The sequence below is a fragment of the Musca domestica genome, unplaced genomic scaffold (assembly GCF_030504385.1).
Source record: "Musca domestica strain aabys unplaced genomic scaffold, Musca_domestica.polishedcontigs.V.1.1 17, whole genome shotgun sequence".
NCBI lineage: Eukaryota > Metazoa > Arthropoda > Insecta > Diptera > Muscidae > Musca > Musca domestica.
Window position 1 is genome coordinate 3,751,668 of NW_026712230.1, and position 72,089 is coordinate 3,823,756.

The 72,089-nt window shown below is 35.8% G+C and overlaps 4 protein-coding genes across 6 annotated transcripts; 2 read left to right on the plus strand and 2 right to left on the minus strand.

The window, feature by feature from the left end:
* Nucleotides 1-19,620: 19,620 nt before the first annotated feature.
* Nucleotides 19,621-22,277, minus strand: LOC101897420 (interaptin). Its single transcript, XM_059120680.1, has 2 exons — nt 21,940-22,277; nt 19,621-21,906 (listed from the first exon to the last, which is right to left on the minus strand). Exons 1-2 carry the CDS (start codon nt 22,172-22,174, stop codon nt 19,733-19,735), a joined length of 2,409 nt encoding a protein of 802 aa, XP_058976663.1. The 5' UTR covers nt 22,175-22,277; the 3' UTR covers nt 19,621-19,732.
* Nucleotides 22,278-26,394: 4,117 nt separating this feature from the next.
* LOC101897241 (electron transfer flavoprotein beta subunit lysine methyltransferase) lies at nt 26,395-43,985 on the plus strand. Its single transcript, XM_005186766.2, has 4 exons — nt 26,395-26,462; nt 43,182-43,385; nt 43,452-43,582; nt 43,648-43,985. Exons 1-4 carry the CDS (start codon nt 26,395-26,397, stop codon nt 43,983-43,985), a joined length of 741 nt encoding a protein of 246 aa, XP_005186823.2.
* Nucleotides 43,986-48,364: 4,379 nt separating this feature from the next.
* LOC101896894 (bromodomain-containing protein homolog) lies at nt 48,365-58,896 on the minus strand. 2 transcript variants are annotated; one of them, XR_009341870.1, is made up of 5 exons: nt 57,472-58,896; nt 56,055-57,316; nt 55,594-55,991; nt 50,084-53,751; nt 48,365-49,824 (listed from the first exon to the last, which is right to left on the minus strand). XR_009341870.1 is itself a non-coding variant. In XM_005186764.4 (4 exons), the coding sequence occupies exons 1-4, from the start codon at nt 58,571-58,573 to the stop codon at nt 52,050-52,052; spliced, it is 4,464 nt and encodes a 1,487-aa protein (XP_005186821.2). In that variant the 5' UTR covers nt 58,574-58,896; the 3' UTR covers nt 48,365-52,049. The 2 variants fall into 2 exon arrangements, 1 of the variants encoding a protein (XP_005186821.2); XM_005186764.4 differs by having other exon boundaries at nt 48,365-53,751.
* Nucleotides 58,897-63,194: 4,298 nt separating this feature from the next.
* On the plus strand, nt 63,195-67,839 carry LOC101896718 (inner centromere protein). Of its 2 annotated transcripts, none has more exons than XM_011295568.3 (7): nt 63,195-63,477; nt 63,553-63,706; nt 63,756-64,451; nt 65,411-66,359; nt 66,423-66,537; nt 66,601-67,258; nt 67,324-67,839. In XM_011295568.3, the coding sequence occupies exons 1-7, from the start codon at nt 63,409-63,411 to the stop codon at nt 67,515-67,517; spliced, it is 2,835 nt and encodes a 944-aa protein (XP_011293870.2). In that variant the 5' UTR covers nt 63,195-63,408; the 3' UTR covers nt 67,518-67,839. The 2 variants fall into 2 exon arrangements, with proteins under 2 accessions (XP_011293870.2, XP_005186820.2); XM_005186763.4 differs by having other exon boundaries at nt 63,777-64,451.
* Nucleotides 67,840-72,089: the final 4,250 nt, after the last annotated feature.

Here is a 72,089-nt window from a genome sequence, read left to right on the forward strand (position 1 = left end):
TCTCCAAACTTATTCTCCTTTTGCTTAATTTTCATATTACCAACTGTAGCGTATCTAACACATGTGGGCTAAATATATTCATTCAATAGAGAACAACAACAAGAACAAAAGTGTGTCTGCGATATCTACAAATCATGTGTGTGTCGTCACAAGATTCGCAAGCCGTTCTGCTCTAACGAAATGCGTAACAACTGTGGTTTTGTTGAAATTGCTTTGCTTTCGTTTATTTTGAATTGATTTGGTTCCGACTGATTGGGTTAACTAACTTCGTTACGTATGAATATCTTAATAGTCTTGAGATAAGAGCAACTGAAACAAAAAACAAACAACAACAACAGCGAAATACAAAAGAAAGCAAACAGTAGGGATTTGTGCGTAGATAGGTGTTCTACACCATTTATGATTTGCCGCATTCACTGTTGATTGAAACTTCAGTACGCTACTTTAAGACTCAAATGGGTTTTAGTTATATACTAGCTGGCCCGGTCCGCGTTGCCGGCCCGTACTTTTAGTCTTTAAAGCATAATAAATCACAGATCTGACTTATGTAGGCGGCACAATTTTGATTATAAGTAATGACGCCATTATAATTACTCCAATGACTTGATTATGAGTAATGACTCCATGACTAAATATAAATTAATATTCATGGCAAAAATTATAATTACCGTCGGTTTTAGATATTTTAAAGAGCCTGATCTTATTTTTCAGCTATAGGCTTTAATTTGAGTGTTAAATACCTATATGATAAAGAACATCTATAATAGCCCCATGTGAAAATTCAGCTCAATTTTTGATATTGTAAAAAGCATTCAAATGTGCTATAATTTGAAATTTGTATTTCCAACGTTTAAAATCCCGTACTGCGTGGTATTCAGTTTTGTCCACCTCATACTTGAAGGCAGAATGTAGTCAGAATAGCCAAAAAAATTACTCTTTTGCTCCGATTACCGTAAGATGGACATTAATTGTTTGTCATTTAAATTTTGCGGTGGAGATCCAATAAAGTTCCTTTATAATTTCGTATTTTTTTTCATGTTTCTGCCACAATTTCCGACTGAATGAGTCCCAGATTGACATTTCGGAGTTTATTTCATATAGACGTACATCCCAAATCTACGTTCCCAACCAATATTCTCTTGGGGGTTACAAATTCAATAGAATACCAAATTTTCTTTTCTGACCACACATTGGTTGGGAAAGTGGACTTGGGGGTATACTAATGTGGGGACTATACTTAAATAAATTCATATGAGGATAATTATCTGTAAGATGATTTTCCACTCCAGGGTTTTTTACCCCAGGTAGCCTCAAGACTAAGATGCGCGCTTTTCCGAAAAATAAAAATTTATAAGAAGAGGTTTTCTTCCCCCTTAGAAACAAAGATGTCAAATAAGAGTCAAAAAATGAAAAAAGTGGCCAAGACCCCGAAAATACCTTAAATCATATGACGGTGATACCAAAACGTGATAATTTTTTGCAAAGATGGTTTCTTCTTAAATTATCAACATAAGCTAAAATTAGTACGAAAAATATGATTAAAATGTAGAATATACTTGAAATCGGGTTGTTCCGTTATCAGAGGTTATGATCCATATCATGACCTGGCAAAGCGATTAAAGGTATCTTGAATGCTTAGGTAGAATTTCTATTTTGCGTTCTTTATAGTCGGCGTTTGACTGATTGCAGTCCCAATGTATTTTGCATTTTGTGTTCTCATTTGACAATTTATTGAAAGAAGTAGGTCCACTTTTTGAAATTAGCCCCATAACGCTTCTTTAGTCATTTTTGTTTGTTTAAATGTGTTCGCATCTTCCAGCTGAAGCACGATATAGGTCCTGGAGTAAAAAGCATTTAACATCGTATTGCGCCCTCATTTCATTTTTAATACTATTCATTCAGAATTCAAACCATTAAAAAAATGTACACTTCAATATAGAAAAAAGAAAAAGAATCTTCAACTGGTTCGCTGATTTTTTTTGCAGCAAATTTTTAAAGGTCCTTACGAAATTTGTCGGTAGAATGTACTATTATTATGAAATTAGATTCCATTGAAAAATTGTCGATTTTTCTCGATTTTAGAATTTTCATATAAAGCGACAACGAATAAAACTGTTATTAATAGATTTTATGTATTTATTCGGTATTACGAATAAATACATAAAATCTATAAATAACAGTTTTATCCGTTGTGGCTTTATACTACCCAAAAAAACCTACACCACCTAAACCTCACATTAGAATTAAAAAAAAAAAAACACTACAAATGTACATTCGAAAATAGTAAGTCAAATTGGAAAAAATATGCAATATAAAACATTACTATTGTACATTTTAAAAGTCGAAATGAAAATGTTCAAATTTCACATTTTTACGCGATTTTTTTGGGATTTTATTCATTTCTGCCAAGAGGCAATTCCGAATTTGTCTTAATCGTTAAAATCAGACCGGCGGTCTTTATGTTATAAGAGTAGTAACTAACACAACTTTCTTTTACATATAAAGAGATAGATTTAAAAGTAGGCGCGTTCCTCAGCCCCTAAATAAGTACTTAGGGTTGGATGGAAAGCCAACAGCATCTCGTGTAATAATTCTGAAACCGATATCTTCACTATTTTGGCAAATATAAAGATTTTAGATAAATCGAAATAGTGGGCGTAAAAGGAGGTGTGGTCAATATTTTTTTTCTTTAAAAACCTAACTCGGGGTATGACAAACGTTTGTACAAAAAATTATGCAAATCGGTCCAGCCGTTTTCAACTGATTCCGTTACCAACAAACAACAATTGATTTTTATATATATAGATTAGCTAATACATGAGGGGCGTTTTCGAACAAATTGAGACAGAGGGCTACAATTTTAACACATGTGTATCTTGCCAGTAGGCAGGTTAAGTTCGTAAAAGAGCCACGTCGGTCCACGTTTGAAAACGGAATATATTCGTTCACTTTTTTTTTTTTTTTTTTTTTGGTAACCCCCAAAATTGCTAAAAAATGTAGAAAAATTATAGAAACATCTCATTTAAAACGCATAGAATGCAGAATACAGTGGAAACTTGGCTCGTGGTAATATTTATTTGTTACTGTTACATTCTCTCATAGAATATTAAATCAGTGTCTGTTTTCTACTAACTTCGCAGTATCAATTACGATCTTCAAATACTAAATGTGAATCGATTTCGGTAAATAATGTCGCTAAAATCATCAAAATACCGAATATTGGGAGGCTATACGAATCCATCTCAGTGCTGGGTTACTGGCTTTGTCCAAAATGGATATTTCCCTTATGGAACATAAAAAAGTTATGCACTTTTTATTCTACAACAAAGGGTGTATTCGTATCGACCATAACCCTTGGAAAGTTTTCAACACTTGTTTCGCTATCGATTCAGATATGTTAATTGAATGTCTATGGTGGTGGTAATTTAATGTGTCCAAGTTATTTATATATGTATGCATGTATGTACGTATATACACACACGCAGGTCTCCGTGAAGGTAAACGAATGAAAAACTCGTTACCATTGGCAAATTTATTCGCTGTTATCTTTAACAGGTTGGCTGTCTAACGGTATTCTTCTCAATATTAATTTTCATTTCCACTTAGTAACATTATTCAATTAAAATGGAATATTCTAATGTCAAGAGACCACAACTCTTTGTTTCCATGCAGCCACTTCGATGTGGGCCAACTCTGTTGCACAATAGCGTTTCTTTCACACTTTCAGATCCTAACGAATGATAATTCCAGCACCTTGAGAGTGACGTGTGTATGGTGGTGATTAATAATGTTTTGTTATGGTTTGTGTTTTTTTTTTTTTTTCTCAGAAACATTGCGAAAATTTTCATTGCTAAAATTATCGAAAGAAAAACATTATTCGTTAGCAGAGATATAAATAGAATTATATAATGGCTATCAAGCACATTGATAAATAAGTACTTATAGTTTCGGTAGCTATTTTTAAGATATTCTTAGTAAGCGACTATAATCGCTTTTGGTAAATTTAGGCATAAACGTGTATTTCCTATTGTTCCAAAATACGAACTTTCAACTTATCTGTCATTGCTTGTAATCAAAAAGTAGGTTAGTATCGCAAATGTTCGAAATTTCCATTTCACGAAGTGTCAATTAGCTCGTGATCGGTTATCGCTAATCATATCATTTGACCTTTTTAATGCGGACTGGTCAATCACTACTGATCAATCGATCAAACTTATATATCATTTGAAACTGAACACATTTTTCATAAACACTCAAAAATGAACACATGAGCTCAAGTCACAATTAAACGCTGAGTAAAGTGTAACAGGGAGGACTTATCTCCGCCAGAAAAAAAATATTGCAGACAAATTCGATTTAGCCATATCCTCTAACTCTAACTTCTGAAAGAATTGTAGTACGTTGATAAAATTTTACTCAGATCTGTATTTCGTCTGCAGGACTTTTTGTATTGGGATATACGTTTTGGTGTAGCCGCCATATAACTGTGCCGATAGATTTAAGATTTTTAATCTCAATTTTAATGTAGTAGGTGTTCCCATTATGTAAGAAACATACCTGCCTAGAACTGTCAATATAGGTATAAGATTTAATATAGTCCCCATATAACTGTACCTCTACATATTCGGTATTTCGATGATTTGGGTCACATTTTTTACCGGAAATGTTTCGAAATTTTAAGTTCCTGATGGGAAATGCATTCTATGACAGAAAATTGCTCAAACCCCTCCACGCCTTTGTATAGCCCTCATATAACGGTAACTCCATATATTCGGTATTTTATGATTTTAGCGACATTATTCACCGGAATTGTCCAAGTCTTCCTCCAATATGACGGTAACTCCCTATATCCGGTATTTTTATGATTTTAACAGTATTTTTCTTCTTTTTTTTTTTTTTTTTTTTTTTTTGAAAATTTGCTGGGTATTCAAAGTTCTTTGCTTACTTTTCTAAGTACTTACGAAAAATTGGTTAGGAATCCCATTGTTTTGCAATGAAGATTTTAAAGATTTTGCTGTTGTATGTTTGGAAAATGTCGCTGACAATTTCAAATTTTAATTTTGTACATAAAGTTTATATACTCTGAGAATCAGAATTTTGACCGCTTAGTAGGTAAGTTTCCAGAAGGAGAGAACCGATTAGTAAAAGCATTGGGATGTGCCGAGTTTAAAAGAAATTTTATGAACTTCCCGGTTATTCAAAATTTTGACCCGCTGTAGGGAGGTACCAAAAGGAGTGGGTCGGTATCTACAATGTAAATAACAGATCTTGTGTTGGTAGAAATATTTAAATGTGCGAAATTTGAAGACAATTGAACTATTATTGCATATTTTATACGAGTTAAAATTATTCCAAATTTTGACCCTTTATTGGGGAGGTACTTGATGGAGTGGGCCGATATTGTCCATTTTCGCACCTGACCTAGCACTTACAAAAATATTCAAAACAAAATCGAATTTACTTATTTATTTATTTTTTTTTTTAATGTTGACATTTTGTAGGGGAGGTACCAGAAGGAGTGAACCGATGTTCCCTATCTGCGATATCGATCTAATTTTGACAATAATATTGCGATATACAAAGTTTGGATCAAATCGGATACCCCCTTCTTGGAAAATTATCGTGCGCACCAGACAACCAGACAGACACCCCTAGATCGATTCCAAATGTTAAACGGGTTTTTTCAAGGAGACCTAAGGTTTAAAATCTTTATTCCGATAAGGCGCGTTTTTGTCGTATCAAATGAAATATTCCCTTAGATCCCATCTTATAGTACCAACCCATCGGAATCGGTTGGAGAATGCAGTTAAAGTCTTCAAAAATCATTGTGTGGGTGCTACATGGGGAGATATACCAAAACATGAAACGACAAAGACAATTTTATGCTATAGGGTAACAATTTTGAAACATAATATCTCGCACAGGGGCTGGTACCTATTGTCAACATCAAAAACGAAATGTAAAACACTTCTGTTGAAAAATATTATCAGAATACTGAATATCTGGCGATATGGGGTTATGCAAAATGTGGATAAACAGTAATCTACCACAGTAGAAAGAACACTTTTGGGAACTTTAAATACCGAATTTGAAACAATTCCATTAAAAATGCGGTTTAACTTGACAAGATACCGAATATCGGGAGACACCGTTATATGGGAAATATACGAAAACGTTGACCTGCATGGTCCAATTACTCGCTTATGTATGCGAATGTGGGGACAGTACCCTGGAATGACTTTCATTTGACATTTGAAAATCTTAGTAGGTAGAATACATCCTCGTAAAACTTACTTAATGTAAGACCAGTTTTGGAATAGACCCTATATAACGCTAGACCCTAGGTATTGTGTTTTTCTTCCATCCACAATGAATTTTTGCAGTTTGTAAAAGCTGTCACATAGCAGTATGCATTGCAAAGACCAAATCAATTTTTTAACACTTTTTAAATACTTTGTAACTTATACGACTAGACTTATAAGAAATTGGACAAAGTTGCCGGAGGGAAGAATCTAAAGTATTCCATCTAAACAAATTTCTTCCAAAAAAGCGGTATAGACCTTCAAAACCCCCAGAACCTGACTTATCCTTCTATGGGACTTAAAATCATAGATCGGTTAAAACTCCGCCACCATTTGGAAGGAAGTTGGAAATTAAAAAATATTCGTTTAAAAAAATATTGTTAAAAATAATAAAAATACCGAATATAGGAAGGTATTGTTATGTGGGGACTATACGAAGACGTGAACCTGCGTACGCAGTTTTCTGTCACAGGCTGTAGTATCCGTTACAAATTGCCAATACGAAATTTAAATAATGTCGCTAAAATCACCAAACGCCTAATATAGGGAGGTACCGTTGTAAGGGGACTACACCAAAACGTGGACCTATATGGCCCATTTTCAATACCAAAAGTCCTAAAGACGAAACACACACTTGAGTATAATTTTATCAATCTACTTCGGAAGCTAGAGTGATTTCCACAGACGGACGGACAAAAAGCCAGGTAGACGGGCGGTCATCGTTAGAATTCTAAGCTTACCAAAAATATATATATACTTTGTGGGGTCTAAAATGTACTATTTTGCATCGATCCCATATAATAATGTATACTGCTGCACTTCGTAGCCATTAAAGCCGAACGCGAGCAAGACAAGGTCGAGTCAAGGTCTCTCACCATTAAGGAATATAAAAGAAAGACTTACCGTACAACACAAAAAGTTGAAAGTGTTTGTATTATATGGCGATCCAGCCAGAAGGGCACTTGATGCAAGTTTCTCGAAAATATTCCGTAAAAATTTCCTTTTATTCTTAGTAGCAGGGATTAAAAATGAGAGTTACATAAAGAGATGCTTAGGAGATAAAAACAAAAAGTACCAAAGATACTGCCAAAACCTAGCCGCGGCAGTCCACTCCATATCGGGGGATGTTGATGAGAAGGAAGGCAAGGTCCAAACACTCTCTACCTAAGAAAATTACAGAAAGACTTACCATACAACCCTGAAAGAAGAAAAGATTGAAGTCCCATTAGCCAAAAAGCCGAAGATACAAGGAGGTTATGTAGTGAGGTTAAAACAAGAAAGAGAACATATGTGAACAAATAATGCCGATCCATTACCACTTTGGAATCAATCAGCAACACTTCGGCTTAAGATCGAAGATATCGATTTTTTGCTCGAGAATTATAGGTTTTTTTAAAATAAAACCAGTAAGGAGAGGTCAAAAGTCGGACAGGCCGACTATATATTACCCTACACCACTATACATATTTAGTAAAGCTCCCATAACAAAATAATTTTTTGAAGTAGATTATAGCACTTATCAACATTCGGCTTTAGAGCTGTTATAGTTAACTAATATATAGATATATCCAATTCTGAACCGATTTTCACTAAATTTGACGGAGACATTTTAATTTTTTTATACCAAATAACATTGCTATAGAGTGCATGATATCACTACGAGAAGGATTATATTGAAAGAAAATAAAAAAGATGTAAGTTCGGCCGGGCCGAATTTTGAATACCCTCCAACCGTTAAAAATTCTGTTAAATCTTAAAAATACCGAATGTAGCTGTTATATTAAGGTCTATACGACGACATGGACCATAGGCAACTTTTGTCATAAGCCATTACAATATTCCAGTTCGAAACTTTTAAAAAAATCGGTGAAAAATGTAGCTAAAATCATCAAAATACCGAATATCGGGAGGTACCGTTATATGGGGCCTATATGAAGACGTGGACCTCCACAGACAATTTTCTGTTCTATACTGTCATATACATTACGAACTTCAAATACCGAATTTGAAACATTTCTGGTGAATAATGTCGCTAAAATCATCAAAATACTGAATATTGGGAGGTACCGTTGTATGGGGACTATACGAAGACGCGGACCTGATTAGACAATCTCCTGTCTTAGGCTGTAGTATCTGTTTCCAGCTTCAAATAGCAAATTTGAAACAATTTCGGTGAATAGTGTCGCTAAAATCACTGACGGACAGAGGGATAGACGGACGGACATCGGACAAGAATATATATACTTTGTGGGGTCTAAAATGTATATTTCAAGGTATTACAAACGGAATGACCCTCCATACTATATATATATATATATATATCGGAGCCGAGTTCCACAAAATGGAAACGTACCTCCCGAAATTCACTCAATTTGGGCTGATATTAGCATTATTTTAACAATAACTCTAAATTCGGATTAAGGATATATGTGGGAGCTATATCCACAACTTAGCCAATCTCGATGACATTTGTCAAATGTATTTCGGAGCTCTATAAGATATCTGGAACCAAATATCATTGTTGTCGAATGTATATTACGAATGTAAGGGACTTAAACACTAAATCGAATGAAACATATATATGGGAACCGATTTTCTTCAAATTTGATGTACTTGCTTTTAGACTGAATTCGGTTGGATGTGCCAAAATTCAGGTCATTTGGACTGATATTGGTCATTTGGTGCACAATTAACCCGAAATCTACTGCAGAAATATGGGAGCTATATCTAAATCAGATCCGATTTTCGCCAATTTCAATGGGGTTCGCTTGGAAAATTTTATCCTAATCGGATAATAAATGCGAACTGCATTTTGTTCACATGAATACATGGAGAGACGGGCGGACGAACAGACGGACTGACATGCATAAATCGACTCCGAAAGTGATTCTATGAAGATCCTCAAAAGTAACTATGGCTCTATCTCACTTCCTTCTCCATGTTTCAAACTAATGCTCAAAGACCCTACACCGCATAGTGGTTAGGGTAGGGTATTAAAATGTTAGCACTTGCTTGCAGCACCAATGCTAGTGAACGTTCCATGACGAAGATGCTTATTATTAACAAGTAAAAAAACAGTAAGTTCGGCCGGGCCGAACTTTGAATACCCTCCACCATTTGGAACGAATTAGAAAATTTCCAAAAAAATAAAATCCATTAACTTTTTTTTTAAATCTTTACAATATCTAATATAGGAAGGTGCCGATATATAGCATTTTCAGATTAAATAAAACCTTTTGCAAATCAAATGAAACTTTTAGATTTTTAGAAGGAAAAATAACAAAACATTTTTATTTTTAGAAGTTTTTAAATTAAATCAATTAATTATTGATTTAATTTTAAATTATTGACCTGCCTGCAGACAAAAAAGAGATCTTTGCAAAATTTTAGCTTCCTATCTTAATTCGTTTAGACTGTAGCGTGATTACAACAGACGGACAGACGGACGGACGGACAGGGCTTAGAATTTTACGCTTATCAAGAATATATATACTTTTTTGGGTCTAAAGTCAAATTGAATCAATAATTTGTTAAAATTTTTGTTTAATAAATGTATAAAATATATGTTAAAAATTAAAGTAGATGGTCAGCAGCTCTCTAAAGTAGACACGCCAAACGCCAATGTTATCGTTATAAAAAGGGGTACGAAATGGTCAAAAATCGTCATTTGCATGACAATTATAGTAATTTTCATAATATTATATTTCTCATGAAAAAAATTCCGTACATAATAAAATGGTGGAAAAGATATATACAATTAGAAAGGATTAAGCGAAACCACAACCAAGAGAACGAGCTTGGAATTTTAGCTAGTTAAAAATAACCCATTATGCACCCGCAGATAGGTATAAAAGTGTGGAGTCAAACTTGGACAAAGAGCGTATGCAATTCGATGATTGCAAAGATTCTACCCCGATTTCCAACCTATTTTGCTTTAATTTGACATTATGTGTTCTTTTCTCATACAAAATTCGTCCTACGAAAAGGTTTCAATATCGAACCACATTTGGCAATTTGTAATTTTCAGTGAATCCCTTAAATTGTTTGTTATTTTAAAGATCGTTATTCATTGCACTTACATGTTAAGAGAACTTAAAATTTCAAATGGCTTGAATCCGCAGCCCGATTAAAACTATCCCAACCTATGATGGAGATATACATAGATTACCAGCTTAACTCGTTTTAGTAATAAACATTAACATTTAAGTACCGTTAAGTAATATGCGAAACAAGATGCTTATCATTCAATACCAAAACAAACTATTTCTGTTTGGTCTAGTTGATGATAAAATAATAAAAAAGGCTTTTAATCGCAAAATTGTCATGCATGGTAATCTTATAAAAAATATTCCACTATCATCTCTCGCTCTCTCCGGCTTTTGTTTTGTTTCCCTGTCCTATATTCAACAGAATATTTCATCATACAATTTTGTGCTAATTTGTACAAATTATATCGCCAGACATCCACCAGTAGTCAGTCACAGCCAGTCACACCCCCTATGGCTTGCTTATCAACCTAGAGACGGCTGCCTACAAAAACGCCCTACTCTCACACAACAATTTTAATCGCCCGAACAGACCGATTTGTGTTGTGTTAAACAATATTTGTGTGTATATATTATCAGCATGACTGACAGACTTGTCCACAGACTAGTGTAGGTACCTCCACCCCACCCTTCGATTTCCCCAAACGTCCCATCCACAACGGCCCCCTTAATGAATCATTTGAAAAAAGAAATTGTGAGACTCGCTGTTCGGACTACCCCGGACGGACTACTTTGCTGAGTCATTTCGCCGTATATTTATTTTAAAATTGAATTAAAGAGGCTATTCTAAAATTAGCAAAATAAATAAACAAGTTGTTGAATAGCTGAAAAAGTATCTGCAATTGCTGCATCACACAGCTACTTGTTGCTTCCGAATTGTTGATGAATAATGTCTAATCTGCTATGCATATCTAATAAATCGGATACCAATTTTTTAGCTAGTATCTTTTAAGTAAACTCATATACGTTTTTGTGTTTTGTTTCACTGGCAAACATCTTCAGTTTGGGCAATAATTTAACCATGAATCTTCTTAAAATCGAACACCAACGCTTGCAAGTAATCAAATTTTATTGTCAAAAACGTGTGCTCTGTCATTTTATGGTCAGCTCAATGGGTACGTAAAAACGCTGAATTGTCGATTTTATGGGAAGATCAGCCAGAAGCATTTCTAAAGCTACCAATGCATCCAGAAAAAGTCACTGTCACATAGTGGTGAGGTTTATGTACTGGTCGCATCATTGAATCGTATTTCTTCAGGGATGCGGTGAATCGTAACCAAACTGGATGTTGAGTTCCACCATGAGATGATATCCAAGATTTTTTTACCAAATTTAAGAGCTTGATGTGCATGATTTGTGGTTTGAACAAGACTATTCCATATGCCATACAGTACGCGTAAAAGTATATGGGAGCTATATCCAAATCTGAACCGATTTCAATATAATTTGGGAAATCAATTTTTTAGATAAAATCTATCACACGTTTCAAATTTCGTTGAAATTGGGTATACATAGCGGTGCATCAAATGCTTGAAATCGGCCGAAAATGTATATGGGAGCTATATACAAATCTGAACCGATTTCAATATGATTTGACAAATTTATTTTCGGATTAAACTCCGTCACTCATTCCAAATTTCATTGGAATCGAACATTCATATTGTGTTTGAGGCATCAAATGAGCGAAATCGGTCGAAAATATATATGGGAGCTATATCCAAATCTGAACCGATTACAATATAATTTGGCAAACTTATTTTTATTCCAAATTCCATTACGTATTCCAAATTTGGAGACTGTATCTTCAACCAATCAATAGATATGTGCATATAAAATCTAAATTTTTGGGAGGTACCTCCGATTCTGATGCTATATCTCCAGTTCCAAGTGGAAATTAAAAAATGTATATAGCCTATGTTACTTTCAGGCGATGTTGCAGTATATATGGAAATTTTCAGGAAAATCTATTCAGCGGTTTTCCAATCTATAAATTACAAACAAATAAACAAACATACAAACATTTTCCTCTTTTATAGATATAGATATATATATATATATATATATATATATATATATATATATATATATATATATATATATATATATATATATATATATATCTGCGAGCCTCTTCTGGTACCTCACACACAAAGAATCACAATTTGCAGTACTTTTATCTGTCATAACTTGCGAAACAAGCTATATCTAAATATTTCTCTCAACCAGAATCCTGAGAATGGAATTTATGATTTCACAAAAATTCGTTACACTATAACTGGTACCTCGGGCACATTTCAAAATTTTCTAAAAATTATAACATGTCTCATATAAAGTAAAGAAAGGAAGTATCCAATATACTTCAAACGTGGCACGTCGCAATATTTATTCATATCTATTTAGGTCCAACAATATTGGTCCAATGGACAATGTTGGCCCATTCCTTCGGAACCTACTCTATGAATGGTCAACAATTTGAATAATCATAAAATAAGTCAAAATAAATTTAAAATAATCGAATATTGGTTGAGGGTATACATCTGTTAGCAAAACCAACTTATACTTTTTAAACTTTTTTCATTCCATTTCACGTTTGTTCAGCACCAAAGTGTAATATCAGCCCTAATAGGGTAAATTTTGGCGAAAATTGGATCAGATATAGCTAAAACTCCGAAATATATCTTGTGGTTCTCAATTCGAGAAGTACAAATTTAGCGGAAATCGATTCAGAGAAGGATTTATCTCTTATATATTATTTCCTTTTGTTTTCAAATTATAACAGCTCCTAAGCCATAATCCCAATATAAAGGTATATTTGTTACGGGTAACTCTACCAAATATAAATAGAGGTAGTAGGATAACATAAAGTCGGACCGCCATACTTTTATTTTTTTCTTTACACAACACTCATATGTTTTTTTTTTTATAATATGCGAGGTGAGCCACTTAACCAATGACCGTTAAACTGCATTTGCATTCAGAAAACAATGGCTTAAAACTTCAAAATATCGAAAATTAGGAAGTACATTTAGCCATTCTCGGCGTAATAAAATAGAATTAATTATACCATGGTTTGTATCGAATCACAAGACCCCATCCCATTGATAAGCAGGTGATATCCCATAAAAGACTTTCTTTCGAACAGTGTGGCTTGTTTGTTCGGGATACCGTAGTATTTTGTTGTTGCAAAATGGTCAGGCTTATCCCTTTATTCTTGTTTTTATAAAAACAACATTTGTTTATTAGTGGAGAACGATGGTAATGTTTTCCAGGGGGTAAGGCAGGGAATACCTAGGTTTCGGAGAGAGCCACCAATCCTCATCAGTTCCCTTGTTTTTTGTCTGGGATATTCTCCCCAGAAGTTATTTTAAAAATAACTTCTATGACAAAAAACATTTTTTATCCAAGTGACGAGATCTTAAGCTCAATAGAAGAGGAACCAAAGAATTACATAAAACTAAAATTCTTTTCTTTCTCCACTAATAAACAAACGTTGTTTTTATAAAAACAACAATAAAGGGATAAGCCTGACCATTTTGCAACAACAAAATACTACGGTATCCCGAACAAACAAGCCACACTGTTCTATTTATAGACAAGGCACGGTCGACGAAGGGGTTTTTGTTGTAACAGACAAAACCAACTTACATGGCTATGCTACTTCTTTCAGGTTGAACGAAAGCATAACAAGTGGAGAAAGATGTAAATGTTTATAAGTGCGGTTGTAAGATTTTGAAGACTTTCCAAAAGAATTTTAGTTTTATTTAATTCTTTGGTTCCTCTTCTATTGAGCTCACGATCTCGTCACTTGGGTAAAAAATGTTTTTTGTCATAGAAGTTATTTTTAAAATAACTTCTGGGAAGAATATCCCAGACAAAAAACAAGGGAACTGATAAGGATTGGTGGCTCTTTCCGAAACCTAGGTATTCCCTGCCTTACCCCCTGGTAAACATTACCATCGTTCTCCACTAATAAACAAACGTTGTTTTTATAAAAACAAGAATAAAGGGATAAGCCTGACCATTTTGCAACAACAGACTTTCTTTCTTTCGAATTGAGGCTACCTTAGAACCGTTTGGAGAAAACTTCCAAACCTTTTGAGAAAATCCTACCTAGTCGATTTAACAATATTCATGTTTCCATTTAAGCTGGAGGGCCGATTGTCTTTAATCCTTATTTGAAGGTTGAAGTATTGTCGCCACCATTTCAGCGGAGCCGAAGTTTTCATGACTTTGAGAAAATCTGTCTCAATCTTTCAAAGCTTGCCCCAATAAACTAGAACGCCATACAATGCTAATTTCCAAATTCTAGAATCGCATAATGCGAAATGAAAACGCTTCCTCTTGACCTACTTTATGTTTATGGATTCTGCAACATTGACATTCAACTTGAGAATAATGTTTTTCTTGTTTTTGACATTGGCATGTGCTATTTTACATATCTATATACGTTCTTTCAAGACTCAAGGCTCAAAAAATCAATAAATGTCGCTGCATTTGCAAATTGCGTAGAACACATTATGAGAGACGTTATTTTATTTTATTCTACATTGAGATGGTGCTTTTCACGCTTTTGTATTGACAATTGTCAATCAATTCAAGTTCTCCGCTGTACAACTAATTTGTTGTATCTTCAGCTCGAGAGCAATTGAAATGCGCTCCACTTCAATATTCAACAATTAGTATGTACATACAAACATACACAACACATTTTCACTTATGTCGAAATATCAAAACATTATCTGCTCTGAAGAGATCAATGTTCCTCGCACATCACGTGACCCTGAAATCTCCCGTCCCCCACATTCATTTCATGGTCTAATTTAGTGCCAAATTTTATAGTCAATTTTATCAATACTTCCATGTCGTCGAGTCGTCGAGTGCTATGCAAATATCCATTTGACATAGATTCGGAGATAATTCGGCGTCACTTCGATCCCCGTGACACAGTGGTGTGTTATTAATGCCAACAACAACAGTAGTAGCCATCACAAGTTGATTGACACTTTGTCAATCAGACATGCAGATTGAAGGACCCTGGCGCTGAATGTGGAATCTTTTAGCTAATTACGTATGTATTGAAAATTTCGATAAGTTTTAACGTCTGCCAGGCACTGGCACTGACGGCAAGCGATCCGATAACAATGGCTAAATGTATGATGCAAATTTTATTTAATATTTCTTAAATACATTTATGTTGGTTTATCTTTGAAATGTCATTTGTAAAATGAGGAAATATATACTACTTGCAATGGATGCAAAATGATGAAATGTAAGAAGAAAAAACGATGTAATACTTACATGAATAAAACGAAGAAGGAACAAAAGATAAACCGCCAAACGTTTTGGTATATTTTTTTGGCTCTATGAAGGCCACATTAACTTTCTGTTCCACTGACCCATTAGCAAACAAAGACCTAAAATGGTAAAGACTAGACAAAATGCATTCTGAGCAAATGGTTTGAGGCTATACTACTTTGAATTACAGCATATGACAAAGGCATGCTAATATAGAAAACACAATTATAGGAAAGAATGACAAATAAAAGTTTGGATAATCCAAAATATTGGATTCAAAATTTTATTCCATATACCTTCCCAAATAATTGCATACTGCCTTAGCGGTTTAAATTGCTTAACATTGCTAACTATGTTGTTACGATATCATAACAACAGAGGTATTTTTCACAGGGTTGCCATATTTTACTCTGTCTTGTCCTATCTTTATACTTCTATGCCTTTGTAGCAAACCAGTGAAGGAAGTCTTAATGTCAGGCGGGGCCGACTTTATGATACCCTACACCGCTTTGCATATTTAGTAGAGCTTCACATAACAAAAGTTTTTATGGAGAATTTGTGAAAATTAAATCATACCAACTATGATTATAGTTATAATCGAAAGTCCAAAGGATTAAATTTGCCAAGGCATTTGTGTTTTTTCAATTCTGGTCTATATTACCTATTTGGGGCGCATTTAACTTGAAAGCAGATAAAGATATATTTGGGAGTTATATCCAAATCTGAATCAATCTCGATAAAATTTAGCAAATGTATTTCTGAGCTATTTTTATTCCCAAGTATTGTTGTTCCAGAGTGCATATTACGGCTGCGGAGGACAAAAATAACAAATCGGACGAACAATATATATGGGAGCTATATCTGTACCGATTTCGATCAAATTTGGCATACTTATTTTTAGGCCTAATTTGGTCGTATATGCAACACTCCATACTATTTGCGCCGATATTACATGTTTGGTGCACAATTAAAAGATGAAGATATATATAGGAGCTATATCTAAATTTTGACCGAATATCTCCAATTTGAATAGGGTTCGACCTTGAGTCAAACAAATGACTTGTGCAATATTTCTCCTGTATTGTGCAAATAAATGCGACCTGTACTTTGTTTACAAGAATTCGTGGACAGACGGACGGACATGCATAAATCGACTCGGAATGTGATTCTAAGCAGATCATCAACAGGAACTATGGGTCTATCTCGTTTCCCGTTACAAACAAATGCACAAAGACAAAATACCCTGACCAACTGTGGTGTAGGGTTTAAAAAACAATCAAAATGTAGAATATCGGTAGGTACCGTTATATGGGGCCATGGAGCTCAGACCTTAGACAAGTTCAAATTGGGCACGTAGAAATATTGATTGATTTTCTTAAAATTTTTCACATCCCAGTATTTTTTTTATATACTGCAGCTAGTTTGAATAAATAGTCCACTCTGTATAGGACCTCCCCCAAAGTGTTTAAAAACGTACTTATGTGTACGAGATGGTACTAAATTTGGTACAATTTGGATTTTGGTGACGGGCTCATCGGTTTAGGGCTGAAATCCCGAAATTGGGAAATAAGGCTTCTATTGGTTTGTATGATGCAGATTGCTATGGAAATTTTGTACATATGTGTACTAAATTGGATACAAATTAGAATTGTGGTGAACCGATAGAGCTTGAATTCTGAAATTTGGAAAAAAGAATTCTATGGGAATGTGTGGTAAAGGTATGGATGTAGTTTTGGAAATTTGAAGTGTAGGATTGCCAAAAGTTGGAAGCTTTGAAAATTCGTACTTATATGTATTGAAATGTAGAATTATGATTGCTGCTGAAGTGTAGGATATTGGTGTGCACTAAATTGGTAATGGGATACGGTTGTAATCCTCAAATTTGATATTGAAGTCTTTTTTGGTATCTGGAATTGATATATGTACGTGGTTTTGGAAAATGTACTAAGATTATGCGAAATTATATAAAAAAATCCCTATTGGTGATAGGTTAGAAAATTAAAGATGGTTTGGAAATGTGTACGAAAATTACTAAATGCTTAAAAAATTAAGAAAAGTACTATATGGTACTAAATTTGGTATTTGGGGAAGGGATAGAATTGGAAATCTAAAATTTGGTATTGGCGCGTTGGGGTTGATATATGGAGGTGAATTTGAAAACACGTACTAAAAAAGTTATGTTAAAATCATCATTTAGGGTAAAGCATAGAGCTTGAAATTTCGAATGAAGGTTTTTGATCTTGTATGTAAACGTATTAAAGGTTTCTGGGAAATTTGAACAATAATTTTACCAAAAATACTAAAATGGACTAAATGTAGTCCAATTGAAATTATGTGAGAATTAAGTTTGGGAATTAGGGTAAATATATGTAGGTGGTATTTGATGGGTCACTGCTGTTAAGTTGGGTTGAAATAAAAAGGTCGCTCTAAAAATGGTACGAAATTGCTTATTAAATATATAAAAAGTAAATTTAGAAATTCGTACTATAGTATATACTATGCGACTGGAGTTGTGCATTTGTTTGTGTATAGCGTTTAGATGAGGAGGTAGATTTGGAAAACCGCACGATGTACTTTTCTAAAAGTACTAAATGCTAATAAATTTGATATTTAGAGTAGAAGAAGAGCGAAGGAGAAAATTCGTACTATGACGCGTACGTACATAAAGTACTACATTTTGGGATAAGACAGTAATTTAGCATTTTGGTATTAGGATCACGGTGAGTGTGTAGCATTTACGTTTTGATGTAGATTTCGAAATCCGTACTGTATAGTGTGTGAGAAAAAAACTGAAATTGTACATTTTGGTATGATGATCATTATAATCTCGGTAAACTCGAGAAGATTATAAAGCTCCCATCTATATCTTAGTACAGATGTCCATATTATCCAGCAAGAAACTTAGTCTATTTGGTGGATAGAATATCTGACGGTCTTCTCAGACTTAGATCTCATCATCTACTAATTTACTAAGAGCATTCCCTGGCTAGGAAGAACATTCTGGTCAAAAAAACTCTCTTCATAAACCCTTTCTTCTCCCTCTCTATCTCCTCTCTCTCTCTCTCTCTCTCTCTCTCGATTCTATATCTCTCCTATTATCTTCGTAGGATGAACACAATGGACCAAAGGTCTCCAAGTGAAGCAGTTACCGATTAGAGGTGGAAGCGAATCGATTGAAAAGTATAAGCGGCCGCCGGTTAAGTCGTCTAACATCAGCTGTTGCCGACCTGAAGACTTCTTGATCGTATTAAATTTGGTGCAGAGTGTAGAAATAGAGCCAGAATTATTAGTTTTTGTGTATGGGTGTGTAGGATGAAGAAATGGAATGAAAAGTACCTCAACTGGTGTACAGTGAAGGAAACATGTACAGTGGAAATATGGACTTTGGTTTAGACATGTATCAATATGTCCCATTAGCTACATCATATGGTCCATATTTAGTCCGTAGAAAATTATGGAAAATATTAGTCCACTGCTTCTATTCGTTAAAATGCATGGTGTGTTTAACTACCAATCAGTGGATCGCAAGTTCAATCCCTCCATCATCTAAATAAAACAACAAATCGAACAAGTGTTTTTTTTTTTGGTAGCACTTTGTGGTAGTTTGGTAGGTACTGTTTTGTAAGTAGTCACTCGGGCAATTTTTTACTTAACAAACTCATTTTTTGGCAATGAGGTGCTTTGTCCTAATCCCCAATGATATTAAATAATCTCCAGCAATTTTTTTTCCATTTTTTATTGCCTAGCAACGAATCCCGCTTCTTCCTTATCAAGAACAAAATAAAACATTTTTTGATTATAGTTTTTTGTAGCTTTTGAAACTAATATGCGTTTATATCATACGAGTATCATTACGTACATATATATCTCTTTAATTCATCTTTTCTTCTCTCTGACCTATATATTTTATACCTATAAAAACCTACACTCATATCAAATGATTCACAAAATTTAACAAATTTCTCTTAAGTTTTTTTCGTTGAGATTAAAAAAATTAGAAAAATATATCATTAATAAAATCAGTAAACTTATGCCTTATAAAGTGGAGTGGCTGGGGTGGGGAGAGGTGGGAATCGCATTTTCTTTCAATCAATGATTGCAGTCCTTCAGTGATGGATTCTGTACTCTGGCCAGACGCAATTGTTCCAAGGCCTGTTCATGAGCACGAAAATGTTCTTGTCTGGCTTTTTCCAGATGGATGAGGGCTGCGGCTGTGTCGGCTGGCTGATAGCTCGCATGATCTACGGAGGGAATTTTGATGGTATCATCTTTGATATGTTGGTGTTTGGTGCCCAAAGACTGCTGCGATGATTGGATGTAACGAGCGACTGGTTCAGCTGATGGAACAGCTACCGATCCCACTTGAGGTTCAACATAAACTGGCTGTTGAACTTGTACCACCTGCTTGACATTGGAGTCCACTACGAGATTCTTCAGGAATGGATTTTCGCCGTATTGTGGAGCAACGACCGGAACTACTATTTGAGGTTGCACGGGCTGCTGAATGTGACTGTCGACGACAATACTTTTCACTTGTGGACTTTCATTGTTCAGAGTTTCTTGTTTTTCCACCATCAAAGCTGCAATAGAATCTGGTATGGAAATTGGTTTGTACTCCACAGTAGTAAAACCTTGCTGCAATTGTTCCTGTTCAGCTTTCAGTTGACGTTGTTGCTCCAGCAAATCCAATGCCAAGCGTTGTTCTTCCTCCTGCTTCAAACGCATTAATTCCGCCTCCATTTGTCGCTGTTCCTCTGCCAAACGTTCGGCTTCACGCATACGCTCCAATTCCAATTGTTTTTGTTCCTCTTGCAAGCGTTCGGCCTCACGAATGCGTTCCAATTCAAGAATTTTTTCTTCTTCCTTTGGCCGGTCCTGTTCAGCAGCTTCGAGGCCAAGTTCACTTCTAGACTTCTGTTCCTTCTCAACGTGGGCTTTGACTTCATTGAAAATGCGCAAATGTTGTTCGCGGGCTTGGCTGACTTCGGGAGTTTCTTCGGGATGAACAATTTCAGGGTGAACAGAATCGATTTGATGATGTTCCACAGACTGGGCTTTCAGTTTGGCCTCGTTTACCAAACGCAAATGTTCTTCGCGGGCTTTCACCACTTCGGGTGTGTCAGCAATCTGGGGATGGACTTCATGTTCAACCTGATGATGGTCCACTGTGCGTCCACTCTGCTCCACAGAATGTACCTTGGACTGAGCTTCATGTACCAAACGCAAATGTTCTTCACGAGCCTTAACAACTTCAGGGGTATCAGGAATGCCAACGGGATGGACAATGTTGTGGATGTCGTGGACAACGGATTTCACCTGTGGCACCTGGATATGGTGTTCTTGCTTATCATCAACATGTTCTACACTGGCCACCTTGGTTTTGGCTTCCTCCACCAAACGTAAATGTTCTGCACGAGCTTTCACTACTTCGGGTGTATCCACAATGAAATGTTGTTCATGGGGAACGGATTGGGGTACCTCGACGACGGTGTTTTTGGGTTGGGGCACGGCGATGTGGGCAATGTGGTCTAAGGATGATTTGCCAACAACTTCATGAATTTCTTGGCCCGAACTTTGCGCGTTATCCACCACAACATGGCTTTTGTCCACAGATTGGTGAGACTTCTCTAAAACACTATCGTGTTGACTTGCCTTTTCTGCCCTCAACTTGGCTTCATTCCATAAACGCAAATGCTCCTGGGTGGCTCTTTCAACTTCGGTTAAGCCATCATCTTGACTAGATACTTGCTTGACTGATTGCTCAACAACAGTGGTCTGGTGTACCTTGGGCGCCACCTCCGACACCAGACGGCCATGTTGTTCCTGTAGCTCTTGCCAATGTTTTATCTGCTCATTGTAAATACGTAAATGCTCCTCTCGGGCATGCTTCTGTTCGGGGGACTCTTCCACTGGCACGGGCACAGCCAACGGTGCTTGATGGAAGCCATAAGTCTTAATCTCTCCAGCGGGCTTGTGGACAACTTCAGCCTGTAAATTTTTGATATGAGCATCATTAAATAGTTTCAAATGTTCATCATAGACTTGCTTCACGTCCGGCAGTGAAGCAATTAAACTAAAGTCCGAGGTCAGAGCGATTTTCTCCAAAGGCTGGAACTTGTCCAACAAATCGGTTGGCGGTTCTGAGCCTTCAGCTTGCAAAGCATCAATTTCACGCTTCAATGCCTGGTACTGTTGCAGGGAATAGACGTGAAAGTGTGCTTCGCGAATCTGTTGAAACTCACGTGACCTGTCGTGTTGGGGTACTGCAGCAAGGGGACTACTTACGCCTGGAACACCGCCAACATAGCTGATTTGTCTGACACCGTAGAGCGGTTCAGGATAACTGTACGGCACTAAACGTTCAACGCCATGACTGTCCAGGTAGCGCACATAGCCCTGCACCACAGAACGTTGAACGGGGAATTCACCACGGGCCGGAACATAGCCCACCAATCCCGACTTGTAGGGATAACCGATGGCCAGTGAATGGACACTGCCCACCGCCAACAGACTTAAGAGAAACAATCTCATGATGCTGATTAGTTCGATTAGTTTTTCTTTATATTTCCACGAAGAACTTCCAAACAACTGCGTCGTTCATCCAAATAGCTTCGATTGCTTGGTTGACTGATGCCTCGTAAGAAGTTCCAACGAAAACTGTGAAGAACTCAGCCACTGCTCGCACTATTTATAGTGGCATCCTTGGCAGGAAATCCTGTCAAGCATTCTGTTATACCAGTTACATGACAAGAAGCCAGAACCATTCTCATTACAACCAGATTCAAAATGATCGACCTTGATCTCCGGCTGCCGTTATCACTCGAAAAGGCTGAAAATGTGCGCAGGTGTGTGTTTTGTCCCCACAACCTTAGCAAAAAAACAAAACTGGTCATTCAGGACAAGACGACATCCATAAATAGCCATAACGTTTTTAACCATTTAACTGTTTCTCTTTCTGTTTCATCCTTGCTGTGTACTTACGTAAGTATCACACCAAGCAAGGAGGAGGAGTAGGGGAAGGAAGAGAAACAGTTGTTCCAATTGACAGGTCAAAATATGTATGTTGCATGCCATCCGGTCATTGGACTCTGGTCTGTTCATCCAATGTCATCACAAAGTGCCAGGAGAATATGCCACATGTCTAGGCATTGATTTAAAAATAGCCAACGCAATCTCCGTGGAGAAGTTTTTTTGTGGCATGTAACGGATTCCAGTCATTGTTGTGTACATATTTTAGGGTTTTTAGTTATTAAAACTATATTCGAAATATAAAAATAATTTTGTAGAAGCAAAGTTGTAAGGGACAGACCAATTCAAACATTACTTAGGCCATGTATATATTGCCACACCACATATTGCAAAACGTGGAGTGTCATTCAAACGTTTTCCCAGGGTGATTTTATCCAGTGAAAATACCTAATACCATGACAATTCAGTTGATTAAAGTAGACTATTCTTAATGCCAATGATCTTAGACAATACACATTTTAGAGTAAAATTTCAAGGCTTCAAATAAATTAATCTGAACCGATCTGCATAAAAATTACGAATTTTTCGGCAGTGAAAAATCTTATTGCTGTTTGAGACTGTTTTAGTCTCTTCCGCAAGATTAAGAAATTAACTTGTCAATATTTTGTAAATCTTTTTCTACAAGGTGGTTTAAGAGCTTGGCTTATGGGGCATAGAAAACCAGCAAGGAAATCGATGTCCGTACATCTGTTAGTTTCCAAACTAAAATGAAGTATGTTCATAAAATTTTACTAGCATTTATTTTAGCTAAGTATAATTTTCTGTATTGTAAGTGGTCCGTGTTGGGGAATAACCAACCAAAGTCATTTTGCGTGTTTGCCCAGATCACCGAATTTCCAAGTTGTGGCATATAATCTATACAACGGTACATTTTTGAACAGAATTGTTGAGAATTGTGTAATATACGTCCAAATAGGATGTATTTCTGCACAGCCGACCTAATTCAGCCTAGAAACAAGTACTTTAAAGTCCATCACATGCGTAATATACACTCCACAAGAATGATATTAGTACTAGATAACTTATGGAGCTTAAAAATACCTCTGCCAACTGTTATAGAGATCGGATCAGATTTGGATAAAGGTCCCGTATATATCTTTATCCGATTTCAGGTTTATTGTGTAACAAATGACTAATATCAGTCCAAATGGACTGAAATTTGGTACCTCCGACGAAATTCAGCCTGGAAGAAAGTACTTCAAAGTTTGGTGAAAATCGGTTCATATATAGTTATAGTTCCCATATACACAGGGTGAGATGAAAAACTGCAACAAAGTCCAACGCTACCATTTTTACATTTTTTTTTTAATTTTATTGAATGGAATCAAAAAATGACGATAATAGCATCAAATTTTAGAATAAGTTTAGATTTGTTCGAATTGGTCACCTTTGGCACGAATTGTGGCCTTCGACCAATGAAACCGTCACACACTGCCCAAATGTTGCTCTGCGGTATTTTGGCCCAATCCCGGCGAAGCGCTTGCTTGGTGCAACCTTGTTTTCAAAATACTCCAGACACAATAGTCCAACGGATTGGTAGCCGGAAATTTTGGTTGTTTCTGTCAAGTCGCTTCTTTACTTTTCGAACCATTTCTGCTGATATTGCTGTTTTCTTCCTTTCACTTCCTTGACGTCGGGCTACGCTAACAGTATCACGGTAACGAGCGATGGTAAGAGACACAAAAGATTTATTCACATTTAAATGCTGGAGTGCTCTAACGATAGCCACTTGTGGTTTTCCAGCCAAATATAAAGAAAACACACTAACACGCTAAAATTCCACACTTTTTCACGGATTTTTCTTAAAACTGGTATTTGTAGGTCATAATGTGTCCTAGTTCGTGCGGCGAAACATTGTATGTATAGGTCCACGCTTTTGTATAGGCCCCATATAACGGTACCTCTGATATTCGGTATTTTGATGATTTTTGCCACATTTTTTCATGGATTTGTCTAAAAATTGGTATTTGTGGGTCATAATTGGTTCTAGTGTTTCCATTACTCTAAGGTGGAAGGTATTAAAAATTCGGCCCGGCCGAACTTAATGTTTATACCCTACACCACATAGTGGTCAGGGTATTATGTCTTTTTGCATTTGTTTGTAACATGGAGAAGGAAGCGAGATAGACCCATAGTAACTTTTGAGGATCTCCATAGAATCACTTTCTGAATTGATTTATGCATGTCAGTCCGTCTGTCCGTCCGTCTGTTTATGTATTCTTGTGAACAAAATGCAGGTCGCATTTATTATCCGATTGAGATGAAATTTTGCACAAATCATTTGTTTGGCCCAAGGACAAACCCTATTGAAATTGGATATAATCAGTCAAAATTTTGATATAGCTCCCATATTCGTCCGATTTGCCTTTTATTGTGCACCAAACGTGTAATATCAGCCCGAATAGTATGAAATTTTGCACTTATCGAAGTCATATCATGCACTGTACAGCAAAGTTATTTGGTAAGCCATGATGCACGTTCAAATAAGGATCATAGTTGGTACGATCTACCTCAAATAAATTACCAATACAATCGTTTTTGTTTGCAGAAAATTGTTTGAAAAGCGGTAAAATTTCAAAGTGGCTGGCATATTCCTCACGAATCCATTTAATCGATATAGCTCCCAAGAGAAAAAGTTGAAAGTTATCAAATCACAAGGTCCCTGTGGCCAACTGTAACCACCTACACGTTATCAAACATCTTGCAACTCAAACCATAAAAAACATTATTTGAGCTCAGATAAATTAGCTTTTCTTTGGCACACTGAAGTTATAATGTCGATTGGCCCTTTTGATTCCGTCGGGTATGAGAAGATTCTTTAATTCAGAAGATATTAACGGTTCCCTGCGTAATTTTTAGGTTACTCCATTTTGTAGCGCATACAAAATTTTCAATTTTTTTAAGACTGTGCTAACTGTGGAACCTTTTTCACCGTTTAAAATTTAAAACATTTCACGAACCGGGGCAATAGGCTTTCTATTTCGAACCATGAATTTCGGTTAATATATATCAGAGCTGTACTCAAACGTTGACCCATATTTCCTATGTCTAGAGAATAAAATACTCCGTGCAAGTATCATATGCAAAAGATCGGATTCGATTATTATATATGAACTTTTTAGTAAAAATGAAATACAAAATTTACAAAAAATACAATTTTGAAAAAAAATCCAACCATGGACACAGAATAATTTTTTTGCACACATGAGATAGAAAGATACTTCTAAAGTCCCATAAGATCGGCAAGATTTCTAAGTAAAATAACATTCCTCCTTCGTGTTTGGAGCAAGTAAAATCAACAAGATTTGGAAGTACCATGTGAAAGTGTGAAGCATTCGCCAAGAATCTCATGTTCGTATTTATAAGTCATCTTCTATTGTTATAAAATTTCATTCCTCTACATTCCTAAGTGTATTCGAATTCCCACTGTTCCCAATAACGTGAATTTATTCTACAAATAAAACCTATAATTCAACATTTATATGGGCGTGCATACCGATCTGTGAAATGTTGTATAAAAATAAACATCCTTTATGGTTATGTCGCCTCGTCTTCAATGTTTTCTGGTTGTCTGTCTCAAGGTCGTTCGTCGATGCTTTAAATTTCCATTAGCATTATTGTTGCTGCTGTCATTGTTCTTAGCTCCCTTGTCTTGATATCATAAATAATTGAATAACAATAAAACGTGGACGAAAACGTGTTTTTTGGGAGCACTCGTAACGATGCCTACCAACAGCAGCAACACTGGTCTCCAACGTCGAACATTTACCGGGGGTACAGTTACAATGGCGTAACTGAGTAGCAACATCATTTTTATGGTATTTCTTTCGGATTGGATTACCACCAACACACTTCGATATCCATTTCAAGTTTGCAGGTAAAAATGAATATTGTGTTAATGGATGAGAAAAGAAGACTTATTGCTAGTTTCAGTGTTCGTGTTAATCGTTTTAATTCGGGGTTTACATCAATATGATTTATATATAGGTACTACAATATGTTTCTTTGTTATGACCTTATACATAACATCGAATCTTGGCAGAATAGCTAAAAACATTAAAATAAAATATGTTGCAGATGAAATGTATATTCTGTGTGATCAACGTGTGAAATATATATCACACATTTTGTTGGAACGGAAATGTTGCCAGAAAGTCTCCACAGCTCCCTATAGGTTGTTTAATCCATCATTTTCAATTTTCCCGTGAGTATTTTTAGATTTTGTGGATCTTACTGAAACCCAAACTTATTTTAGCATACTGGTTGGAATATCGATGATAGAAAGAGAAGTTTGCTTGGCTCCCTCATACAGTTAAACAAGGTTATTAACTGCATGAACAAGGAAATTGTGCGATTTAGTGTTTTGGCAGTTAAAAAACTTGGCACCCCCAACCCACCACTTATATAACTTTCCGGATTAGTTTGCTCAATGGCGACGATATTTTCACCCTTTGTCGTAACAGATAGTGGGGGTTCCTTTGTTATGCTACTCTTTTGTTGATTGCTTGCCCCGGCGATTAAGTCGAGCTTTGTCCTTGCCTTAAATTCGAACATGATGCCGAGAAATTTTGTTCGCTTAATTAGTGAGTTGGCTATTGTGTTAGGGAGTAAAGGGAAAAGTATTGATGTACGCCATCCCTTTCTCGTTGACCAAATTCGGCGTCTCTCTCTCTTACTTTAAATTTCGATCTTCTTTATCATCAGTATGTACGACCAAATTGTTTTGTTAAACTGTTTGACATTACCTCTTCCGACTTCGGTCCTGCCAACCTTCTTTTAAAAACGGATATCTTGCTTGATGCACTTGTCGCAGTCAGTCGATCCACAAATGCTTGGTCACACTAAGACTTTCCGTCGATATTGGGTTATTAAGGCCCTATACCGAAACTTTTGAAACCTGCTTCACACTGTGGTACAGGGTATTATGTCTTTGTGTATTTGGTTGTAAAAAGAATAAGTTAAACAGTATCAATCGGTTTTGCCGACAAATGTATACCCTCAGCCTTGCGGGAAGTTCCGAAGGAGAGGGCCAATATTGTCCATTTCGTATCTGACCGTGATATAGTGTATATATATATATATATATATATATATATATATATATATATATATATATATATATATATATATATATATATATATATATATATATATAGCGGATAGAAGCATTCCACTTAATCTAATACTGATATAAATATTGGCATGTTCAAAATTTAAAGAAAATCGAAACATTTGTCAGATGGTATTGGCTGATAAATTCCATATTCACATCTGATCTCTGATTGGTTTGTTTTTGTTTTATACTTTTTGGCTGTAATTAAGACATTAGGGTCCAATCGTAAAATCTATAGAATTTTTTGATAGGAGGATTACTTTTGCGCCACCTTGTATATAATTATTCGAAATTTTGACCCTTATGCGGGGGAGGTACCGGAAGAAGCGAACCGATACATCCCATCTTCACACCAGATCTTTCGTTAGTAGAAATATTGGAATATGTGAAATTTAAGGAGAATCAAGTTCCTATTTCGCATTTCATAAGAGATATAATCCTCCTCAAAAATTTGACCGGTTGTGTAGGAGGTACCAGAAGGAGTGTTCGGATATATTTATTCTTCATACTAGATATTGACCAAAATTTTGACCCTTGTTGTGGGAGGTAGCAGAAAGAGTGGTCCGATATATTTCATCTTCTACCAGATCTTTTGTTGGTGAAAATATTGAGATACTCGAAAATGGAAGACTCTTACTTTACATTTTATAAGAGTTATAATTATTCAAAATTTTGTCCCTTTATGGGGGTGGTACATTATGGAGTGGGTCGATGTTTTTCGCACCTGACCTAGCACTGATGCGAATATTGGGAATTGCAAAGTTTGAACTAAATTGGATGTTTCTATGAAAATGTTGACCTTTTGTACAAAAAGGTTGGACCGATATTCCCATCTCCGAACTTAATTTAAGTTTGCTAATAATATGACGATGTACCAAGCTTGGACCAAATCAGATACTCCTTTCGAGCCATGTAGACGGACGGAAACCCCTAGATGGACTCCAAATCTCCTGAAATGGATTTGGCCCAAAAGATACTTTGTCTCTAAAACCGTTGTTTCGATGAGGCACGTGTTGACCATATCTAATGATAATCCATCCCTAGCCATATGGCTGAGCATTTAAAAACGAGACGACACATTCTGCGTCGGTTTAAGCATGTCCGTTCTGTCAGCCCATGTATTTTTTAGATCGCCTTTTCTTAAATTGGTGGCAACTGTTTTAGAGTTTCATGTATATAGAACAGTGTTGACTTGTTTGTTCGGGATACCGTAGTATTTTGTTGTTGCAAAATGGTCAGGCTTTATCCCTTTATTATTGTTTTTTATAAAAACAACATTTGTTTATTAGTGGAGAACATATATATATTTTTTATATTTATTTATTTTACTTTCATTTTGCACCAAAGGCCCTGTATCTGATCAAAATCTAGCCCACCGACCGAATTCATCTTGGTAAAATTTAGTTGAGATAAAACTCAAACCATAATAGGTCAATCATATTCAATACAAGATATTATATATGGTCTACAGGGCAGGCGATTCAGATTTAGATACTGCTCCCATATATATTTCCCCCAGTATGAAAAAATGATACACCAACCATTGTCCAATGGTGTTGAATTTTGGTTCCCATGGTTACGTTTCAGTCTAAATTGGCACGGATTTTATTGTATAGTAAACTGAAATCTTTTTGGCATCTAGCATCGATTTTCAGTTTGAATTTATTTTTAGAAAAAAAATGTTCTAAATTAAACTCAATTAAATGGTTATAAATCAATACAAAAATAAAGCAAGCAACTCCGGCTTCAATGATCAATAACAGGTTATTAAACTCAAATTTCCAATTCTATGCCCTTTGTTACACAATATGTACATATGTACGAATGTGCGTATGAACAAAGAAAACAACGCCGAATAACATTATCATTTCAATCAGATACGTCATAAAATCTAAATCGATCGAATTTTTTATTTAGACCGAATTCGAATCAATTTCTAGGTAACACGGACTTAGCCTGTTTTATTTATTTCTTCGTTTCATTTTTTGAGCCATTCATTGTTTGTTTGGCGATTCCCAAACCAAATTTACCGATCGCGGGCATTTTGCAAATATTTCGTAAAAAAAATAAATAAATGCCATGTCATGCTGAAAGCAAAAAAAATAAAATAAAATTCCCCCAAAAATGCGGACATTTAGTTTGGACAATCTTCTGCGCCGGGTACCAACAACAACGACAACAACAGCGGCAGCATTTGTGCAAACAAGAACAAGTAGCGTTTCGTCCATTGCTATCGATTTAACTTGGCTTCTTGGTAGTTTTTCCGTTTACGTCAATTAAAGCCAGGTTTTGGTGTTCAAAACTTGTTTTCATTGTTGACCCTCTGCTGTTGGCTACTTAGGCACGGATGGTATGGCTATTTTCATTGGCCGGCTAGCGAACTGATGCCAAGTGAGTTTATTTATTACCATTGGGTTTTACCACATTCTTCTTGGCTTAATAGTGAGACCAACAAAAATTCCAATACACACACATACATACACACAATCACAAAGGAGAATATTCTGTTGAAGTGACAACCTTTATGGTTTCGATCGATGGATCGCTCTGTTTGTTTGTTTGTTTGTTTGTCTGCTTGTCCTTTGTTTAATGCAATGTGTATCGCAAAATTTATTCTTTGTCTGCCGTTTTTTTTTTTTTTTTGTTTTTGCTTTTCGTTGTTTATGTTATTTTGGAAGCTTTATTTTAAGCCTGCCCCAATGCTACCTACTACTTTATAAACCGACTTTGTTGAGGTTTTGATATGTTGATATGTTTTGAAATATATTTTAAAAATAAAACTGAATTCCATAAAAAAGATTCACCTTATACTGGAAAGAAAAAAGGCCAAGGGAAGGAAAATATGCGGCTTTATTCACTAACGACATTGGAGATCGTTTTCAAAAATTTAACCTTTTTGTCATGGAAAAATCTTTAATTCCACGATTAGAAATTATCAGTCGGTTCGCTGACAAACCCATACCTGGAAACGTTTGGTTTCTATTTGTGCTCATTACGATATAAACATAACAAACTAATGTATTACCAATGAAGTAACTATTAGGATATATTCCAGTGCCTGTGTTATACCCTACAGGGTTTTATGTCTTTCTGTATTTGTTTGTAATATGCAGAAGGCAACAAAATATACCCCTAGTTCCACAACAATGATACTCGGTGCCAGATATCTCATAGAGCTCAGAAATACTTATGTTAAATTCGGTTCAGATTTGGATATAGCTCCCATACATATCCATATTCCACGTGGAGTGGATTTTTGCACATACAAATTCAGCATTCCGTCTTGAAGCAAGTACTTAAAAATTTGTGGAAATCCCTTCATACAGGGTGAAATGAAAAAACTGCAATCAACTTCATACTGCTGTCATTTCTAAGCCACTCGTCCGACAGCAATTAAACTTATTCCAGTGACAGCTCTTTATATTGTTTACAAGCGTACATAAGCATTTTGGTGAGAATTTTCCAGAAAGAAAGTTATTCGTAATGGAATTGTGTCCCGTACCTAGTGTCGCTAGTTACCGTGATACTGGCAGCGTATCGTAGAAGTGGACGGAAGAAAACAGCAATATCAGCAGAAATGGTTCGAAAAGTTAAGAAGCGACTCGATCGAAACTCTAGTTAGCTGAAGGTATCACAATATTCCATTTGGCAAATATTAAAAAATGAGCTCGGAGTAAAGCCATTGAAATTCCAAAAAGTGCAAGAACTTACACCGCAACAGAAAGAAAATAGACTCAAAAGAGCTAAAGAGTTGCTTCGCTTGGCCCAGAGTGGTGAACTGTCGAATTTAGCTTTCTCCGATGAGAAAACATTCGTTGTCCCGCAGTTTGTAAACAAACAAAATGATCGTGTTTACTTGCCAAAGAGGTCAGCTGAAAATGTGCACCGTCGGTTGGCCACCAGAACTCAAGCGCAGGCCATGGTGATGGTGTGGGCCGATGTTGTGGGTCGCTCTCTGCTCGTGTTAATCGACCGTGGCATCAGAATAAATGCCGAATATTATCGCGAAAATATTCTGGAGGGTGTATTAAAGCCTTGGGCAAGCAAACATTTTGACCGCAGACCTTGGACATTCCAACAGGATTCAGAACCATCGCAGTCAGCAAGCGCCACCCAAGATTAGTTACAAAATGAGGTTTCTCGTTTCCTTTCCAGCTCACAATGGCCACCAACATCTCCGGATACCAATCCGTTGGACTATTGTGTCTGGAGTATTTTGGAAAGGTTGGCACTAATAATACCAAAGTGTCCAAAATACCGCAGAGCATCATTAGGGCAGCGTGTGTCGGTTTCATTGACCGTTTCATTGGCCATAATTCGTGCCAAAGGTGACCAATTCTAACAAATCTAAACGTATTCTAAAATTTGATATTTTCTTTCTTACGTCCGAAATTTTTCAAAACGGTAAATTTCCCCTTGGGGATTATGTTCGTTTTGGAAACAGAGTTAATCCGCATAATTGCAATGGAAATTATGGCCGGGCACCTGGTAATGTTACTTCCAATTAAAAAATTGACAAACGTGTGGCATCTGGTTTGTCAACTCTTAATTGGAATGATGTTCTCCCAAACAAAACCAGTACATAGGAACAGTAACGTGGGACAACATATTTTGGGAAAACACTATAACCGCCGAATAGATTAAAGTAGTTTATTAAAAATTTAAAGTCATATTGAGAATATTCTCAAAGTTCCGGTGTATCCCCAATACATGGATGCCATTTAGATCCCCATAGAGTTGTTTAATATTCAGCGCTCGTGGAGAATAGAAATTTGGTGAGGGGTCAAAAAACGTATTTCCTCAAATCAATTGAACTTATTGCATAAATTTCCCAATGTTTGTGGTTTTTTTCTATGTATTGTTACGTCAATTGTGTACCTGGCACGTTCCAATTGATTTGTGATTTCGACTTTTGTTAGCACCTTATTATGTTGGAGCGAGCACATTTCAAATAATACACTTAAAGTGTGGGAATTTTGGAAACTAACAAATTCGTCGAATAATGTTCACATCAATCACACAAACTCAATCGGCCGTGTATGTTCGCGTTCGTGGGTAAAAAAAAATATTTCATTCATAAATTGTCGCACGTGATACAAACAACGTGCTGTCGATCGCTCCAAACCGAGAAGATACGTTGTGACAAACATGGGCATTGTTGTAAAATATACAACGACTTTAATTATCAAATCGTATAGGTTAGCATTCGAATTAAATTTCATAATTCAATGCTAAAGTTCAAGAGAGATTATACAGCGAAAAACGCTAATTTAGTTGACAACAGGTTCGAAAAAAAAATTGTTACCGGTTTACTTGGTGGCGGAACGCGGCGCTCTTCTTTTGACCAAATTTGTAGTGAATCATCGACGGAATTTCATGTCAGACGTTATTTTTTGAGTCATTCTTGGAATTTTATTTTTATTCGAAAAAAGCATTGACTTTGCATTGCTAATGAATTAATAATTTTTCAATAAACTCGAACCCCCCGAATACGAACTCAATTCTTTTTAAAGCGAAAAAAGGTTTAGCGTTAACTATTGGCTTTGGTGTTACGATTATGACGTTTTTTTCTTCGGCTCCCTCTTTGTTTGATCGACCATCAGCATAATTTTGTTGTTGGCGGGGTAGGTGTTAAGTTGGCTTCAACATGAATGTGGTCAAAAAAACGTAGACCATTATTTTGAACGTCTAAAAAAAGAATGAAAGTAATTTTGGCCGTTACTGGACTTTGAACTCAATTTGGAAGTAATCCAAACGAACTTAGCAACAGCATTATCAGCACGTATGCAAATGTTTTGCTTTTTCATTCCGCATTACTTTAGGTGGGGATGGGTATTGGAGGGCGTCTTAAAATTTAACAAAGAAAACAAAAAGAGCCATTTAGTGTGATAAATTACACAATATTCTTGGAAATAAAAATAGTGCGTGAAAATAGGACACGATTTACTATTAAGATGAGTAGCTTCCCATTTTCCCATTGTATTAGAGCCAATACCTTGTGCCGGACAGAGACTCAAAAGAGCTCTAGAAGGTATGATATCTGGAATATGTATGTTTATGCGGATAGTTCGAAGTTAGAGGAGAGAATAATACCTGGATTCTTCACAAAGAAATCGGCTACTGATATCTCTCTCCGTTTGTTGGACCAAAATACAATCCTTGTTGCGGAAATCCATCCATTTAGGATCCCAGATTTCAAAAATATATTCCTATAAAGCCTGATTTTTAAAAGCATTCAAATTGTGTCCGCGACTACGCCTCGAATGGTCTAACCCCTTTGACCAATATTGGCATACTCTTTCCAACGTTCGGATTGGTATCTCACGAATAAATGCTTCAATGTTGTCTTCCAATGTGGAAACTGAAGCGAACTCGTGAATATCGGGAGGTACCGTTATATGAGGACTATACGAAGACGTGGACCTGCACAGACAATTTTCTGTCATAGGCCCTAGTATCCATTACGAACTTCAAATTCCAAATTTGAAACAATTACGGTGAATATTGTCGCTTAAATCACCAAAATACCGAAAATAGGGAGGTACCATTATATGGCGCTACACCAAAACGTGAACCTACATGCCCCATTTTCAATACAAAAAATACTGCAGATTTAATATACATTTGAGTTGAGTTCAAAAGTTTGAGTGGGACCGACGAACGGGATCTAAAATGTTTATTTCAAGGTGTTACAAACGGAATGACAAACTTAATATACACTCTATGATATGGTGGAGGGGAAAAATACCGAAAATTGGGAGGTACAGTTGTATGGTGGCTATACGAAGACGTGAACCGACATGGCCCATTTGAGAACTTTGAGAACTGCCACAATTTCCAACCAAATCAACTGAAACTTGGCATTTCGGGTTCTTATTGCTCCTTCCGAAAGATGCTTGATTCAGCTCCACTAATTGGAATAGCCTCCTTATAAGGGCACCTCCCGATTTTCTGCATTTTAGACGTTTCTGCAACAATTTCCAACCAAATCAGCTGAAACTTGACAATAGGGATTCTTGGAAGGTCTGTCATCGCCTTGCAAAAAATATTTGATTCAGATTCATTGTCGCCAACACAAATGTTAAAATTTTTCTATATGCAGATGACATTGTTCTGTTATCAGATTCTCCTACAGGTTTACAGAAAATGATTGTTATACTGCAAGACTATTGTCAGAAATGAAGCCTAAACGTTAATCTCTTGAAGTCCAAAATAATGATTTTTAGAACTGGTACCAGAATACCATCTGATTTGCATTTTCACTTCAATAACCAGAACATCGAACTTGTAAATTCTTATAGATAAATCTCTCATTTAAGAAGCACTTAATAAATAAACTATCAGCTTCAAAAATTGCTATAAATTCGACGTGGTCAAGATATATCAAAAGTCCAAAAATTTCCAAATCTTACATGTTAAAAATATTTGAATCCTACTCTAAATCAATATTGTGTTATGCCTCTCAGGTTTGGGGATACCAGAAGCATGATGATGTGGAAAAATTGTTTAGATTTTTCATAAAGAAAATGTTATGCCTGCCTAAATACACACCGAACTACATGTTGTATCTGGTAACTGGTCTAAATTCCATATTCTCTTCTACACTCAAATCACATTTCTGTTATGTTAAAAAAGTCCTGCAATTGCATTCAAATCAACTTCCTCGAATCTTGGCTGTATACGTCTTAGAACTGAAAATTTCATGGGCTAACGAATGGACAACCCTATGCCAAGTCATAAATTATATACATCCCAACAATAGCATTCCACTATGCTTCAATTGGAAAGATGTTATTATGCATCTACATTCCAAAGAAAGAATTGATTTTGAAGTAGCAGCACGAAATTCTCAGTTCCATGATTTGTACCCTCTGCTAGATTATATTGAGATCCCAAATTTAACTGTAAAATTTTCATCACGTGCAACCAGCCTAATCATAAAAGCTAGAGGCAGTTTGCTTGACTTAAACTCAAAGGCATTTAAAGCCAATACCGATGGAATCTGTTCTCTATGTAATACAAACCAGCCTGAAAATACCTTCCACTTGATTGGTTTTGCCCAGTATTTAAAGTTTACAGAAATAAATATTTTAATAAAATTTTAATGAATGTAGATAAGGTAATAAGTATATTAAATGGCACAAATTTATCATCGCTATACTCATATCTTGAAAACTGTATTAGGTACAGAAATTTATTAATACACGAATTTAATTTTTAATGATTCTAAATTTACAAATTAACACATTTTAAATATATTGGCACACAGCATTCTTGCTACGCCAAATATAGATTGTAATTTATCACATAAATATATCTTTATCCGATTTCTACTTACATTTTTATGAAAATCAGATCAGGAATAGCTATAGCTCCTATATATGTTTCATCCAATTTGTTGTTTAAGTTCCTCACATTCGTAATATGCACTTCACAACAATGACATTTGATATCAGATACAGCTCTGAAAAACTTTTTGTTATTTTATCAAGGTCAGTCGGATTTGGATATAGCTCAATTTGGGCTGAGATTACACATTTGGTGCGCCATATACTATATCCAAATCTGAAAGGATCTCGATACATTTTAGTAGAGTTATATATTTTCACCAAATTTGAAGTACTTGCTCCTAGGCTGAATTCAATCGGATATGCCAAAATACATCCTATTTGGACTAATATTACACATATGGCGCGCAATAAAAGTAAAATTGAACGAAGATATACAGGGTGAGATGAAAAAACTGCAACCAACTTCAGACTGCTATCATTTCTAAGCCACTCGTACGACAGCTGTTAAAATTATTCCAGTGACAGCTCATTATATTGTTTACAAGCGTACAAAAGCATTTTGGTGAGAATTTTCCCGAAAGAACGTTATTCGTGATGGTATTCAAGCGTGGTAGTGTGATTTTCAAATATTGAAAAATGTGCTCGGGGTAAATCCATTTAAATTCCAAAAAGAACTTACACCGCAACAGAAAGAAAATAGACTCAAAAGAGCTAAAGAGTTGCTTCGCTTGGCCGAAAGAGGTGAACTGCCGAATTTGGTTTTCTCCGATGAGAAAACATTCGTTGTCCAGCAGTTTGTAAATGATCGTGTTTACTTGCCAAAGAGGTCAGCTGAAAATGTGCACCTTCGGTTGGCCCCCAGAATTCAAGCGCCGGTCATAGTGATGGTGTGGGCCGCCATAACAGCCGATGGTCGCTCTCCGCTTGTATTAATCGATATTATCATCGTGGGAGCTATATCCAAATCTGAACCGTTCTAGATAACATTTGGAAGAGTTATTTTTGAGGTTTATCTTATATCTGGTACCAAATATCATAAGTGCGTTTAACGAATTTGAGTGACTTAAACACCAAATCGGATAAATGTTATATATGGGAACTATAGCTAAATCTGAACCTATTTTCACCAAAATTCAGTACTTGCTTCTGGGCTGCATTTGGTCGGATGTGCCGAAATCCATCCCTTTTGGAGGAATATTTCACATATGACGCGCAATTAAACTGAGGTCGGAGTAAAGTATGTATGGGGGCTATATCTAAATCTGAACTCATATTCGCCAAAATTGCCAGATAGTTTTTGGACTGAACTTGGCCTTCTGTGATAAAATGCATTTCTTTCAGACTGATATAACGCATTTGTTGCACAATACTTATGAAATCGGACAACACCAATTTCAATAGGGCTTGTATATGCATGAATCGACTCAGTATGTGATTCTATGCAGAAAGAACTATGGGTTTATTTCGTTTTCCTGTATTGACTTAATACCTTTATCTGCATTTGAATTTGTTTAACCACAGACAATATTGCTTAGGAATTTGGGAGGGAAGAGGTATCGTTATATGCAAAACATTCACCCATCGACAATCTTCTGTAGGAAGGCAGTTAGCACCCAAAGAAATCAGCGAAATGAATTAAAACATGTTGTCAAGGCAAATGTCATTAAATCGCGAGCCATTCTCGACTGCATGAAAGTCCTCCGTGAATTCATTAGGTTTTATTGGTTCCCTGTCGGTTGATCTACCAATTTATGAGGCGTTCAAGCCACAAATAAGCTATTATGTCCGCTGATTCAAAACAGTCTCTTATCGAATAAGGCCATTTCAGCAGTAATCAAGAGAAGAAGAACAAGTTCCTTTCTGTCATTTAGTAGGTCTGTGGACTTTTTGAAGATGAAACTAGAGACGATTAAACATCCACTACGCAGTTTTCCCATATTATCAAAAAAAATATTTGCCTATTTAGTAGTTGGGAAATTGAAAGCTTTCCATTCTTCTCCCATCTAATCATATAAAACTTTTCAAAAATCATTTTCTAACTAGGCTGACCACTCTGCTACATATGTTTCTCTCCATAAAACCCTTCTTCTCTTTCTTGATTCTATATCTCTCCTATCACCTACAACTTTATTGTTCCTAGGATGAACACAATGGAACAAACGTCTTCAAGTGAAGCAGTTATATCTTAAATTTTGTGAATTATAAAACAAAATATTGGAGACCATTTGTGTATGATTAAGGCTATATAAAAGGATCTAAAAAAAGTTTGGCCTGAAAACCAAAAACTCTTTTAGCATTTTGATCAACTAACCGAAAACTATCACTTCCATTTAGAAAATTAATATGTCAATAATACGGCATATTTCTGTCCTATAATATTTCACCAAACCTCCAAAATATCACGCAGTCATCTATGCACTATGTACTTTCCAAATCGAGTCGATTCTGAAGAAAATATTTTGTTCGTTACGTTTTTATCAGTGTCAATTATTAATTGGACGCACTTCCATTGTGCGAAGATCACACGAACATAACGTGCATAAAGTGGTTCGCATTACTTTTCGTACTTGCACTGCAGCACGTATCGAGGTACAGTACACACATACCAATGTACATTCCAACACCAACATTTGCCATCCACATATTCCATCAATCCGATTCGTTATTGAACCTTAATTATAACTGTTAATTGAATGAAACTATGTGAAGAATTGACTATGACTTTATTTGAAGATTTGTTTCGAACTGACCAGAATTCCTGGAATGCAAACATCTAGCTAAGGAGAAAATATTTCTTGAATCGAATGAGAGCAATGTTAATTAGCATTATATACATAAATTTTATGTTGATTATTTTATTCGCAAATGTATAAGGATTGGACGCAAAATGTAGAATATATTTTAATAACAAGTGACCAAAACGGATACCGGCAGTCGTCCACGTATAAGTTCAACAAGTATAAAACAATGATATGAAGGTATGCAAAATATCATCTCAATAGGACAATAATGGCGATCTGTAATTTGCTTACAAAAGTACATGGACAGATATTCATAAATCGACCCAGATTATGGTTCTAAACAATCAGTATGTCAATAATTAACGAACGGAAGGAGCTAGAATTCTGAAATTTGGAATGATAGTCAATGATGGAGTGCAGGATAGATGTACCCTGGTTACAATCAAGGTTAGCAATAAAGGTGGTTTTGGAAGTATGTACTAAGTGTACGAACCGTAGTAAATGGTACTAAATTTGGAATACTTTGGATTAGGGTGCATGGATCGAGTTGGGATTTCGAGTTTTCGGTATTGGGGTTGTTATTGATCATAGGTTCGTCATAAAGAGACGGTGTTGCATATGTGTACTAAAAGCGCACGAAAAGTAATAAATAGTACTAAATTTGTTCATGTATTGCCTGGATACATGGAGGTGGTTTGGAATATGAGTACTACAATTGTACGAAAAGTACTAAATGGTACTAAATCTCGTCATGGTTGAAGGGATAGAGATAAAAGTCCAAAATTTGGTATTGCCAGCCAATTTGTCAGCGAAAAGTCCACCTTAAAATGTTAGAGTCGGTCCACCAATTCATGAACAATATATATGGGAGCTATAGCTATACCTGAACCGAATTACACCAAATTAGACATACTTGTTTCTAGACCAAATTTTGTCGAAAGAACCAAATTCCTTCCTTGTAAGCCATCATCCACATCAAATATGCCTGATGAGCCGCTTAACCAACGGCGAAACGCGTCGCATAGTGGTGAGTGTGTGATAGTGTCTATCTGGCTTTCCTTTTCACTGCAAATTTCAGATCATTAAGCTCGTCTCGAAAGAGAAAACAAACACTTAAATCATAAAACATATGATCTTCGCCTTAATAAGGCAAAACTCAAAAATTCAGCCGAGCCTGGCTGTGGGATTTGAACCGCGGACCTCTGTGTGCAGCCAACTAGAAGTTGCCGTCTCTACGTTCAGAGCCATTAACCCGTCTTCCTAAAGCAGCACTAAAACAAGTGTATGCATTGGAAGCAATGTAGTTGTTGTGGACAAAAAATCCATCACTACAAAAAAAAAACAAAAAAAAAAAAAAAAAAAAACGTTGCTGTGAAAAAGATCTGCCAATAGAACTTGAGTCGAACCTGGAGAATTTCTAGTGTATAATTCGCATATGCTAATTTGCAATAAGTTCGAAATATATACTACTTTCCAGAGAACGGCCCTTGTAAGCCATCATCCACATCAAATATGCCTGATGAGCCGCTTAACCAACGGCGAAACGCGTCGCATAGTGGTGAGTGTGTGATAGTGTCTATCTGGCTTTCCTTTTCACTGCAAATTTCAGATCATTAAGCTCGTCTCGAAAGAGAAAACAAACACTCAAATTCCTTATCATTTGGGCTAATATTACACGTTTGGTGCACAATAAAAAGCAAAGCGGACGAGTATATATCTGGGAGCTATATCCAAACCTGAACCGAACTCGATAAAATTTAGCTGTATGTGATACATTTGCCCACATATCGTTGTTACAGAGTGCATATTACGGCTGCGGAGGACAAAAATTAAAAATCAGATATACAATATATATGGATGCGATCTGTACTTTGTTTACAAAAATACACGGACGGACGGACGACATGCATAAATCGACTTAGAATATGATTCTACGCAGATCATCAAAAGGAACTATGGTTCTATCTCGTTTCCCTTTGCCTGTTACAAGCAAATGCACAAAGACATAATACCCTGAGCACCCTGTGGTGTAGGGTATAAATATTGGTCACCACTATTTCTAAATCCTAGAAACTAACAGTGACCTTAATATCCAATTTCAACCGTAAATTTAATACCAATTAGTACTTTTCGAAGTACGCATTCCCAAATCCATCTCCTTCTCTCAAAACTATACAGGGTGAGATGAAAAAACTGCAACCAACTTCAGACTGCTGTAATTTGTATGCCACTCGTACGGCAGCTGTTATAATTATTCCAGGGACAGCTCATATTACAAGCGTTAAAAAGCATTTTGTGAGAATTTTCCAGAAAAAAGTTATTCGTGATGGAATTTAAGTGTGATAGTGTGATTTCTTTATATTTGGCTGGGAAACCACAAGTAACCATCGTTAGAGCACTCCAGCATTTAAATGTGAATAAATCTTTTGTGTCTCAAGGAAGCGGACGGAAGAATTCAGCAACATCAGCAGAAATAGTTCCAAAAATAAAGAAACGACTTGACCGAAACCCGCGTAGCAGTGGCAATATTTCATTCGGCAAATATTGATAAATGAGCTCGGGTTAAAGCCATTGAAATTCCAAAAAGTACAAAAACTTACATCGCAGCAGAAAGAAAATAGACTCAAAAGAGCTAAAGAGTTGCATCGCTTGGCCGAAAGTGGTGAGCTGTCGAATTTGGTTTTCTCCGATGAGAAAACATTCGTTGTTCAGTAGTAGCAAATTACCGCAGAGCAACATTCGGGCAGCGTGTGACTTTTTCGGCCGTTTGAAGTCCATAATTCGTGCCAAAGGTGACCAATTCGAACAAATCTAAACATATTCTAAAATTTGATGCTATTTCCGACATTTTTTTCCTTTCTCATTCAATAAAAGTTTGATAGTGACATTTAAACTAAATAGACGAGCTTTTACTTTAAAAATATCCCTGAAGATGATATCCAGAGGAAATCGAAATATTGGATGAATAACAAAGGAAAAATTCAAAAAAGAATGACTTTAAGCCAAACAATTAACCAAATAAATAAAAAAAAACAATGTAGTCTCTATAACAAATTTCAGAATTACAGGCCTATCCTAAGACCCAATCCCAAATGTATTACCATACATTTCGTACAGTTATACTACGCGTGTCCAAAACCACCTCCTTCCCTCCAACGGCACATTTTGCACTTTTCGTACATTCAACTACAAACACGAACAGTGACATTCATATCAAACTTCATGATTTCAGCTCTAACCGTTCAACCAATACCAAAGTTAGTACTTTTCGTACAATTAAAGTACACCTAAGTCTTTTTTTACACGGTTTTGATATAACACGGTTTGAAAATTGAATATTTTTAATTTATTTACACGATTTTATTCCATTTAGCACGATTTGAAATTTTATGTACTTAAATTTTTTTGTCAAAATTAATTTTTGCGAAGTATGTTCATATCAAAAAAGTATTTATGAAAGAAAAAAGTCTGAAACCATCGATAGTTTGCGAACACTAGCTTAAAGATTTAAGTGAATTCCCCTTTAGCGCGTACAAACAAGTTTTACTGGTCAAAGCAAATGTGAATAGCTCTATGTGCATACAATAAAATTTACTGGTCAGAGCAATTGAAACGTGTTAATATTTTGTGAACTGTTAATGCAATAAGACGTGTTTGGTAAAGAAAAAAATAAAAATTCTTGTTTTTCACTAATTTTAATAGGTTTTAGAGATTAGGAACAAATCACCCATTTTTGTATAAGATCAATGTCTTTTTTACACGGTTCTTTTTTTTTACACGGCTTCTTCTGGAACCAATCTACCGTGTAAAAAAAGGCTTAGGTGTACACATTTCCAACAGAGTCCTCAATATCAAATTTGATTATTTTTGTCAAACTAAACAAATTATGCATTTTGAGTACTGAAAAGGCATAACACGAACTGTTGGAACGAATTGAAAATTTTAAGGTGGACTTTTTCCCATAATACTTAATTTTTGTGGAATTCTATATTAAATTTCACCATGGATCTCGGAATAAAATAAATGTGTAAATTCAATATTTACCATAAAATGATCATCAATTTTTTTTTACTTTAAACAAAATTAAAGTTTTTTCGGAGTTCGTTCACGATTTTCTTATAATTTCCAACAGCAAGTCTGTGTTATGAAAAATTCCAAATTTATATTACATTTATTGAATTACAAATAAAAAAGGTTTCGAATTATATGTGACAATGTGCAGAAAAGTTTCAAACCGTTGCATTTAATTATGATTCAAATTCTTTTTTTCAGGTTCCCATTTGCTTACTCCCAGTTTGATTAATTTTTAAAATATTGAATTTATTTTTTTCCGTTCAATAATGTAACATATCTTTTACTTTCAGCTTCCATGAAAACTACGAAATTGAACAAGACATTTTGAGGGAAACCAAAATCTCTCGCCAACACCTTACACCAAATATTGCTCTGCATTTAATTACTCCGGAATGTCGTCTTTTCTATGAACCACAACTGAATGAGGAAAATCAAGTCTTTAAAAATGATCCGTTTTGGGCTTTCTATTGGCCAGGGGGCCAGGCCTTAAGCAAGTACGATAACTATAAATATTCACTTCTTTGGCGGATACATTAAAATATTTTAATACAAAATTTCAGATATGTTTTGGAAACCCCAGAACTTGTGAAAGGAAAGTCTGTACTGGATGTGGGAAGTGGTTGTGGTGCCACATCTATTGCAGCCATTCAGAAGACGGCGAAATATGCTATAGCAAACGATATTGACGAAGGTGACTACAGCTGATTTAATTTTTTTTTTTTTCACAAAATTATTAAACAAAATAATTATTTTCAGTTGCTGGCATTGCTGCTTTATTAAATGCCAAATTAAATCAAATTGATATAAAGAAACTCTTTATCTCAAACGATAATTTAATTGGCTCGAATGTAACCGAAGATTTGGTATTCATCGGAGACCTTTTCTACGATGAAGAAATTGCCGAAATTCTACTGCCTTGGATGCACAAGTTGAGCTCGAATGGCAAAATCATTTTAATTGGCGATCCTGGTCGTCATGGCATTACGGAAAATCGTTTGAAATTCATGAGAAAACTTGCCACATATGAATTAACGGAGAACTGTTGCATTGAAAATAAAGGTTTTAGCACGGTTAATGTTTGGAGATTTCAATAACACGCGAAAAATATAACATAACATACCTACGTAAAATTTAAATATATAAATATTATTTCTTCTTAAAAAGAGATTTCCACTAATTTTCTTCAAACTGTGAACAGAACCAAATTCATATTTATCGCTCAGCAGGCGTTGGCTTAGCCTGACCTTTCCCATAAGTTGTAATCACTTACTTCTTCCCTGAGATGATAAAATTGAAAAGGTCCACTTCTATATGCTGCTCGTCAACTTCATTAAGGCCAGGATATTCCATTATCTGCAATGGGAACAAAATTATTATTGACAACTTCAAAATTTTACTGGCAAATCAAATAGATGAATTCAATTGGGGTTCCAGCAACGATTGTTCGAATTTTTCCAACATTTCCATTGTAAGCCCGCTACTTACAATATGACCTTGCCAAAGTAAGGTCGCCAAAATTAATAAGGTCCAGAAGGTATGGGAAACACTTCAGGGAAGAAGGTTTCCACAACTCATAGATACTTGTATTCTTGGTCACAAGCACTTCAAGTTATATCAAAAGCATCTCTAATCTATCTCGTTTAATAAACAAATAATTACAGGGATAATTGCCTTCAATGAAAGCAACAATTCATAAGCCGCAAAATATGCTACACATTTCTACCATCAATTTATTGAACATTAAATATTGGCAAAAAATAGAAAAATAACAAGTTAAAAAGCAGTAAGTTCGGCCGGACCGAACTTTAAATACCCTCCACCATTTGAACGAATTTAGAAATTTCCAAAAAATAAAATCCTTAAAAAATTCTGTTAAAATTTTAAAAATACCGAATATAGCCGTTCTATTGGGGTCTATACGACGTGGACCTACATAGCCATTGTTTGTCACAAGCTATTACCATATTCAAATTCGAAACTTGAAACAAACGGTGAATAATGTAGCTAAAGTCATCAAAATACCGTACATCGGGAGGTACCGTTATATCGGAGCTATACGAAGACCTGGACCTGTATAGACAATTTTCAACTTAAACTTTCAACAACTTCAAATACGACATCTTAAACAATTTCGGTGGGTATAGTACCTAAAATCGTCAAAATGCCGAATATAGGGAGGTACTGATATACGGGGCCTATATGAACACCTGGACCTGCATAGACAATTTTCTGTCACAGACTGTAGTTCCCATCACGAACTCTAAATACGTAATTTGAGACAATTCCGGTGAATAATGACGCTAAAATCATCAAAATACCGAATATTGGGAGGTACCGTTATATGGGGTCTATACGAAGACGTGGGACTGCACAGACAATTTTCCGTCTTAGGCTGTAGTATCCATTACGAACTTTAAATAGCAAATTTGAAACATTTCCGGTTAATAATGTCGCTAAAATCATCAAAATACCGAATATCGGGAAGTACCGTCGGGGCTATATGAAAACGTGGACCTACATGGCCCATTTACAAACTTATTTTACTAATTTACCTGCCTACTGGAAAAATAAACATGTATGCAAAATTTTAGCCTTCTATCTCAATTCGTTCGAAAGATAGCGTGATTACAACAGACGGACATAGATAAATCGACTTAGAATTTTACGCTGATCAAGAATATATATATACTTTGTTGGATCTGACATGAGTATTTCGAGGAGTTACAAACGGAATGACAAAGTAAATATACCCTCCCTAGCATGGTGGAGGGTATAAAAAGGAAAGAATATTGAGCGTAACTTTCTTATTTAACTTCAAATCCAAACCATATAAAGTCTTTGGGTTAAATTTCTGCTCTCTGGCTCAGTCAATTTTACAACAGATACATGCCTTTTCGCGTGTATATATCCTCTACTATTTATGAAGAAAGTTATGAAGTACTGAAGATTAAATCTTCTGAAAAGCAGGGCATAATTTCGCCTTTAGACGGCAGGTAGGAAGGAGCAGACCACTTCACATTTTCATGCGAGATCTAATGTTGCATAATTGCAATATGCAAAGTTTATGAAAAATAAAAAACGCTGACTTCACATTTTATGAAAATTATTCAAAATATTGACCTACTTCAGGTATGACCATTATCCTGTCAAAATTTGATCTCGATTGTTATGCAAGTGCTCACTGCTTCGTCAGCCAAAAGTCTACCTTAAAAATTTTAGATTCATTGCAACGTTTCTTGTCAGTTTGATAAAATTTTGTTAATTAAAAACTTTATACATCGTACTAAATGTTCAGACTTTCGAGGATTACATATATTATTCAAGGTTCTTTCTATTTTAAGAGATAATAATAGGAAAATGTTTACCTCTTATACAAAAAAGTCTTCACAATCTCTCATTTTGAGGTTTACCCAGGATGATATTAGTAAATCCATTGCACAATGGACCCACATCCAATTGTTCTGTCTAAAAGTCTCCATATGTAAACCCTAGAACTCAAAAGTGAACTCAATATCAAATTTCAGCTATATCCCTTCAGACAACACCAAATCTGGTAACGTTTAGTACGTTATCCAAAACAATATACATCTCTTCACCCTAGACACCAACAGTATGTAGTACGCATTTGTAAAGCCACCACCAAATCTCAACGGAAGAGACCTCAGTATCAAATTTCGGGATTCAAGCCATATTCCTTCACCCAATATTCAATTTAGTACCACTTAGTACTTTTCGAACAATTATGATACATATTTCCGAAACTATCTGCAAATCTCACACACACATTTTCGGAACCAACTATGTACAGGCCCCCACATGAACACAAATGTCCAGGCCCCACATGAAGAGCGACCCTATTCCAAATTTCAAGCAGTATATGTTCACCTAAAAAATATAAAAAATTGAAATTATTTAAAATTTGGTTGCAAAATAAATGCAAATTTTCGTCGTTAATGGGTAACAAATTGTACAATTTTGTGATAAAACTGTATTGTCCTACTATTTTAGATTCCATCTCGTGTTATAATCCCGAAATTCCGTTCTTGTTTTCCGGGTTTTTCCCAATATAAGAATTATTTTAAAAAATAAAAGTAAACAAAGCCAACTATTTGGCACTATAAGACTCCGGCACAGAATTGCATTTTTCTAGTTTCTTCGAAATTGAGCAACCGTTCGCAATGAGCCATGCTACGTCGTCCAGTTTTTATCACACGCCTGAGCACCAAGATTTATTTTACTACGTTTATACTTTTACGCCACACAGTCGTAGAGGGTATAGCCTTTGTGAATTTGTTACTAACATGGAGAAAGAAACAAGATAAACTCATAGTTTTACAGGTCGAATTTATTGTCCGATTAAGATAAAATTTTCCACAAATCGTTCTATCGGTCTTAATTTAGATACATATCTTCTAGAGATTTTTGTATTGTGAAATATTCATCCAAATATGATGGATTTTGAATTTGAATAGAAGCAAGTACTTAAAAAATAGGTTTAGATATAGCTATCCATAATATGCATTCCACAACGATTAGATTTGGTATTAGATATTAGATAAAACCCAGAAATTAATCTGCCAAATTTTATAGGAAGCGGTTCAGATTTGGATTTAGCTCACATACATATTAATCCGATTTCACGTTGAAGTCAGCGTTTTAAATTTGCTGGGTTCAGTCAATAATTCCACTCTTCCAAACAAAGTCAGGTGGTGGCTAGACGATTTCAATAATATTTAGTAGACAAGCCTTCCGTCGAAGTTGTACTCAACGAAGCTCCTCCTTTTCGAACATATGAATCGGTGGTGCAGTACGCTCGTGGTTCCATCATGGGTTTATGATTATTTCGATAAATTCTTCATCGAGCACAAATTAAAAAGTTAATATTGAAGATGGGTTTTCGACAACCCTCTTCACATCTCGTTGTCTTACCATTTAGTGCAGTCGGCAGCAACTTCGTGTGTGGCAACCAAGTTCCCTTCTGATACCCCAAACAGATGCTCTTCTGTCTCCTAAAGCTTTATGTAGCAGTTTTGCACTTAAAACTGTTATCTTCATTTGTTATTGGTCGAATACCATAAGTGTCTCATGGAACGCGAGAAGTCGCAGTTATAGACTTGACCCTTTAGTGACAGTTTCATTGTGGGGCTCCTAGCAGCATTTGAATTGAGAATTCTGTTTATTAGCGTCCATCAATCTAGTCAATATGGATGGGGGAAATACCTGCGCTATTGAGTTTTTTGGATCGAATCCAACTTTGTTGAAGGCTCCTGCTGTACCAAGCTGGGATGCCAGAGAAAATTGGGATTACCTATATTCTTTTCATCGAACTCAACAACTTTGTCTTAATCTTCATTTTACGTATACGAGTTTGCTATTTTTTAGAGTTCATAGCATTGTTGGCCCTCCATTAAAATATCTAAGTCAAAATTGAGCAACAAAACATTACAAATTAAAATTAAAAAAATATGAATCATTCGTTAACACTTAGTTTATTACTTTTATTTTAAGAGCATCTTGAATGAAAATTTTACAATTATTGATTAATTTTAATTGATTTATTACTAGTTTCTTGGTGTCTATTTTTGTGTTAATTTTAAAGTTTTGTTTGTTTGTGTGTGTGTATTTACTTGCTAATATCAATAAACAACTACAATAATTAAATTGTAACCACATGTTTAGCTTATGTCTTAGTTTAATAATGTACAATAAATGTTAGATTTTGTTACAATTCAATCGGTATGTTGCAATAAAACAAAAACAAACAGAAATCTAGAAAATAGATGAGAGTGTCTGCCCATTTAAATAAAAAAATCATTAGTTTTCCCACTTATTACTAATTACATTTATTTTTGTGTTTTTCAATTTTTTTTTTTTTTCGAAATGAAGCCTTATTAAAGTAGCCTAAACTTCTAGGTAATTAAAAGCTAAAATATAAAAAACCGAGGTACTTAATTATATGGGTACATTTTAGAAGTTTATTTCCAAACATATTTTATTTCGATACGACTAATTTGTTTTTGAATAGAAAAATCAAATGAAAAAAAACCAAATTATTTTTCTTAAAGAAAGGTTAACTTTAAAGAAATTTGTTTTTTTTTTTTTAATATATAACGAATATTATTATATTTGATTTTCAGATGAGATCTGAAAAAATATACAAATATAGAAATTCCATAACAAATATGCAATAATAAATTTACAGCGGTTTTTCTTAAAAATAACACTCTTTAATTGCCTAAAAGATTTTCAGTTTTAATCATATACACAATCAATCATCAATCGTTGCGCCAAAATTTAAAGAATTTCATTTTATCGAAAACATTTAATAGTCTGCAAAAATACAAAACAGATATTTTTTATTTCCTTTGTAATGTAGTTTTCTTATTTGGAAATAGAAGGAAATGAAAGTCTAAAATTTCCAGGTTCAAAATTTACTGGGGGGAGATTTACAAAATGGCACTTTGAGTGCATGCATACATATGTAATTTAGAGTTAATTAAAATTTATTCAAAATCGGTCAATACTAACAACTAATGGAGGGCATTCATAGAATTTGTAAAGATATATTTTTACAATTTGTTTAATTTCTTAGAATAGAAATTAAAAAATAGTTATGTCTCTAAATGTGCAATGACATTGGTGCATAAAGTTGAAATTACTATTACTTTTGGTATCAGCATCTTAATAAACACGTTATACTCTAAATCTTAAACGAGACTTAGAGTATTTTTAAATTGAAATGCGAAAGAAACTATTTATTTATATCGACTTGGGCTATACCAAGGTGTATTTGCAAAGTGAAACGACAAGGCGAGCAGGATTCAAGGAACTAAAGAAAGCTTTCTAAAATTGTAATTTCGCGTACAAAGAAAAAAATATTGAAAGAAAGTCTAAAAGCGTTTGGGTATGATTATTCGCTACGCATATTTTTCCCTTTAAAACTTTTAATGATGGTACAATTAAGAAAAGGTAGGCTAACTTTGAAAAAATTGCGAGTATAGAGGTATACCTGTTTGACTTGTAATGTCAGAATTACTATTAAAACAAAACAAAAAAACAACAAAAAAAAAAACAACTGGTTGCTTTGATTTTGAATGTATAATTGAAAACCGCGAAAACTGAATGAAAGGTCAACATTTATTTTTAAAATCATATTCTATATATTTCTAAAGGTTTTTTTCGCTGCAAAAACTGCAGATTTTGTCGATGCATATGTTGCAATAAGCATTTTGAAAACACTCGAATTTGAATATTTTCTGAACAATTTTTTTTATTATTGAGAAAAATACACACACATAAAAAAATAAAGTTGACATATTAAGCCAAGAAAATAAAAAAAATAAAATCATATGCTAGTTCTGCCCAACCTTGATTTTATTGTACCATGCTTCAAATAATATATTCATATAACAGCTATGCTGACAAAAAGGCCTAGGGAAATTACTGAGATGTTGGCCTTCTATAGCCAATTTTACCAGGGCCTAAATTCTTGTTCTATAAAAATGTTATAAAGGGAAAAAAGATACGTCAAATGAAAAATTTTATAAAGAAAATATTTTTTATTTCATATTTTCATAAAACAGGAATCCAGTCACATATCTGATTTTAATGTAAGAAAGTGAAAATTCACGAAATGAACTGAGTGGATCTATATTAGCGGATTTCCAAACACATTTGGCAAGGGTATTTCATTGTCTATGAATTTAAATATTAATAGCTGCAATTTTTCATTTCTGTGTTTTCTGTATTTTCCTGCGTTACTCAACGTATTCGGTCGAAGATGTTCGCCACTTATTTTATAAACACATGTGTTTATATAAATGCTACCCAAATTCGTCGAGTGTACGAAATTTCAAAGTCGAATATATTTAAGATTGACAATTGAACAATTTCTTTTTTTTTTTTTTTTTGTATTTTGAAAATAGAAATGAATAATCCGAAAAAGTAAATGATAAATTTTAAAAATGATCAAAATTTACAACATTATTAGTTGATAGATTTTAAGAAATGTTTTCATAATGGAAAATATATACTCAAAAATATATACTTCAGAAGTTTACGTTCAATGTTTAGATATAAACCAAAAAAAGATATAAAAATATAATTGGTCTCAATACATCTAATAAGTTATTTAGCCCATTGCGTCAAATATCTTTGAGACACGTAGATTCAAATTGTAGATGCTTTTTTTTATTAAATATTCATGAAAAATAATGCATGTAAATTTTAAAATTGGTCACCACACATTTGAGATTTCAAAAAAAAAAAAAAACAGCAGCAGCAGTTACCATTACATGTTCTTTGTTGTTTGCTTTTTATTTTACAAAATATCTTAAATACTAAAAGACTAAGATACGTAGTTTTATTTAACTGCAACTAAAGGAAAAATAGCTAATAATACATAGAATATATATCATAGAGGGGAAACACGATAAATACAATACGAAAATTTTGTGTAACAACATATTAATTTTTTTTTACCAAACTTTACTTGGTCCAGAGGAAAAGGAAAAGTGCTCAAATTGAATTTGAGTAGATAGTTAATCATTCGGATATATACAAATGTCGGCACTAAAAAAGGGTTTGTTAGTTTTCATTTCTTTTTTTTTTTTCTTAAATAAATGTTAACAGAAAAAATCTAACGTTAGTAAGAAGTGTGTTTGTGTCTGTCAATGTTTGATAAATAGGTAAACAAAATTATTTTCAGTTTTTATGGTTTATTCTTCTTCTTCTTAGTCTCTTTAATGGTAATACCATTACTTTTAAACTTATGAAACAGAGAGTATAAAATTAAGGAGAGCAATTATCGATCACAACGAATATGGAGAATTTCCACACAAATCGGGGCTTTAGGCAAGTCTCGGTACAACACCAACATAAACCAAAAGGAGACCTCCCTTATGTGTGTGTGTGTGTATTGTGGTAATTAGTTATTGGGACATATTTTTTCCTCCAAAAAACACATAACGATAAAAATAAAAAGGAAAATTAACTTAAAAGAACAATCATACATACATATGTAGGGTAGATCTGAACCTGAAAATCATAGTTTAAACTTTATTATTATTATTCTTGTTGATATTAAGATGAAGAGCACAACGGTAAGTAAGATCATCGATGAGGCAATTGTAGAATAGTTACTTCTGCCTCCTTGATTTTCACATAATCGGATCCGGTCCTTGTCCCTCCAAATCGGATACTTGACTCTGATAGTGCAGGGCATCTTGATAAGCCTTCTTTACGGCCTTTCTTTCTGTGGGTTTGCGCGATTCCACCAACTTTTGTTGATCCAACTCTTTGTCAATACCAAGAATGTCTAACTTGTTGGCCGGCAGCCATTGCCATGTCCGTTTTGCATCAAAGAACAAAACCAAAAACACCTCTACATCTTGGGGATAGTTTTTACGCAGAGCCAAAACGTCACTGGGCGGTGCTGGCAGTGGGACACCATTGTAGACAAATCCTTTAGGTGTTTTGGGATCAAGGATCAAAGCTGGATACCATGGATAGCCGCGACATTTTGCCCAGACCAGCTGTAACGGTTCAAGTGGGGGTTTCAGTAAATTATCTGCTGTACTATTGGAATTTGTCATATCTAGAGCCGCAGTCGTCGCCGCCGCCGATGAGGAGTTAATGTGGTTGGATTTCGATCTACTGTTCATGCTACTGTTGTTCGCATTTGCCAAAGCGGCATTGTGCGCTTTACGTGTCTTCATACTATTTACATTATTTGGCGTCGGTGTAGCCGTACGTGTTGCTGGTTTATTGGATGCGGAACGAGTAGCTGCTTTCACTGGCAGAGTTGCTGTTGGCGGGGGTGGTGATGTGGGATTTCTTGCCGGAGCAGGTGACGCAGTCTTTTTCTTTGTTCTCGGTCGACCAACACTGCGTTGTTTCTTATCCAGAGGCGTTGGCGTTCTTCTACTTATACTCCGTGTTTGAGTATCTGAATCATTCCCTGCACGGCTTATTCGTCCAGCAGGTGCAACAGCACCATCGGTATCACTATCACCACTACAGCTCATAGCTTGGCCATTATTACCGCCTGTAGCAGATTCGCCAATAGTTGTACTATCATTCATTTCAATATCCGGTTTATCACGGGAATTGTTGTCATCGGCATTCTGTGCCTCGGTGTCATCTTCCTCGTCATCATCTTCTTCGTCCTCATCGTCGTCATCATCGTCGCTAGAGTCGTAATCGGAACCTGTCCCGCTTCCTGTGATGCCCGAACAACTACTGCACGGACTTCCTGAGATGTCACTCATGTCATCGTCGTCGCTATCACTGGCATCGCGTTCATTGTTGGTTCGATAAACTCGAAATGTGTCGGGAATATGCTGATAACTGCTCAAACTTGTGGCCGGGGGCAGGGATATGGTAGGTGTGGCGGTGTTTAGTGCAGTAGCAGATTGGGCGGATGTTGGTAATGCTGCTGCGGCTGTTGTAAGCAGCCCTGTCAAAGTTCGATTGGGTGACTTTTTCGGTGACACAGACCCACTGTTGCGCATTTCGTTGAGGCGTCTGTGTCGCGCATTTCGTTTTGGAGATTTTACTGTCAGTGACGATGACACCTGATTTAAACTAGCCGACAGCGGGGACAATTGATTGAGTCCACCGCTCAATTTATTGCTTATCGATAAGGCAGACGTGATGAGAGATGACGATGTCACGGATGCAGAGGTGGACGATGCGCTATTGTTCACAGCTGTGATGAGCGAACCCAAGGTAGAAATTTGTGAGGCATTGGTGATAACGTTGTGATTCTCTTCTTTAACTGGCGTTGCAGTCGCTGACGTCGATGTATCCGTGGGTCGTTTAAGAGCGGCCTGCGCTTTACGTGTAAACAGCACCGCAGTTCTGTAATAGTACGTGCGTTAATTTGCATTTTTTAACAAAGACGGAAAAATGTAGATAAAAATGGAAGAAAATGAGCGGGATTGCGGTATGAATGGATGGATGAATGAATGGATGTGATGGGATAGTCCTTGTGTCACATATTTAATGTTATTTCTTAATCTGTCTATTGTTTAACCTTAAATCAGTTTTTTTCATTGTCAACCAAAACATAGACTTAAGTGGATATCGAAAACTAATTAAACACGTTGCTCAATTCACTAAAAGAATGATAAATTTTTTTTTAACTATATTTGAGTTTGGATGATATATTTTTCATTTTGGAACAAATCAACATAAAAATTTACATTTTTGCATGTAATTTGTAAATGTTCACAAATGGCTTTTAATGTTATTCAGTTGTAATTTGACACATAACTTTGCATCATTTGTTATGCGATTTTTTACATTTTTTGTAATTAGCAAATTTGAAAATTAATTTTTGAAACGAATTTTTTTCGAATAAATTATCTATTCAGTAAAAATTTTCGAATTACTATTGAAAAGAAAATTTGAATTGAATGTGTGATTGATCGGAAAGGGGCAAAGGAAACGTTACGAATATCAAATGAATTGCTCAAATTACAAAGTATATTCCTGGAATTGCAAATAAAAATGTTGGATTTGAAATGTGATAATGCTGCCAAAAAACTATTTCACGCTTTATTACAAGAATGTCAAAGTCAAAGTTAATTATATCGTGACTACGATATTAGTTTTTTCTGGTTTATTAGATGGTTGAAAGTCTCGAATCTCTATATGATTACAATATACCAGAATCTAATTAATGTGCATACAAAAAGTTTTGATGAAATGCAGCAACACATATGAAAAAAAGCAGAAGATGGGCATGCAACTCCCAAATCGTGTTCTGGTATTACGTGGTTTTGCATACACTATGCTACGGATACCTTATCAGGTAGTAGGCACTCGAAAATTAATCACTCCAGTTTAAGTTATGCTGTGTGCGAACTGATGTCCTCATTTGGCACATTTGAGATGTTATTTGGCGACGAAAAATTCATTGAAAATACATTATTGCATGCGTGACACTCTTCACACCTGGGATATGTAAGAATAACAAAGAATACTGAGATGCAGACTTTCGTGAAAGCACGCAGATTTGTAAGTTACACCCCATGCCCTAATTTCAACCCAAAAACATAATACTTTCTAGCAACTAAGTCATTGTATGTACCTAATCTAGACTGTCTTAAAATTTTCATAATCTAAGATTGCGGAGCTGGGAGTTTAGTAGAGAAACTCCACTCATCAAAAACTCATATAAATGTAATGACAATTTAACATTTTAGAAGGAATCCTGAATGTAGATAATACCCAGGCATAGCGATATTATGGGAAGTAAAGTCGCGAATAAAAATGGTTGCGGAAATTTAATTTTTATAGCGTGCCTCTTTTTTAAAGGAGTACCGTGCACATATCGACAGTAATTTCAATGGTTGCTAAATAAATTCGGTGATTTGACCTTATTCTCCACGCAAAACAGCTAGTAAGTTGCGAGTTTAATTTCTAAATCGAATATATATTTTTATTGTATTATGACACCCTTTTAATTTTTCACAACTAATGGTCTAAAAAAGAGTCATCATGCAACTACTAGTTTTCCAACATGCCTCAAAAGAATATTTGAATTTGTCCAATATTATTCTTCCCTTCTACAATCTATAAGTCATGCTCTACAAAAACTAAATAAATTGAAATGAAGTTTTCTTTATGGATAACAGAAATCGATGAGAATCTTAGATCTTCAGAATGTGAAATGATAAGTAATGTCAATTATCTTACCTTCTATTTACGCCGACAGGTGAAGCACTGCTATTGAGACTCTTAACGGGGCTACTTGGTGGTGTATGCTGGGTTGTGTTGTTGCTAGTACCTTTCGATTCATCACCCATTGTATCGTCTTCATCTTCACTGTGATTACCATGATCATCATCATCATCGCTAAAATTATGCCGATGCTGGTGATTGTGTCTGAGAGTGTTTATACTTCTTGCCGAGGGTTTACGTGACCGTTTCGGTGTTTGGTCGTCTTTGACTTTTTGTAAATGTGGAATTGGTTGATGTTGCGGCGGTTGTGGTCTTATCGGAGGAGGTGTATCCACATCCATGTCCTCTACATTGTGATTCTCTTCCATTTCATCGTCATCCTCAGTTTGAGAATTGATTGAGGCATTATGTCGCTAAATTTAAACAGTATATCGTTTTTAATATGACTCAATGTAAACATAGTTATCGATACTTACTTTTGCCATTCTAGCTTTTTGTATAGTTTTTCGCATCCGTGATATTTCCAGCCGTATTTGCTTGATTTTCTTTGTGCGATACGTTGGATTTTTCAAGACCTGAGATTTGTCTGCCAAAATAAGTAGTTTTTGAACTATAGCCTCGCAAGGTGTGGCTGCCAATAATTCTTGCAATTCCTGTTCCACTTCTTGTTCTACATGATCCGTTGAATCCGCTTGACTAGTGTCTAGCAGACCCTCACGTGCCAATACATCTCGCGCTTCATGAAACAATGGCGCCGCTTGATCGCGCATTCGTATACCAGCTCTATAGAAAACAGTATCTTTATTGTTGTAAGCTAAGCAATTCTGAATCATAAGATCAAAGTCGCTCTGCAGCTGATCCAGGCTGGAATACTGTCGATTGTCAAGTTTCGACCTCATTGTACCCAAATCCATTGGCTGCTTGACTATGTCCAAGTAGTCGGGAACTTCTGTGGTATCTACAGGTTCACGGAATATTTCTGAAGTATCACGGGCTTCCAAAGCGTCTAGCAGTTTTCTCAATACAGTCTCCAAGGGGTCCAGTTGCATATTTATCACTTGTTCACATATTTTCACGTAGGCTGCTTTAAGCTTTTCACGTTTACGCACCAATTCACAAAGGAGACGCGCCCTCTCAAGATCTTGACGCAAACATTGCCAATATTTTAGTTGACGATACAGTTCGGATGTATCCGGTGAGCCTTCTATGCCATTACGCTGTATAACACCGTGATGATTTCCCTGCGATTGCAGCCTTCTCAATAGTGGTACACCATTTCGGTACTTTCGCTTCATAGTCCAATAAGCGACTAAACGATCGAGGAATTCTTTCTTTTTCTGCATATGCACCATGCTCGCAATTTCCTGTATACGATCGGGCGGTATCGTAGGTATCAGTACAACTGGAGCAGAAGAGCGTTTTTTGGCCAATGCTTTGCGAGCCTCTTTCATTTTATGACGTGCATCTTCAAAGTCTTTGAGATTTAATTTGGTTTTCGCATTGTCTGGGGTATGCAAATGACAGAAGGCAAACTTTTGAACATGTGCCGAGGAATCGTTATGACCCGAACTTTCATTAACATCCATGGTCATATAGAGCCCGGCCTGTTGAGCACAAGTTACATGGAAAGCGGCGTAGCAACTGTTGCGATGACATTGAATGCATGCTCCCAACCCTTTTTCTTTACAGACGTAGCATGTTAGACGCCATCGAGCGGCAGGAATCGTTTCAATCGAATCTGCAAGGATAAGAAAAGACAGGTTGAAATATCGAATATGGCACAAAGATTTTTTAACTGCTTTTAACCGACAAAATCGGTAACATTGAAAAAAGTCTTGGCAAGTAAGATATGCAGTTATGATCTCTTTAATTGTTCCATATTATTCAACTCACCAATTGGTTCCAAAAACACTGTATTGGCAAACCGAACTTCAGGTATCCATAAAGCGCAAACGACATGTGCCCATTGACCGCGATCCGTCTGCTTAAATGCTCCACCCGTATTTGGACACAATACACAATTTACCGGTGTACTCGGCGATTGCAGACAACGCCGGCATAACCACTGACCTTCTGGTATGTATGGGACGCCATAACAATCCTGATGTACGGCCAAATTACACATATCACAAAAGAGGATAACATTCGTATTCTGACACTCGCCATCCATACAAATACAACAGACGGCATCGTCGTCCACTTCATTGCCCGTCGCCGTACCATTTGCAGCTGCCTGAAAATATGATTCTTTCTCCAAGCGATCCATCAACAGTTCCATGGTATCAATATTGACAGGATTATGGCCTGATTTTTCACGTTCTTCATTCATCCATTCTAGCCAAGCCGAATCTTCTTCGTCCACATCATACTCTATCTCACCGTCCAGTTCTTCCACCGACTTTTCAATGAAGCGATAGTATGCCAATGGTCTGGGAGGTGCATCTGGTACATTGTAATTATCAATCTCTTGAAATCGTGCTTCTGGCACCTTCACTTTGGCCCAGGCGGCATTCTGTTCCAATGGCGGGGCATCGGCATTCACTATACATCCCCTTTCCACAAGCTCCATATATTCATCCTCCTCGATAAAAGGCAGGGGATCATTTGTACCCAAACGTACACTTTTACCCTCCACATTAAACGTTACTCTCTGTTCATCGTCGTTATATGAAACCAAAGACTCGGGATTGATTGAATGTGCTGTATTGGCGTTTCCGCCATTCTGTTCATCTTCAGCTCCATCAGCACCTGTTCCGCCAACACCACCACCTTTGGGTGTCGAATGTGTTGCACCGCGAGAACGCGCCTTCTTTCGATTTGGCGTCATCACCGGTGTCAATGGCTGTGGATTGTCGTGATCATACTTAACCAGATGGTACTGCAGACCTATCACCGTCTTGTAACTGCGACCACATTTGGGGACTGGACAACCGTACGGTGGCTGCGAATGCTTCACACTCTTGCAGTATTCCAACGCATCGAAGTCAAGTCCCATTGTGCGTCGTGGTATGTGTGTGTTTTCTGAGTTTGATGCTTGCTTCCTCTGCTGCTGTTACTTTTGTTGCACTACTTATCTTGTTGTCAAAATTCTGCTGTTTCTTCGAGAAGTGGTTGATTTTTATGCTGCAACTGCTTGCCTTGGATGTGGGTGCGTTAGAAAGGCATTTTACAGCGTTCGTTGTTATTTTTCAATAGAAAAATTACAAGTTTTATGTCGAATTTTTATTAATTCACTTAATTTACGTTTTTCTTCTTCCCGTTTCTTTGCTTTCCACGCAAATTCGCTGTCATGTTAATGGCGCTATTCTCAACCTCACATCTTCACATGTCATCAACACAGAGTTGTATTCCCCGATGAAAATTCCGATACATTGACATTTAAATTTAAATTGGGCTTCGGTGAAAATACTTAAGAATTAAATTTCCGCACAGTTCTTGCGTTTAGAAATATCAAAAGGTTCAATAAAATATATGAAATTAATGTAACCCAAATTCTCTCGATATATTTATGAGGCTCAATTCATTTTATGGCGCCTCAAGAGAAAGTACAAAGGGAGATCACATCTTACGATTCATCGTTTATTTTGCAATATTTTTTGTTAACTGTTATAATAAGCACTGGGGAACAATAATTATGAATGTTACCGGAACACATCGAGCGTACGAAATTTCAAAGTTGCAATATTTCAACACATGTTATTTTTTGTCATGGTACAATAAGGAGGTAGAACAGCTTCGTAAAACAGCCCTGAGGCTATGCCCGCTTCCTGTCAGACTCATTCAAAATTATATGCAACAAGTTGTTTTCATTTTTTCATATTTTCATTTCATTTTTAAAATGAGTTAAACAACGCGAAAAATGAATGAAATGACTGAATTTTTCGCTCAAACTCCAAACTGTTCAATCTTTCAATTACATGGCTAAGATGGTTAATAGCTTTAATGTGCGAGCCGCAATCTACGTGTCTTCCAATCATCGTTTTGAAAATATTTTGATTTCATTTTTCAAAACAATAAATACATACACAAAATTGGCAGAAGTCGGCCATTCTGACATTACATGCCAAACAGGTAGACCTCTATACTTGCAATTTTTTCAAAGTTGACCCATGGTACAATGAAGAGAAGGTAGGTCAACTTTGAAAAAATTGCAAGTATAGAGGTCTACCTGCTTGGCTTGTAATGTCAGAAATAGTATCAAAACAATAACAAAATCAAACAACTTGTTGCATTTATTTTGAATAAATAATTGAAAACCGCGAAAACTGAATGAAAGGTCAACACTTCTTTTCAAACCCAGGTTCTATATATCTCTAAAGGATTATTTCGCTACAAAAACTCTAGATTTTGTCGATGCATGCGATGAAATAAACATTTTGAAAACATCCGAATTTGAATGTTTTCTGAACAATTTTTTTGTTATTGAAAAGAAAACACATACATAAACAAATAAAGATGACATATTAAGCCAAGAAAATAAAAAAATTGAAATCATATGGTATCATAGCCCTACCTTGATATCATTGTACCATGAGTTGACCTACCTTCTCTTCATTGTACCATGGCTCTACCTTACCATTTTATTGTACCATGCTATTTTGTGTATAAAATTAATAATACGAAAATAATGAATGTTTGTATATGGAAAATTTAACAATTTGATGCACTTTAAAAATGATAAATTTTTAAGACGTTATTAGTCAGTAGATTTTGATTTGGGTAGTACAGGCGTACAAAACATTTTACCATAGTGTGTAATTTTCATACTTGTGGTGTACACAATTTTAGGTAACGCTGTTATATTAGTGATTTCATGAAAATAATTAAGTGAAAATAAGCACTAAGCTTACCTATACTTTTAATACATTTTTAAATAGTCCGAATCTATATTTTGCAAGGCAAAAGAAATGGAAAAAAATGATCCTATTGGCAATTTTCTTTCAACTCCTTATGTGCTTTTTTACTTTTATAGAAAAATAAAATTGAAAATCACATAAAATGCAATAATGAAAATGAAAATTGCTGAAATTTGTTGCCTTGTATAAATGCAAGAAGCAGTTTTAAAAGAGAGATCAGAACATTTTTTAAATCTTTTAGCTGCAACATTTTTGGCTATTAAACTCATTATCAGACGGAATGGGTTTTACATATTTGATGTTACTTTTGTTATTCATATGTAAACATATACATATGACTCATAATTTTTGCTATCACACGTGCATATGTTTTTATACCCTGCACCATACTGTAGAGGGTATATTAACTTTGTCATTCCGTTTGTAACTCCTCGAAATACTCCCAACAAAGTATATATATTCGAAATAGACCCAAAAAAGTATATATATTTTGATCAGCGTAAAATTCTAAGTCGGTTTAGCGATGTCCGTCTGCCTGTCTGTCTGTTTTTTTTTAATCACGCTATCTTTCGAATGGATTGAGATAGATGGCTAAAATTTTGCACACATGTTTATTTTTCCAGTAGGCAGGTTAAGTTCGTAAATGGTTCATGTAGGTGCACGTTATCATACAGCCCCCCACATAACGGTACCTCCCGATATTCGGTATTTTGATGATTTTAGCATCATTATTCATCAGAGTTGTTTGAAATTACGTATTTAGAGTTCGTTATGGAAACTACAGTCTGTGACAGAAAATTGTCTATGCAGGTCAAGGTTTTCGTATAGGCCCATATATCAGTACCTCCCTAAATTCGGTATTTTGACGATTTTAGGTACGAAATTGTTTGAGATGTGGTATTTAAAGTTCGTAATGAATGCTGCAGCCTGTGACAGAAAATTGTCTATGTAGGACCAGGTCTTCGCACTGCTCCGATCATGGTAGAAGAATATAGGTAGACGCATCGACGCAGCTGCTGGGACAATGAACTGTCGAACCAATTTTGGAATTGAAAATGTTGAACGAAAAATTATTTAAATTTGTAAAAATTGTTGAAAAAACCATATTATAATAACCTCTGAATGACGTCGTATTAGAAAACATATAAAAATCTACATATATTTGAAAAGAAATTAAATTTTTTTTTGACATATCAATGCTCCCAAGCGTTGATGCACCTACCTACATTTTTCTACCATGGCTCCGATATAACGGTTGCTCCCTATATACGATATTTTGATGATTTTAGCTACATTATTTACCGTTTATTTCAAGTTTCGAATTTAAGTATGGCTTATGACAAACAATGCCTATGTAGGTCCACGTCGTATAGACCCCAATATAACGGATATACTTGGTATTTTTAAAAAACTTAATAGCTTTGTTCTACCTTCTGTAATTGTACCATGAATACTTCTTGTACTTGTAATTTTTTTTAGTTTTAATGAGAAATTCTGGCCCGATCTTATATCCTTTCTTCAATTTATTATCAATGGTAACAAGAGTTCAGCTAACTTTTAGTTAAAAAATATCTTCCTTTTATTTTTTAACTAAAAGTTAGCTGAACTCTTGTTACCATTGATAATAAATTGAAGAAAGGATTGATTGAAGGTCTGACTTTTTGCTTATCGGAAAGTTAATATCTAATTAAAATTTACAATACCGAAAAATGACTAATTTGTCCGACAACATCTTATTTTTAATTATCGGAAGGATGTAGTAACCAGCCTAAAATTGGCACTATTATTAAAAGGTATCTGCAAAACCCACCTTATTTGACTATACTAGTGTATAATTTCATATTATGTTTTGTTATTAACTTCCATGCTTGAATATACATATTTTCTGATATAAAATTTCGTTGTCAATATGAAAAAAAAACCTTTATAAAATCAATTGCCTTTTTTGCTACATTATTTTTGGCTATTAAACAAACAGGAACTGCGTGGCATTCATACCCTCCTAAGGGTGTATCCATGGCAAAAATTAAAGAGGTAATCTCATTTATCAAAACCATGGTACAATAAGGAGATAGAAAAATAAAGAAATACATCACTATGTCAGCTTCCTGCCAGAATTTTCTAACAAAGCATGCAACAAGTTCTTTGAATTTATTTGTTTTTCTTATATTAAAAATTAGTTAAATAGAGCGAAATATTATCCAAACTTTATAATCATTCAATTCCAAGGAAAAACTGGTTAATGGCTTTAATGAGCGCCTCGCAATGTAAGTTTCTTCCAATCACTGATTTTAAAAATATATTGTTTTTATTTGTCAAAGCAAAAAATATCAATGGGAACCTGTTTTCTATGTCGGGAAATTTGACAAGGTAAATTGCAGAAAATGCAGAGATGGGAATGCTTATTTGAAATGAATTTATGTTCTTAATTTTACTATGGTATAACAGTTTTTTTTTTACAACAGAATTTATTGAGATGTGGCACTCTTTATAGAACCCAAAATTCACGACACAATTTTTTTGTCAACGCGTAATTACAGAACAAAATTCAGACGCTGATTCAGTTTTCGACTTTAGACTGTGCGAGAAACTACTACAACATGTTTGCTATACGTTACTGAATTGAATAATTATGTTGACCGCATGCAGCACTGTAACTCGAAATAACAACTCTGTAAGACCACTTGATACTAAATTTTACAACTGTGATCGCATTCCATACAATCCACAATGAGTAATGGCGGTTAAATCCTTTTGAAATTTTCACTACTGAGTTTCATTTTAATCAAGTCGGTGTTGGCGGTGCGAGCGTGGCTCTGTCTCCTTGAAGGAATCGAAGAGAGTGTGAAAGAGAAACAAAAATAAATATTTGTGAAATGTACAGCAATTGAAAAATAAATTATTAAGACAAAGAAACATTCTTAAAGTACTAAGTGTTATTAATAAGAGACTGTTGTAGGAAATTATTCGCATAATGGAAGATCTAGTGCAACTATACGATATCACCGAGAGTGCATCCAGAGAATTAGAACAATTAACAGAGGTAAGCGATGTGTGACGCTTTATTTTCGAAGAACGCTACAAGCCCCAATTCTATTTGTTTTCATTTTTAAATCAGGAATGGTTAGTAAAATTGCGTGCAATTTTGTTTGGACACTCAGCCATACCGGCAGCAGCCAAAGAAGTGTTGAAAGAAATTCCAGCGGCGTCACCCCAACAGACGAAGAAGCGTGTAAAGCGTCTTTCCTCATTGAATGAAGAGGAGGGTGAAGGTATGAACAGTAATTTAATATTACCATAGAGGCATATTACAAAAAACAGACAAATTTTCTTCAAATTTAGATAATGATCATTTAGCTGATAAAAATAAGAAAAAGGAAGGAAAATTATCAAAGGGTCATGTCTCGCCACGTAAAAGTAAACGTTCAAATGCCGATCTTCTGGCTGTTGCAGAAACAATGGAAAATACTAATCCACCGCCAGAGACAGAAGTTCCTGTGCCAAGAAAGAGACAGACTGATGTGGAAACGGATAAAAAGGAAACTACGGCCCCAGCTCCAGCTGCTGAGCGTAAATCAGAAGCATCAAACTTAATGCCTCCACCACCTGCCCCCATAGTAACAGCCGCACCAACAGAAGAAGTTGTTACCTCGGGTAGACCCAAGCGAGAAGCCAGAATAAAATGCGAAAAGAATCTTAAGGAGCCAACATTGAAAAATAAAATGCGCCAACCTTCTGTCAGTGAAGTTAAAGTCAAACTTGAACATGAACAGCGACCTTCGCAAATGCATGAGAAATCTTCTTCGTCTCAAAAGACTGCAACGCTCACTGAAAATTCTCCTGAAGACACAATAGGTAGCGTCAGATCAACTGACTCCATATTGATTTTGCCACCGCAAAAACCAGCATGTATAGTTATAAATGAGAATTCAGATGATGAAGGAGTTGGTTCCACTGCAACATCTGGAGAGGCAGAAGCTGCAGTTCCGAACGAACCATGTGCGTCCGAAGAAAATGGTAAGAAAAAGAAAATTTCTACTTGGAAAAGTATACATGCTATGCTGATGTGTAATGTTGCTATAATCAGTTGTGAAATTAAAAAGTTTAAGGGATGACAATGAGTTGGGTTAATGAATGACGTACATGATCTTCTAACAAGGACAGATGTGTGGGTTAATTTGCACATTTTGACCCTCCGCCATGTGATGGTGGATGATACTACACTAAGTTTGTCGTTTGTCTTTAAGGAGTTTAATGATTGCATCAGCGTGTCTGCCATGCCAGTCTGTCCGTCTATTGTTATCACACTGTCTCTTGGACAAATTAGAGGGGTAATGCGGACAATCGCTTCCTTGGTTTTAACAATTTTTTTCTACTTCGTGTTATGATTCTTCATTCTTAATATTGTTTACACATCTAAAAACGTTATCATATTTTAAATTAGTATTGTAGGAAAGTAATGATGAACTGTACTCTATATAGGTATATGCCAATAATACCATTATATTATAGAGACATGTATATTTTTTGTTAGGAGGTGAGCTATTGGTTTTTCTTATATAATTCGAAAATTGTATGTTTCGATTTACTTCAAGTTTGACTGTGACTCAAATTTTAACATGATGTATGGGTGTGGGTGTGCAAAGAGGGTATGTATTGATCTCAACAAATATATGCTATGAGATGTACTGCATTAAAAGCATAACTGTTTGAGCGAGGGTCAAGAAAAACTAACGTGCCAATATAAATTTCGAGTCTTTGAGGAACCAACTTTACTTCAAATGACATTTCTGCAGAATATTTGAATTTCAAAATGTCCCATATCATGAACGGAGAGCAATGAAAACAATGTACCAAGTTATTGGCTTAACAACAAATCCGAAGTCCAAAAAATATATTTTTTTAATTTCTGAGCTATGAATTTTAAAACAAAACATTAATCATATTTTTGTTATTACCTCACATTTATACAATAGGTGTGCCATCCGAATCATCAGACGCTGGAACTCGAAGTTTGCGTATCAAAATCAAACGAGAAAAGGTTAGTCTACCATCGCAGAAAGAGAGTGTCGATGAAAGTGTGTTCAAGGCACCAACCACTGTACCACAGCCATTGCCAGCAGCAGCTAAGTCAGAGACAACTACCCTCGAAGAATCGTCAATGGCCAGTAACAGTGTATTGTCTTCGACAACAGCATCATCAACTGCAGGCAAGAAAACTCGCAAGAAGAAGGAAGCTCCGAGACCTATCAAAGTTGAACGTTTCAGCGATTTGGATCGGAAACCTTCGCCAATATCTTCACGCACACGCCAAGGAAGTACGGGAAGGCGAATGTCTCAAAATGAAGAGAAGGAGTTGGAGCAAGAACAGGCGGCCGAAACAACAAAACGTGGTGCATCTATTTATGAAGACGCTGTGGAGGCCCCACCAGTCAATAATTCGAAATTGGCTGGCATTGTTAATGAAACAGTAAATCTAGGACCATCTCCAGTTCCTGCCGATGCTACAATCAACTTAGGTCCAGTACCAGGCGACGCTACCTTCTGTACAAATCCAGCTCAAACAACTTTCCAAGTGACACCAGGACAGACGACATTTGTTGTAGAAGGTAATCCGAACGCTACGGTAACCTTGAATCAAAATTCCGGAGCTGATGCTACGTTCGATGTTCGAACATCCACCAAGGCCGATAAACATGATGATGACGGGGCCGGACAAAGATCATTTGAAACGGCAAAAGACTCGTCAATGCCACATGACGAAAGCCTTCTCACGGAGGATGAGTCAATAGAAAAAGAGCCACCAGCACCTGCCCCTGTACCCGTCGCTAAATCCAAATCATCCGCCTCGGCCAAGACATCAAAAACATCAGCTTCTGCCAAAGCTACATATAAAATGCCAACACGTACCAATGAGCTTTTTAAGTAAGTACTGTTGCAGAAGCTGATGATTATTCTCATTAATCTCTATTCTCAAATTCATTACAGCCCCTTGGCTCAAAGTCCTGTAAAAATGCGGGTTGAAGCATTTGAAAATGCTGCTGCTGCAGCTTCCGAACAATCTAAAAGACCACAACGTGGTAAAAAGGAAAATGTTACTCCGGTAAGAATTGATTTAATTCGGCATTTGACAAGAATTCCATTTAAAAATTCTTACTAATTTCAGAACGGATCTACAACTCCTGTCATTGGGAAATTGCCAGCTCCCGCACTTGGTCGTTTCCTTACACCAACTCAAAGTTCTAATGTTGCAACAACGGGTAGTGCAGTGGCTAAAAAAGTCCCCACCAGTGCCTCGAAAACAATGCAGAAATCTGCCAGTGGTATGCTACAAAGAAGCGCCTCCACGGCATCTAGCACAAAGACTTTGCAACGTGAGAACAGTGCTGACGACTTCCGCAAAGGCCTACACAATTTGGCCGAGGAACGCAAGAAACAACGGGAACAGAAACATTTGTTGGCCGCACAGCAACGTGAAGCGAAGGAGCGCGAGCGCGCCGAACGCATGGCCAAATTAGCTAAGGAACGAGAGGAAAAACGTTTGCAGAAACAACAGGAGCAGGAACAAAAGCGACGTGAACTAGAAGAGATACAACGAAAATTGCGCTTGCAAGAGGAGGAAGCAGCCAGGGCTAAGGCTGCCAAGGAACGTGAATTGCTATTGCAAATGAAACAGCAGCAAATGCACGCCAAACAGCGAATGATGCCACCGCCACCGAAGGCAACATCGAAATACACATTTGAAATGTTACACGAAGATGACTCTACCGATGATGAGGATAAAGTTTCATATAAACGACCTCCACCACCGTCATGGAGTCGAAGTAAGTATAAGACTTATCTAATAGAAGTACTCATAGAAACTTAAAATCTATTTCCCATTTTCCAGCTCACAAACGTGAACCTTATGTTTTGAAGCAGGAGTACACTCCGTCGAGTTATATTGACAGTTTCTTCTCGGTTCAACCCATGACCCCAGATCTAAAACAGATTTTCCCCAACATAGATTCACGCCATTTGAAACGCAATTCCAGTGTCTTATGGTCAACACCACCTCGTTACTCGGAACTGCCAAAATACTAGAAAATATTGAAATCACAAAAATCGCTGTTTTTTTTTTTTTTTTTTTGTAATCGCTTCGTGTTGTTTTACAAGATATTGTCTTTATTTATTTGTAAACCGTATTGTATAAATAACAATTTACAATCTCCCTGTTTCTATTTGCCACTAAAATGAAAGAAAAATCACATTTTCGATTGGAAATATCATTTTATGTTTCGTTATAACTTTATAATCGAAATCAGAATTGATGATCGGTTTCTTATTGTACGCCATATATATTGTTTTAAAATTATAAATGCGAAATTATTTTATTTTAATAAAAACCCATATTGTATTACAAAAACGCAGTGGAGTTTTAAAAACATATACATTTAAAATTAACTAGCAAAGGCACAAACCAAACGAATTTTTCTCGAGTTCAGAAATTAAAAGAAAATTAATTAAGTTGTTCCAGTTGATCCATGACTTCTCATTTTTATACCCTCCTACATATACGAAACATGGGTCTCCGATTTCACAAAGTATATATATTCTTGTTCTTATCTTCTGTAGAAATCACTCTAGCTCTCGAATGAAATAAAATAGATAAACCAAAATTTACTCAAATGTATTTTAGGTCCGTTTAATGGTTTGATATTGCAAATGGGCAAATAAGCCCATGTTTTGGAATAGCTCCTGGCATAATTAAGCCGGTTTAGTTGCAATTTTAAAAAATATTTCTGTTCATTGACAGTTTTTGTTCACCAGGTATTCACACGTCTCAGCGGAATTATTCAAATTTGGTATTTGGGGTTTATATTCTGGATCCTTGACCCGTATTACGTTATATTTCTTATTTTTTTTATTAAACTATTAATACTCTTAAACTTAATATTGCTACTCCGAAATTGTAATCATTAGATCATCTAGATTAAGGTCCATCCATTAAGGAACTTAAGTAAAGTTTGCTAACCAAGAGGTGATTCCCGCGAATATTTTTTCACATGTTTATACCCTACAACACTATGTATTGGGGGTATGATAAGTTTAATTGGGCCAAAGGTTATGTAACACATCAAAATATTGGTTTCCCACATAGGAAAGTATATATGATCTAGCTATGTGTGCTATCAATACATAGCTAGCTATGTATGTCCGTCCGTCCGTCTACCCATGTTAATTTATAATCACGCTAAAGGTCGCAATTCTCACGAAGTTGAAAATGGAGGTGGGTTATGGTCAGAATAGAAGCCTATTGCATATTGCTTTTGGAGATGATCGCAAAATATTTAGGGCTTGAAATGGACCAAAAACTGAAAAGTTTCCTGATTTTGCAGTTGCTCTACAGGTCGCAAATATACCCCAATCGACGCGGAAGTTAGCATGGTGCTAGGACTTAGGGCTCGGCAGAAGCCTTCCAATTTGAATGGTCATCGGGTAATATTTAGTGGGTGAAATAGACCATAACATTTGTGTTACATAAAAGTCCGCCGAAATGACAAATATACGAAAAGATCAATTCTGACCGTCACGTAGATGCCGATAATAAATATATCGGACATATATAGCAAAATATATACAATGTGTATATACAAGGAAAGAGATGTTAGCTAGAATGCTTATATCTCAAGAATGGCTGGACCGATTTTGACAAATTTTGTCAATTCAGAATGTCGTTTTGGCATAAAAGAATAAAATCTAAAAATATCGCATAAAAAGATGTCAATATAGATTTTGTGATAATTTGTGATATTTTTTATGGCATGTGATTTTTTCAATTTGACTTATAATATTGAAGTGTACATTTTGTAATATTTTTTCACCATACAACACAGGTTGGGGATATTATATACAGATTGCAATTATTGTCCGATCTAGCCGAATATCGTAGTTAAGCAAATCATATAGATGTGGCTAATTTTGGAGATACAGACGGACCTCTTGCATTTGGAGATGATCGCAAATTGTTTAGGGGTTCAAATAAATCAAAAATGGAAAAATTTCCCTGAATTTTGCTTGAGAGGTCTTACATCTCGGATGACCATTGGATTATACTTAGCTGTAAAATCATCTCTCATGAAACCTTGTTGACCTCTTATAACGCGATAGGTCGGTCTGTGGTCAGCTATGCGGCTTCAGTGTGGTCTGCGAATACTAGTGCTACGCAGTGGAAGCATATCCAGACCTGCCAGAACGCTGCCCTGAGAACTGCGACAGGGTGCCTCCTCATGACACCAGTGGACCATCTACATGAGGTGGCGAAAGTCCTACCCTTACGTCAGCATAATCATATGCTTTCGTTGCAGTACCTGATTGGGTGTTACCATGAGAGTCATCCCAACCATCATATGATGGATAAATCTCCCCCACCCATGCGTGTCAGGAAGGACATACATGATCTAGAGAGGGAGGTCCAGCCCTACAAGAGAGAACCTCTAGATCAAGAAGCCTATCAGGCAGGTCTGAGTGGCATTCACACCGATGCAGTCGCGGATGCTATAAGCAGTTATAAAGTGAATGCCGTCCTCGGAGTCCACCCCCATCCATTGCAGCTGAAGAATGTCAGCTGCCTAGACAAACCAGGGTAGTTTTGGCGCAATTACTTTCAGGATGATGTAGTCGTCTCAATTCGTATTGGGCACGAATTGATGAAGATGTGCGTGACGCCTGCCCGGCGTGCGATACAGGCCCGCAAAATACGCTAGACCTTTTTAATTGCTCAGCCAAACCTACCCAACTCACTCCAGAAGATCTCTGGCTACAGCCCGTTAAAGTAGCCGAATTTCTAAACCTGGAGCTGGAACCAGATTAGCAGAACGCAAACACATACATGCACTACTGCTACAACAACAACAACTAACAACTCGACGGAGTGCGTAAGTCCCTGGTCAAAAAACTAAGGATAATGTTTGGGCAATGCTCTATGCATTATTTCAAAAGCGAAATCTTCCAAAATGGATTTGGACATTAGGGGCCTTTTAACATATTGTAGTATTTTAGGGTATCACATGATTGGCTCCGCACGACTATAGCATTTGCTTACTTGTTTTTGTTAAAATGACTAGATAAATGGCAGAAAATGGACAGCCTAATACCTTCACCATTTAGAGAGAGAATGCTAAATTTCTTTAAATAAATGCCTTAAAAATTATGATATCGGGTGCCACAGCCATAGAAAAATTTTTCAGAGAAGGCCTATTGCAAACTCATTATACCAATTTTGAGATAATTCTCTTAAAAAAATTTGGCTAAAATCGGAAAGTAACGATTATCGGAAGGTACCATTGTATAGTGGATGATGATAAAACGTAGACCTTCCATATAAAGTACTTTTTAATAGTAAGTATACCAAAACCCTTTAATACCTCGACGGGTGATGAATAGTGTGTGTATAATCACCCACACTATTCGTCATTCATCTTCGACTAGGTAATGGAAGAAACATGCTCCCAAGTACCAGATATACGTATAAGATGGAACTTATACAATTTTCTTGGTGACATATATTACGCGGATGAGATCTGTCAATTAAAATTATATAAAATACTAGCTGAAACCGTCGCTAACCCCTTTTGATTTTATATGCATTCAAAATTTTTATACAAATATCTGTTGGTTTAAAAAAAATAAAACAAATTTAAAAAAAAAAATTATTGTAAAACTTTAATGCGTTAACAAACAAATAGCTCGGTCTACCAACGCGTGAATATGCCAGGAACAGCTGACAATGAGAAAAGCAGGAACATGCCAAATTTAGTCCGCATACACGAAAGGTTTATTCTTCGGATTTATTCATTTCATAGCAAATGCCAAGCGTGCAGGAAACTGCAATCTTTTGAAGTTGGCATTTCTGTTGCAATTAGTGAATTTAAGGTTTCAATATAATTTGACAAATTTATTTTTGTACCAAATTTAGTCGCTCATGTCGAATTTCATTGGAATCAGACATACGTGTCGTGTTTGGCGCACCAAATATATGAAATCGGCCGAAAATATATATGCGAGCTATATCCAAATCTGAACCGATTTCAATATAATTTGAGAAATTTATTTTTTAATTTTTAATTTATATATTTGGAAGCTATCTTCAACTCTGAACCGATTTTAATATAATTTAGCATATGTATGTTCAAATTCCACTACACATTCCAATTTTCATTGAAATTAGCGATACATAGCGTGTTTGGTGCTTCTTCGGTGCATCGGATCTGAACCGATTATAATTATAATTTATTTTTGTTCCAAATTCCGTTACGCATTCCAAATTTGGAGAGGAGGCGATGTTGTAGTATACTTGCAAATTTTCAGGAAAATCTGTGGAGCGGTTTTCGTGTCCAAAATTACAAACAAACAAATATGCAAACATTTTCATCTTTTATAGATATAGAAGAAGAAGATGGAGATCCAGTACCATATGCTATAAAACAAAACAAAGTCCGTGGCAGGTCATAACGGTACCTTCCGATATTCGGTATTTTAGGCCCCTCTGTGTGACAGTCAGGCCCCTCTGTGTGACAGTCATGCAATAATTTTCTCCACAGCGTTAAAAAAATGGTTGCAAGGGTTTTGATCTACAACTGGGTAAAAATCAATAAATATCCAGAAAAGTGGATG

Bases quoted from the DNA above. Each gene is read 5' to 3' on its own strand.
- LOC101897420 (XM_059120680.1), bottom strand. From the start codon at position 22,174: ATGAGATTGTTTCTCTTAAGTCTGTTGGCGGTGGGCAGTGTCCATTCA. The intron at 21,907-21,939 runs GTGTTCCAGGCG...CCCTTGCTGCAG, and splicing joins ACAAATCAGCTATGTTGGCG to TACCCCAACACGACAGGTCA.
- LOC101897241 (XM_005186766.2), top strand. From the start codon at position 26,395: ATGCCTACCAACAGCAGCAACACTGGTCTCCAACGTCGAACATTTACC. The intron at 43,386-43,451 runs GTACGATAACTA...ACAAAATTTCAG, and splicing joins GGGGGCCAGGCCTTAAGCAA to ATATGTTTTGGAAACCCCAG. The intron at 43,583-43,647 runs GTGACTACAGCT...AATTATTTTCAG, and splicing joins AGCAAACGATATTGACGAAG to TTGCTGGCATTGCTGCTTTA.
- LOC101896894 (XM_005186764.4), bottom strand. From the start codon at position 58,573: ATGGGACTTGACTTCGATGCGTTGGAATACTGCAAGAGTGTGAAGCAT. The intron at 57,317-57,471 runs GTGAGTTGAATA...TTATCCTTGCAG, and splicing joins AGTGTTTTTGGAACCAATTG to ATTCGATTGAAACGATTCCT. The intron at 55,992-56,054 runs GTAAGTATCGAT...GTTTAAATTTAG, and splicing joins AAAAAGCTAGAATGGCAAAA to CGACATAATGCCTCAATCAA.
- LOC101896718 (XM_011295568.3), top strand. From the start codon at position 63,409: ATGGAAGATCTAGTGCAACTATACGATATCACCGAGAGTGCATCCAGA. The intron at 64,452-65,410 runs GTAAGAAAAAGA...TTTATACAATAG, and splicing joins ATGTGCGTCCGAAGAAAATG to GTGTGCCATCCGAATCATCA. The intron at 66,538-66,600 runs GTAAGAATTGAT...TACTAATTTCAG, and splicing joins AAAAGGAAAATGTTACTCCG to AACGGATCTACAACTCCTGT.